General features: G+C 40.2%; 1 long non-coding RNA gene across 1 annotated transcript; it reads right to left on the bottom strand.

The window, feature by feature from the left end:
• Positions 1 to 20,503: 20,503 nt before the first annotated feature.
• Positions 20,504 to 52,437, bottom strand: LOC143693711 (uncharacterized). The gene is made up of 3 exons (XR_013181649.1): positions 52,383 to 52,437; positions 28,903 to 28,951; positions 20,504 to 20,967 (listed from the first exon to the last, which is right to left on the bottom strand). It is a non-coding gene; the product is annotated as an uncharacterized LOC143693711 (long non-coding RNA).
• Positions 52,438 to 72,089: the final 19,652 nt, after the last annotated feature.

Raw genomic sequence — 72,089 nt, 5'->3', positions numbered from 1 at the left:
TCTTTCTTCAACTTTTGCCATGTGAGACTGCACTGAGTTTTTATATCTCTAATTCTCAATCATATCTTTGAAGATTCATAAATAAGATATTTAATCAAAATTGCTAATTTTACTGCTTCATGCCATTACTGTCAGAATTACTGTCTTCCATCTAATCTTCAGAAGGCTAATACATTGAAGAATATTAACATTAACTAGTAAGAATAAACAAAATGTACCAGCTACAGTTTAACATTCAACTCAGCATAAGGTAAAGTTTTTATTCAGTGTGAGGAAAATGCTCTCTGTTGTCTGGGTTCCAGCTTGAACACATACATTTCTACATGCTGAAAATCATATATTTAGGTCAGAAGGGACCTCTGCTAATATGGTCTAACTGCCTTCTAAAAGAAGAACTGTGTCCTGCTCAGGGTTGTGTCCAGCCCTGTTCTGAGTATTTCCAAAAACAGTCTCCACAGCCTCTCTGGGCACCTGTCCCAGTGCCTGGACACCCTCATGGTGATATTTACTCTTGCTTTCATCTAATATCCCTTGCTGCAGCTTGTGCCCATTGCCTCATAACCTTGCAGTGGTGCTCTTTCTGAGAACACTCTGGACCCATCTCTGTACTGCCCTTTGGGTAACTCCAGGCAGCATTTAGAGACCTGACCCTTCTCCAGGCTAGACTGCCTCAGGTCCTAACCCTCTCCTCACACATTCTGTGCCACAATTTACTGATCACACATGTGATCAGCTGCCAACAAATGAAAAAATACCAGATGGTTTGTTTCTGGCCCTTGAATGACAGTTGACATGGAAGTAGACAAATGCTTTGGATGCAGGTTGAGCACTGCCAGACAGAGGCGCATGTGATAACTCAAAAGGCTGGTGTGTTTCAGAATATGTACCTCAGTTCTCTGTCTTCTGCTAACATGATGCCTCTGCTCTTTGCTGCTGTCACCCCTCTCCACAGCAGCTCAAAATGGCAGGAACAGATTTGTCATGTGCTCATGTAAGAAGCATTTTTTGGGAAATTTGGGGTGCATTGGGGCAGAAACCAATGTGAATTTGGGCAGAATGAGATGGAATAGCCACAAAACTGCTGGCAGTCTAAAGGTTTGCTGTGAACAAGCAGTGATCTGGTCCCCTGTCTACAACCTCATTTAACCCCACTGGAACATTCAATATTATAGAATTGAAAAATCCTGAACATCCTCCTAAGTGTTTTGCCTTTGACCTGTTGGGGAGTCTGATTTGATTAATTTTCAAATAAGGCCAGGTCTGCCTTACATGAGGAGCTAATATGATAACTAAACCTGTTTTCAGCACAAGGGTGCAAATATCTTTTTCATTGTTCCTTCCAAGGGCTCCACACTGCAAAAGAGGCATTCAACATCAGTGTTCCAGGGGGTTCACTGGTAATGATCATGGCTGTGGATAAAAGACTTGTTGGCAACTGATACTCTGTCACCCACTGTGTCATATCCAATATCTTACATTAAGGAGGCTTTAGGGGAAATAATAATAATTTTGAGGGGAAAAAAATTAATAGAAGTGGAGGTTTGGCAAAAATAAATGTTTTATCAGGAACAGCCCTTGCCAAACATAACATTTTCTCAGGAGCCAATCTTGGCAAAATGAATGTTTTATCAGGAGCAGAGGTTTGGAAAAAGTAACATTTTATCAGAATTGGAGCCTTAACAGAAAATGCCTTTTTATCAGGCATGAGGACCATGGCAATTTAAGGAGAAAAGCTTGCTGAAAGTGGAGTTTTATCAGGAGTTTTTCTTGAGGAAAATAGTGTTGCATGAAGGGTAGGAACTTTCCAGAAATAATGGTTTTCTAGAGGAACAGGATGGATGAAAAAACCATTTTATCAAAAAGAAGGGGGGAGGTATGGATTTAGTGAAAGTGGTGTACTAACAGCTTCTGCCTTCCAATATGGGAAGCTTTGCTCCTGCAAAAACATTATTTGCACACTGAGCACTTGCCCTAGCTAAAATGCTGGTTTTGACAAGCTGTGCTTCTACTAGAATGTTATTTTTGGCAAGCTCCTCTCTCAAAAAGATGTTTTCTAAAACTCTCTTCAGAGAGATGTGCAAATTGACTATAATACCTGCAGCAGAGCCAGGTACCTCTGTGAGCCAGCTTTTCATCTGTTTATTAGTTCTCCGTGGCCTCCCTTCTGCCTTTTGCTATATGGTGATGATGTTGATGCATAGCAGTTTGGATCCTGAAACATCATTCTGCTTCCAAATGTAGGCCTCCTCCATAATTTTTTTCCCCTGGCTGCTCACTGACTCAGAGTGGCTGACTCTTCTCCAAGTGTGTGTTATGCATCCTTTCCCACAGGGCCTCTCTCCCCACACCTGGAAGGCTGCTTATGCCTGGTTTCTGACTCCTCTCATCAGCATTTGACACCATTGGGGCTGAGATGCTCCTGAATGCAATGAAGGACCCAGTGGCAAAAGCCACATGGGAAGTTCTTCATTGTCTCTTTTCCAGATTTAAGAGGACAATCACAAGAGGCTGAATATTTTTAAATGCAATCTCACAAAAAGGGGCATGAGAGAGGAAGACAGTGACAAGTTGAGTCACTTAGAACAGGTCCATATTATATCTCAGTCATGCTGTATAATACATTCATCTGCTTCCCTGTGGAATTTTTGGCAAGTACCCAAGTCAGGAGTGCCCCATATGCATTATTTGTGGGTAACACCCCCATGAAGGAACTGGGATCACACATGCATGTAGGACTGCAGCCTCCTAACAATTTGTTGTTTCAATATAAAAGATGATATGGAGAACATCAATCACTATGACTGGATAGATGGGATTCTCTGTGGACATTGCCAGAATTTGTAGGGCACCATCAGAATCCCTCACTGTTTATTTACAATGTTACTGAGCACCAGTGGGAAGTCATAAGAAAGGCTGACTCAATAGCTATTTTTAAGAAAGGTGACAGGTGAGAGCTGGTTATCACAGGCCACTCTTGCCCAACCTTTCAGGTACTGTAAGACACTTCCAGCAGGAATGAAATTGCTGACTTTGTTGAGAAGGGAACTGATTTCAACTTGAGCTCTTCTTTTAAGGCTGTAAGAGAAACCATCCTGTAAGGAACTGGTGAATAAAAACAAACAGGCATGTATGATGAGGTATCCTAAGTGAGACACTTAAAACAGGATATGGGGCATGGAAAGCACATGAAAAAACCCCATAGATCTGACCAAGAGGACTGTATTTTTATTACTGTCATAAAGAATAATGCCCTCCAACATTTTCACAGGGCACATTAATCCAGGTCCCACTGAAGCATTTCCTCATACAAATACTGTAAATTAATGTTATTGCATTGTAGTGGCTGTGATTCATTGCAGCTGAAGTCCCTGCTCTATGAGAGACTTATTATTTGTACTATGTTCCCCTGATCATTAAGTTACTGATTATTTGTCACTGTATCCTTTAGTGTTTTGCTGGTTTATACTTTGAACTCTTCATGTGAGAGAGTTGGGATTGCCTCTCAATGGCAAGAGACTCAGGTAAAATCTGGCAGATCTCTGTAGCTAGATCTAGGTCTAGACTTTTAGAAGAAACCCCAGATATTTGAATCAATCTTTTGTGACTACCAGCAAATGGCAGAGAAATTATCTACAAGGCAAGATAAAGTGGATAATATCTCCTCTTGGTACTAAGTAGCAGGACAGCCTGGTGAGTTGATGGGTTATTGGCTGACTAAGATGGGTTTGGGAAGACTGCTTCTGTAGTTTACACTGACTACTGCATTTCACTTCAGGTTTAAATGAATCTCACAAGCTAAAAAAATCTTACCTGAATCAATTGACTAAATTTTGTTTTCAGCTTGAAACTCTAGGAAACCACTTTCATGGAAATCTATTTGTATATGGTTTCAACCAGAAGGAGTGAATGCTTTCCAGTTCATTGGACATTTTGCCCAGGTGACGTTAACTCAGATTTACAGCTGTGACATTTCTGCATGCCTGACCCTGCTGGAAAGATTGCCTTGGCTCTCCAGGGCACTTCATTCATGGCCTACAAGTCGTCCCACTGTAGTACAGCATTCCCATGAGGGCTCTCCTGCAGAGCTGGGATGCTCTCTGATTGCATTATACAGGTATAAGGTGGCTCTGAAGTAAAGTGCCCAGCCAATTTCAGTTTCAGCTCACTCCCTAGAGTGCACACTGCTCCCCTCCTTGGCTCTGCTCACAGGAGCGCTTACTCTGCACTGCCCTTAAACAGGCAAGAGAGCAACAGGTGCAGCATCCAGAGGGCATCTGTCCTGGATATTTTCTGCTGGGTTTTTTGGTTATTATAAAATACTTATTAATAACATTGAGCTGTTGTTGTTTCCTTTTAATTTGATTTCCAGAGGATGATTTGCAATGTGGTGAGTTTGATCTAGCCTTGTGCATGTAGTGAGAGGGGCAAGGACTACTTGTTCAGCTTACACAAACGATTCACTTGATCAGAATCAAAGTTGGACTGGTTAAGCAAAAAAAAAAAAAAAAAAAAAAGAAAAGAAAAGAAAAGAAAAGAAAAGAAAAGAAAAGGAAAAAAAAAGTAATAGCATAAACCTAATCTTAATGCCAAGTGGTTTCTGTCTGAAATTGTTCAGAGGGCTTCTTCTTCAAGTAGAATATCCGTGTGTGTCCCCAGCTGCACTCCTATCATAGTCTTCCAGGACCCAGTGTGACAGAAGAACCCACAAGACCACCTCCCCATCAGAAATGACTCTCAGGCCAGTGCCATGTGTTTTTTATAGTAAGCTATGTCATTGACCCCAGGGGGACAAGGGCTTGGCTCCTGGCTATTGAAATTACCATTACCAATGATCTCTGTCTAAATAGCTGCTGCATTTACAGCTAGGCAGAATATTTTAACATCTGTGGCACAACTGAAGGGAGAACTCATAGTAGCATTTAAAGAAAAACTGTGATTTCTATTTTTGAGAGCAGCAACAGGTAAAAGTTCAGCCTCCCCCTCAAACCTTTTATTTCCCAAACTCTTAGTGTTGTAATAGCCCACAATGCAAACATCATCATCAGTTCCCTCCCTCACTCAGGCCTTTTCCTCCTTCCCTAAGAAAACCTCGACACAAGGAATATTCATGCCTTGTTTTCACTACCTATGTTTCTATCTCTGAAAGCAGTTGCAATGATACATTTAAACAGCTGATAGAGATCTTAGAGTGTAGTCTGTATCTTTAGAAAGCTTATTTTTCCCTCTTTTGGAAATCCTACTTTAGTTCTGGGGGTTTGGTGTGGCTTTTTGTTTTGTTTGGTTGTTATTGTTTTGGTGGTTGGGAGGATTGTGTTTTGTTGATAGTAGTTTGGTTTAGTGATTTCTTTTTGTTGTTTCATTTGGGTTTTTCTAAGGAGCTTTAATAAGGAGCCAGGAAACTCCTTCAAGAGGTGGCCTATCATTCTTTGAGAAAGTTTAAGCAGTTTTCAGGCCTAGGATGTACCAAACTGTTGCACAGTATTTCTGTGATGACCATAGCATGCTGTTTAGTAGAAAACATAGATCTGAGCAACACTTAATAAGTACATTTTTTGGTGTGTAAAGCTGAGCTCATGGACTGGATGGTGTTTTCCCTTGAGCCCACTGCATGCAGCAGGGTTTGGTGTTCCTACTCCACAGTCCTACCTCTCCATCCTGAGTGGCAGCCCTGCTGCACTGGGTGCAGAAAGGATGGCATTTTCCTCTGCTCCTTTGAATTTGCCTCTCTTTGGGGCTTTAAGTGAGACCATTAGAGTTATTGAACTTAGCATTTGGCAGTTTATATATGATAAAGGGGTTATTACACAGTGATCCCTGTATGTTTAGGTCAGCTGTGGCAATCAATCAATGGACACTTTGCCTTTGACAGCACATGCTTCCATAAAAAAATTCTCTGGCAGAGCCCTGTTAGCTAGTAATGACAGCGTAACCTCTGTCAAGTAATATACTTGATAAATTTTGCATGTGCTGTTGACTGACAGAAGCTCTGGCTTCCTGTCTGACCAGCATACACAGGCTTCAAAGAGCACAGAAACTTCTTTCTTCTCCCCAAAAGGAGTGCCTAAAATCCATGTGGGTAGAGTCAGACCTTCCTCTGAGTGGGGAATAAAACAATGCTGCACAAGGGAGAGATGCTTTTATGCCTTTACAAAGCTAAACTTGCTCTTTCCCCTTTCCTTGCCTTTCCCTGTCATCCACAATTATCTGAGACTCGCCGGCTTCGCACACTTGGCTGTGCACAGCACCCTCCTGACTGAGTGGTCCAGGCTGAAGGGATAAGTCTCTCCAGCCTCTATCTCTGGGATCTGGCTGCTCGGCTGCCCTTTGTTTAGTCTGGGTGGAGGCAGTAATTGTGTGCAGCTGCGGCTGCAGCCCCTGCTTCCCTGCTTGCCTGGGATAGCTCTGGAGGTACAGCCACAATGGGTCCACGGAGGCACCCCGGGCTTTCTTAGCTCGCTGCTGCTCACCAGGATGTTGGGAGAGTCCAGCAGGGGCAGTGCCAGCCTCAGGGGCTGCGGCTGGCACTGGCAAGCCCAGCTTGCTGCTGCTGGCAATGCAGGTACCCTAGGTGTTCATGGCTGCGGAGAAGGCTCCTTCACCATACAGACCTCCACCAACATCTCTGCTGTTGCTGGGTAAAAAGATCTGCTGGGCTCTCACCTGGCCGTGCATGGGAGGCACAAGGGGATTTCTAGCCAGCCACTTCACTGGTGTCTTCTCACCATCATGTCCAGGCCACAGAGCACAGTAGGCTTCAGCCTTTCATCTGCTCCTTCAATACCAGTTTACGTTTCACCATAGATACCGATGGCTCTTTTTAGTGGGTTATGAAAAATTAAATTTACTCGTGAGCATGCAGAACTCACATGAAAGAGTCTTAAACCCATTTGCTACATCTATTTGTTTTGGACAGAAGAGGTTTTCATCATTTGCTTCCACAGGAGCACAATCTGATTATATGGGATTAAGTCTGACATCCTAATCTCAAAAGCACCCATACATCAAGACCATCAAGCTGTGTGATCCCAGCTCCTGCACTTGGCTGTGTAAGGCAGACCCATGAGGGAGGAGCTCACAGCAGCACCCCACTGTTCACTTGCCATATGGACTAATTGGAGGGTAATTTAAAGGGTTTCCAATGCTCACTTGTCAACAGGTGTTCTTTAAGGTATACCAATCAAAACAACCCTGTATATGGAAAATGGTTTTTAAAATCAACATGTAGGCTGCAATAATAATGACACAGTTTCTCCGAAATTGCAACATCACTCAGTGAAAGCTGGCAGGAATGAGAAAATATAAACCTAGACCCCAACTGCATGTGTACTTGTGTTCAAACCATTGCATTTAGAAAATGCATTTCAGAAAAACATTGCATTTAGATTAGCATTTTCTGCCTTTAAAATACTTTTCTAGTTTCCATGTAAGATATCTACTAATAGTATGAGGGATTCCTGTGGGACTTCCAAAGCCAAATGTATACTGAAACAGAGTCTGAAAGACTGTCTAAACATGAATTTTCTATGTCTGTATTTTCAATTTGTTATGAACATACTTTAGGCTTTCAAGCAAAATGCAAAATGATGACACAGGTGGTTAAATAATACTCATCATCTATCTGTCATTCATTAGGTAAATGTCCAATACAGAACTTATGGTATAATGAATCTTTAAAATACATTTCTGCTTTCTTTCTCTCCAACCTAGACTTGGAAACTATATCATAGATGTTGCATGGGCAGATTTTAATTATGAACAGAAAAGAATATCTCCATGATTAATCAGCATAATGACAAGCACTAAACTTTGAAAATGTAAACAATATAGCAATTCAAACAAGCTTTAAAACTTCTGAGACACAGAAGATTTAAAGATGAATATTTCTTCTGGTGGGATACAAAAATCATGATGACATCATTTCATATGGTGAAATATGTGGTTACACAGAAATAGTGCTTCATTTATTCACAATGGGAAACATAATTTTCAGTTAGAAAATTTAAAAATTAACATTTCAAAAATATGTTTCAGGACTACATTCATAATCAGTACAGAAGTAATTTCTGATGCAGCCAGATCTGCTGAAAAGACCCATTTCAATCATTTTCCTGCTATGTAAAGAGTGAATTCAGTATGTACATATGATGATTAATTAGCTACATTCCAGCTGGCTATTAATTCTGTGGAGTTTGAAATAGTGAGGAAGGATTGTTGTAGGTGGACTTAAACTTTCCTTTAATATACAGTGTTGGAGACAAAATTCTGGATTTTTTTCTAAAAAGAGTATGAGCAGAATGAATATTTTGTCCCCTGTAATTAGAAGTTCACTGTTGAGTACACGATTCTCTCTCCTACTGCATTTAAAATCTTATAAAAGAAATTCAATTCACTACAAAAATAGTCTTAAGTAACATCTTGAGAGAACTATAAGCTGTTCTTCCCCATCTTCCATCTGAAAATATGGTTGGAATATAGATTTAAGCAGGATGAAGGATTAAACAAACAAAAAAATAATGAAAAGTGGAAATATACACACTCTGAAAAAGCATGGTCAATTATATTTTGCGTCGTATAAGCTTCACCCAGTCTACGTGGGTTTTAACATACTTCCATGACTTTAAATAAGAAAACATCTTAAAGCACAGCCCATGGGAAACCCAAGCTTGATTAATTTTACCTTTTAGTACAGCCTGCAGAGTGTAAAACACAGCACATCAGAATTGAATTTGTCATCTCCAGACCCCACAAGAATTTTAGGAGCTAAGTGGTTAGGAAGCATCCTGGTACTTCTCTTTGCTTTAATCATAGTAGAAGTTCCAATTTAAACATTCAGGAAATCTCCCTTATTTAAAGCAATCAACTCGTTGCTAACCGGGTCTGGCTTTACTGTGTTTAATTTTTTGGCATCATGCAAAATTTGATTGGTTACAGCCAATGCGTGAACAGGTCCTCTCCCTCCCCCTTCTCCCTGGGAAATGTAAAATATCCCCAGATCTTTGCAGCATCATTATCATCCCTGCACATCCTAGTATCTGCTCAAACCAGTGAGCTATTAGTGCAAAACCTCAATGAAAAATGCACATAATAACTAATATAGCCAAGGCAAACTTTGTTGTCTAATAGCTGTTCTATATCTTTCAGCTGCAAAAACTTAGAATCCAGTTTTTTGCCTATTTATTTAACTTTCTTGATGGTTGAGTGTGCCTCTTCTCATGTGTTTAGCTGTATATCCACAACACTTTTCTAAGATTGCATACTACTCTGGATGAAAGAAGAAAGCAGTGACTTTCCCTTCTTTGAGCTGGGGTGTTGGTATCCACAGAAATTAGGTTGCATGCTCAGAGAAGGAGCCTTTGGTAAGCCAAGAGATGGCTATCAGGTCTAACATTTTAAGATAAGCACCAACAATGGGCCACAAAATAAGATGTAACTCCAGCTAAAGGCAATTGGTTGGCTGGACCATAAGTAGAATTTAATATGCCACTTCCAGGCATATGTTATCTGATAAAGGGTCTACAGTCAAATCTCACATGGAAACCACAGAATTTTAGAAATCCAGAGAGGTGATCCAATGGAGAGTTGGTCCTCCAACTCTGCATTTCACTTACAAGACCCAGGTCTGTGGATGTGAATCCATCAGAGCTTGGGTGAGCTCATGCCAGAAGAGCTCACATTAAGGGTCAGGGAAGGATGCCCTGACCAGACAGGTTTGGACAACACCGAGCAGTAAAACAAGTTTGGGCTATCCTCTGGGCATATTTTGCCACAGGACATGGCTAAAGGTAGTGCTACAACTCACAGCTATATCCAAAAGTTCAAAATCAGGCTGCCCATTAACTTTTGTGGACAGCTGTTTGGAGCAGCAAATTCAATGTTTCACACAGGAAACCACTGATGAGGCATGCAACCAAACTATGGCAGTTTCATGTGTCCTCTTTCCTTCATGACACTTTTATTTTTAACAAGAATAAGGATTTTTAAAATTTGGTTTTTTTAAGCCATCCTCTATTGAATCCCATGGAGAGACAGATAGTGATAAGCAGACAGCGCTGCTGCTCACAGTGACCACATTATGCTTCTGTGACACCTCTTCCTTGCTGAGTCTTACTCATGTGGCAGCTAGGTTCTGGCAACTTTTTCTTTTTTTGGGGTAGGGAGGGATAATTAAACAGTTTTATTTTGTATCAAAATGTTTGGGTTTTTTTTTTTTTCCCACTTGTTTTGTTATGTTTTAATCTGACTTCCCTGATGCTGTCTAGGTAGTTGGAAAGATAGTCTCATAAGGTAGGAAAGACACTGGAGAACAGATTATCTTAGAAGTATGCTAGTTTTCTGAAGAATATTGTTTCAATTTTATACAATTAACACTAATTAGAAGTGGTCCTTAAATGCTTGAGTAGTTAGTGTTTACAGGTAAGGATTTCACTGGGTGATGTACCAATAAAAAATGAAATAGTTTCCAGATTCATACACAGTTTCTAGTACTTATAAAGTCTAGAAAAATGTGACTTGTTTCATTCCCATTTTTGAGCATACTTACAAGCTTAATGAGTAATAATCCTGAAGTACCCTTGAGAAAGAAATAATTCCATCTTCCTAAATATGTATGGATGCTTTAGAGACCAAATTTACTCCAGTAAGTTGTTGCGGTTCCCAAAAGTACTTCCAATGTAGACTTTTTAATTATGTATTTTTGTATATTTTTCCTCAACTTCATCCAGACATCTAGATCCAAATACAAAACTTAGGACCAGAAACATGGAAGCTATTTATCTAACTCTTTGAAATACTTAAACTTATGTGTTTATCTCTGAAAGCTGTGAAAACTTTCTTCTACAGGTAGTAAAACTCTCACCTTTTAGTTGCACTGGGATTGTTACAAGTGCCACAACGTATAAATGAATCACCATAATTAAAGTCAGCATAATGCATTACCCATAACATGGTAAATACTGTTGATTTATGCAAATGGTCAGATTGTAGACCCTATCTCAGGAAAAGCTTTCATATTTACTACTTTGGTTTATTTCTTCAGAGCCACTATCCCAGTCTAAAGCTAAACCATCCTTGACCCTGCCCTGAACAGGGAATCTGTGCTTATTTGATCACAACCAAAAAGCTGATGTGAAATAGCCAGAAACAGCCATTAGGCTTGTACTGAGGAGTTGATATTTCCTGGTATGAATCTGTGCTGCATTTCTCACCTTGCAGCCACTGAAAAAACAATGGTAATAAACATCTATCTAGGCAATTTTAAGATAAAATAAAGGTCTGAGATATTAGATGCAATCTCTTATGATTAATACATAAGAAGATTTATAGGTCCAAACTTCCAGCTCAGATATTACATAGAGACTCTAGAATAATATTAAGAAACATATTACCAATAACCAACTTTCAGAGAATATTGCTCTTAAAGATCCATAGAGAATAGTAAATACCATTTTAAAATTATTTTGTCATATTCTGTGCTGTACTGAAAAAGTTGTTTGACCAATTAAATAGACAACCAGTAAGACATAATACAGACAATAATCCAGAAAAGAATAACCAAGTTGAGAAAAAGCTGAGAAAGGGTTAACACAGAAAAGATCTGAAAAGATCACAACTGTAGCTGAACCATGTTATGTCGTTGGAAGGCTTACTGTAAAACTTTTAGATATTTTCTGCCTTTCTAAGGTTTCCTTAAATACATATATATATATATATATATAAACTGATTTATTTACTGTGAGTTATGAAGTAAACATAATTGAAAGAAAATGACAAAAATTCATTTTAAACACAAAATAGACTAAAATACTTTAAGCAATATTTTTTGTCATTTTTATTTAACTCTTTAGGATAACAGCAGCTTTTTCCTACTATACATGGCTGAATGTGTATTTGCTTGCTAAGAGAAGAGAGAGATTAGAAATTCTAGTAACTTAGTAGACTTGTAACTTAAGTAGCTAAGTAGACCTGTGAAATTTATTTTTCTACCTATTATATCACTGCTAGAATTAAATTTAAAAGTACCCTAACAAAATATACTTTTCCCTTTTTTTCAGATCTGTTTTTTCCTTTAGTTTCAGCCTGTTGTGGCACACTTAAAGCCAATTTTCATAGACCATGTTTAAGTTAATTGACCATGTGGAATTTTCCACTGGCTTCAGGTTGTAGCACTCAACACCTCCAAAATGCAGGCTCTGAGGGTGTTGCCTGAATAGTAATCTTCAACAGTCAGGATGCAAACTCCCTCATATAAAAAGAGAGGATTTTAAATGGATTAAATTAATGAGAAGAATCACCATCAGTGACCAAGTTTCCCAATTCCCTTAAGTGTCAGCAACAGTAAAAAATCCTGAAATCCCAGGATACCAGAGAGTGAAGAATTTCTCTAAGGAGCTGCAGACCTTGTTGCTGAAAACACTGTCAGAAACAAATGGAAGTCAGACAGGTTTGTGGAAGCAAGGCTGGGGTGGGCATTGCTTTGGAATAGAGAACAAATCCAGAAGGGGTTGTGTCCTGAACCTTTGGGGATGGCAATTTCCACGGACACTTATGTTCCCCAAAGTGTCTTTTCTGACACTGCTTTGGCCATGAGGTCTGGACTGTGTGGTTTTCCCTCTGTGTTGAATTCAGAAAGCGAAACATCCAAAAGATGGGGACACCTGAAAAATTTGTGTCAGATTTCTCTGAAGACCACCTTTGCCCAAGAGGTCCATATACTCATAATTCACTTTGTAGTAAGACAATCTTTATTAAGGTCAAAATAATGCTGGAAAAAATATAAATCTTTCTCATAGTGAGGAATAATGTCAAGCAGGGGAATAAATATAAACTGACACATAAATTGCAATCACAATATGTATATAAAATCAGCAATATAATATGATTTATGAGTACAGCCTGTGATCCAAGATGCTGGTAGGTCCAACAGGCACATATAATTATAACAAAGCCAGGTTTTCCAGAGTGGTCTATTTGGAAAACATATGTTATTATTAGGTTACTAGTGCATTCACTGGATGTAAATCAATCTCTTCACTCTATGTGCTGACAATGGCAGCTCTGGACATGATAAAATTTTATGATATCAGAGCATCAGCACTCCCACCTGCAGTTTCCATTTATTATTTGTATGTTTGGTTTCTGACCAAGACAGCTCCCAAAAATGGTAACTTTCTGCTGTGTCAGTGTAGCCTTCCCCTTATTATACAGCCTTTTCCTTTAGCCCTCACTCTATTGATTCCTGCTCTTTTGCCTGTCATTAACTTTCCGTCTATATCAGACCAAATCACAGTCAGGTTCCAAGGACTTTTACTCCTTTTTTTCATTACTGGCCAGAGAAGTTATGAAGCTGTTAGCTGACAATGAAGCATGCAGCCCTGCTATTTTACTATCATGACACCTGGAGCCCAAGGTGGGGCTGGATGGGGCTTTAAACAACCTGATTTAGTGGAATATTGGCATGGCATATTCTATGTTAGGCTTGAGAATGGCTTTGGGGAAACCCTGTGCCAACAGTCATCCAAGGCAATGATACAAATTATTTTTAAGAGGTTTTCTTTCACCAGGGCACAAACACTCAACAAGAACTAAAGTTCAGCCTGTTCTGACAATCCATTTTGCCATGATAAATGTCCTTGGCTATCCTGAGTCACGGAGTTTTGGCAGGGGGGTTGTGCTAAGGTGTGGGAACTATGTGGACATCTCTTTGTGTCTCATTTTTATAGGCTGAGTTTGCAGGCAAACCACAAAACACATCAGTTAGAAAGATTAAGCAATTTTAATTGCGATTTAGCAATTTTAGGCTTCAATGTAATCTGTACTAAAGGTTTCTTAAATCATTCTGAATTCTTGCAAGTGAAACAACTCTGTGTACAGTTCAGGGGATCAGTCATGTCACCAGTGTCACTCCAGTGTGACACAGAGGGCAAATGAGACAAGAGAGCCTCCAGCAACATCCAGGTAGTGATGAGCAGGAGGAAGCTCTCTGGTTTGTGCTCATGATTCTCAATGAGTTCATTGATTCAAACTGGAAAAGAAATAAATTTAAAAGGTCAGCCAGTGTTACTGCTTTCTTTATTGTCCCGTGTCTCTGGAGTTCTGTTATTGTCTTCATGTGTTATGGTGAATGAACTCAGTAAATGACTTATGTCATGCCGTAATTAGTGCTGCCAAAGAAGGCCAATTTAATTAAATTACAAGACAAAGACATAAAGGGGACACATCCTTCTCTAATTCAGAGCAGTTATGAATTTCATTAGTAAGGTTTGGAATGGTTTACAATTCTTTGCTTTCATTTTGAAGTTCTGGACAATATCAAAAGTCAAATGTAAAAGCCACTTTCTCATCCAAATAGACCCTCATCCCAGCTTCCAATTGCACATCAAAAGATCCCATAATTTCCTCTCAAAAAAAATTAATGTCTTAGGTGTAGAAAACATTCTTTCCCCTCCTTGTGCCCCATAATCCCTTCACTGTCTGCTCTACTGCTGGTTTCACTGCCTTCCCTGTACCTGGACCAGCTAAGCAGGGCAGGATAAACTGCAGCAGCTTTTCTTTGGGGGGCTTGATAAGTGACCTGGGAACTTCATCTGCTTTGTTTTGATCCTTTTAATTTTTTTAGAGGCTGTAGTGGATCTCCATCATATTATTTTAGGAAAAGTGTTTTATTTTTTTTGTATTTCCTCTAAAGTTTCACCAATAAAATATGTGAAAACAGGATGAATGAAGATATAAATTGAGAGAGCTTATAAAGAAAACCCTTACATGACCTCAAAAACCTTCATTTTCTCCTCCATTCCACCTTTTTTGTTGTTCCACCAAATAAAATAATTCATTTCTTTCTTCCTTGTTCCTACTTTGGAGTGCTTTTGGTTATCTTTTTTAAAGGACAGCTGTTTGTCATGCTCTGAAGGTTGCAGTTGGACTTAAGCAGCTTATCCTGCCGAATGAAATGTAAAATGAGGATTTTTTCAGTATTTTATATACTGTGATTTTGGTGGGAGGTTATTTTTTTGAAACAGTTCATAAAGTGACTGTGTTGTGACCGGAAATTATTTCTAGAAGTCAACTACTAGTTAATTTCTCCCTCCTGCTCTCATTTATATTTTCTTTATAAGTTTAGTGAAATTAATACTGCTGAAATAACATATTTTTGGCTTCACTAATAGGAACATAAGAACAAATTAACTGAAGGTCAGTGAAGTTTCACTGTGTTACCCATGGTTCTGTCAATCTTTCTAGTCTTTGGGTTTCTTTTCATTTCATTTCATTCATATTTCATTGGGGATATTGTGATTTTCTTTATATTTAAATCTTTCAGCAAAACAAGCTGAAGGCATGGGTACAAAACTTTGAGTTCAGTCTGAAAAAGGACATCTTGTTTCCATCTTTCTAATGATGATGACCTCACTCCTTTCTGTAGCTGAAAACCACATTTGTGCCTACCAATCAGTCACAGGCTTTAGGCCAAGTGTCACTCACATCTTCAGATTTTTACGCCACTAATGATCCCTAAAATCCTCTGGGGTTACAATGTTTGCACCTTCACAACTAGATAGCTAAGGAAAACCGAAGCAGGCAATGCTTGCTGAATTATTTTGGCATTTAAACTACTTTCCTGCACTGAGAGTGCAGGCATATCAATTCCACTCAGGATAAAGTTAGTAATGAAGTCGTCAGTCTTGTGTCAGTGCAATGCACCAAGCTGTCAAAACTCTGTCTGGTGTCTCTTGCTCCTCTCTGTTTTCCTTTGTCACTGCTCCTTTTTGCCTTCCAGTTTCCTTTCCACTCTGATGGTTGGGGCAGCTCAAGGTAAAGGCTGCTTCAGAGACTCCAGCTGTGCTACTGAGAGGTTTAACATCATCACAGACATAGAACTGGATGAATAAAAACATGATCACACAACAGAAATAAAAAAGGGAAAACCTATTGGAAGCTTGGAAGGTTTGTATGTGAGAGGGACGAAGGACTTGCACATTGTCCACGATTCTCATTTGGTCAAGACCTGGTCTAGACCAGGCATAGCCTCCTATGATGTTTTGTAATGCACAAAGGCACAGATGAAACTATCACTACCAACACAATCTTTTTTCTTTTTTTTTTAAAGGAAAAGCAGCACATTTGCATGCAATTTTACCTAATCCTCTGTTACAGAATTCTAAGGAGCTAATTAAAATTAACAGGAAAAAAGAAAGTAGAGGACCAAGATTTTTTTAAAAAATAGGAGGAATCTTAATTAAAAGAATTTTTGGTCACTCTGGAGTCATTTAACAGCAGCAAAAACAATTCTGTTTGGTAAATTTTAGACTTGGAGAGTTACTGTGCTTTGGGAGATGGGAAGCAAAGGAAATGACAAAATTCTGTGCTTAAAATTATGTTAAAGTAAGTGAGAAAGTCTTGAAATGAGAAAGACTCATCTTCTACCTGCCATCTCCATTGTGACTTCCTAGATATTCTCTTCTGAGAGGGAAACAAAATCCACATGGTGGCTTACCATAGCAAAAAAAAAAAAATAAAATTGACACAGACAGATACTTTGCTGTTTCCATTATATCATTAAATCCATTTAGAGCTGCTGCAACCCCCTTTGCCCAGGGAAGGATGTATTTCTCTGCAAGTCTTTTTTCCTAGCTTTATTAAACTGTGAATACTAGAATCATGCATGACCTGCAAAGGATATAGGGTCAGCTGGGTTACATCGATTTTGGTATGTGAACCAGCTGTCAAAAATGCAATAACAGTACACTCTGGGAGATTATGGAGCTGGAAAACCCCAACACAGGCAAAGCACAGAGAGTGATTTTTCAAGGAGGTGTGTGCTGTCATCGATGTCGGAGAGCGAAGCAACTAAATTCCTTCAGTGGCTTTTGAAAACATACCTTGTAGCAGCAAGACACACACAACCTTCTTAATTTAGCCATTTCATTTAAAAATGTCAACTTTTGTAGGAAGCTTTTGACACCTTCAGATTGGTGAGTAACTGAGCCCTGGTACACAAATTCTTGGTGCTTTTCAGGTCACACCAAGCACTGTCTCTAAACTATTCAGAAGTCTGTAGTACTTCTGCCACTCTAATACTGTAACACACACAGCCAACATCTCACTGCTAGTTTACCCAAAGTGTGTGACAATTTGTGATGCATTTGTAAACTGTTTTTATCAATCATACAAACCTCATGTAATTAAATTAAGAAAATTCCTCCTTCATACTTAACAATTCAGTGTAGTAATAACCATAATAATTATAACAAAGTGAAGAGTTCAGCAAAAATTAGGTGTGAAAATAGATAGTAGATGCATTAATTAGCCCAGAACAAGAAAGGCTTTTAGGGTCTTGTCACTGGCAGATCATAAAATGTCAGCCATTTATCTTCATGGAGGGAAGTGCTCCAAGTGGGTGCTGGAACTTGAAGATGACTTTTCAGAGTTCTGAGTAAGTCTTTGCAATTTGATTTTTGCTGCGCATTAACCATTGTTTCAGAATGGGTGGTGTTACTTATACCCTAAATCACCCATTTGAAATGGGGCTTGAATTTCCTAATTTGCAATCTGCTTCACCAAGCTGTTGTTTTCTGACACTCTTCTTGCAAATACAGCAACAGTAAAGACACCGAACAGCATACCTTAAGGTGTTATGCAACCTCTATTAAAATCCTGATCCTTAGGGCAGTGCATTTTCTGTACAAACACATGTATCTCACTAGCAGCTGTTCCCAACTCTATTGAAGTCTCTTATTTTCAGATTCTTCCAACTGCTTTCCCATGCCTTTCTTTTTTTTTCCCTACTGACAACCATGTCACATAAAAATGTTGTCAGATAAGCTTCTAATGGCTTTGAAATGTATCATAAGAGTGCAAAAAATCCAAAAATATTTCAAGAGACTGGCTTGTTTCTTATGTTAGTCTGGTATTTTAGGCAAACAAATTATGAAACAAAAACTGACCATGAATCTTTGAATTTTAATGTGTGAATGACAAAGTACAAACCACTACATGAAGCACATAATTTTTGAAAAAATACTTCTGCTACAAAATGGAGATAGAAAACTGTATGTAGGTAGAGATGAGTATGACGAACTAAATTTTTAATACAAAAAAAAAATGTGCGTCTTTATCAGAGTATTCAGTTAAGAAATTGCATAAATTGATAAATGAACATTGTTGCCCATTAATGATTTTTTGCTACAAAAGTAGCAGCAGGAAGAAAAATACCAAGTACTTTACCAACATCAACATGTTAGACATTTCAGGTCCTCCATTTGAGCAGCAATGAATGAATGATAATAAAACATAATCAGTCATACCAGCTACCTTGTAAATACCTTGTAGAATCAATTGCTGGAAACTCTTTGGTAAATGCTATAGACAAGAAATGTATTTGCAGAAATTAGACTGACTTACTGTTGGAAAGACAAGCTACATTTGTAGATATTCTTTTCAAAGGACCATTCAACCAGCTGTACCCTGTGCATATTCAATTAGTATATATCACTAATATGCACATATAAAAATGAGGTGTACTCTGGGGAAAAATGAAGTTATATAACATATTTGTCATTCATTTTTCTTTGTCAAAGTACTAAATGTGATTCATTCATTTTAAGGTGCTTCTCTTTGAGAGAAACATTTGGATTATTTTAGCCTATGTCTCACCAGCAGCGATATTCAGACCAGGATTTGTGAGACTGTAAAAATTATCTATGAAAAGTAAATATAATGGCAGATGAACTCATTTTACTGTACAGAAATTCTGTATTTGAAGATTTTGAGTAAAGACCCAAATATCAGAAATCGGGTTGCTATTACTGTGTGAATAATATAGAAAACATATCCAGATCATAGTGCTGTTTATCATGAAAAAGCAAGACTGATTTGAGAAACTTGAGATAGTTTCACCAAAGAACAGTGGAGATTTTTTTCCGAGTACTTTCAAACATATGTTCCTCACAAATTGGATTATGCTTCTCTTACTCTTGTCTTATTCTTTCTCTTTGTTCTCTTTTCCATTATCACAGTATCTCCACTTTCTTTACTGTCATTTTTTCAGCATTTGTGATGTATTATCATCTCCCCTCATTGATCATCACCTAGATGTAGAGCACTTGTAGCATTTTAGGAATGTCCAAAGTTTCTTGCTGTAGGAATACTCCCAGTTTCTTTCACCAAGAAAAAAACTTCAGGCCTTAACTCTGGGTTTGGCTTCCAAATCCTCTTGCCTTGTCACAGCTTTCAGACGTGCAAATATCCATGGTAAATATTTCAGTGTTTCAGTAGTGCAAATACCTATTATAAATACCACCATCACTATACATAATGATAAAAGATTGAAGTCTTTAAATAGACATGTTTCAGACTGGCCTCCAAATTACATGTCTCTGACAATATTTTTCAGCAGACAGTAAATTGAGTGAAATACATGAAGTTTTGTTGTACAGTCAGAAGTTTACTGTCCAATTATGAGACTGCTTTTGGCCAAAAAATTGTGAGAAATACAGCGTGTTAAAGCAATGAAAAGTTTTTTGCACAGGATTTTTATTTTCTGAATTCCCCCAATATTTAAAACAACCATCAAGGAAGAAGATGAAGAAAAATATTGCATTATCCTGGAAATGATACAGAGGTGTACTGAAGAAAACTTTTAAGGTTTCTTTTCTAAGTAATGTGAGATACATGGCTGAGATACAGTCCCCAGGTTCCCAGAGGAGGCCTGATCTAGTGACTGTGTGTATATCTCTTGCATCTGATTGCCTCAGCAGCATGAATGCGTTGATCTTCAAAGTTCCTGTGGGGAAGAGGAGTATTAGTGTCACTTTTTACAGAAGGGATGGTGGGGCAGAGAACACAGTGGCTCCTGGTTCACAAAACCTGCCAGTGATGGAAAAGCACCAGTCCTTCCTTCCTCTTATCCCACATCATCATTATCCTTCTCTGTGGAAGCATTTCATGCCACCATTAATCAAATCCCAAAATGGAGATGTTCCTGTGTTAAAAATGAAATATATACTTCTTTTGTGGAGGGGAAGACAGCTGAAACAGGTCTAGCACTTGCATGCCCTGCCTTGTGTCCTGGTGTAGTGCCTCTGCTGAATTGTTTCTTTTGGAGGCAGCTCTGGATCTCCTTAGCACAGAAAATCCTGTGCTAAATCCTGTGTGAGACTCCAATATGATTTGTACAAAGATGACTCTGATAAAGCAAGGAAGCTGCAGCTGCAGGTCCCAAACTTCAGGCAGTAAGTAATAGCTGCATTAGCCTTCCCTTCAGTGCTGAGCTGAGATTTACTCTAACTTAAAGTATAAGTTTCTAAAGCTACAAAGCATCCAGCAGTAGCCAGCAAAAATTTATTAAGCACATAGGTAATATGAGTAATCTTATTAACATACTTCCAGGACTAACTCTCATATTACTGAATTTACTCTATGCCAATAATACTTAAACAAAGATCTTTAGCTGATCCATCTTTTATTTTGTTTGAAAAAATAAAATGAAATTAAAAAAACACCCAAAGGACAAAGGGGAAAATAGACCCCATTATATATAGGAATTGTCACTGGTACAGTTTAAAAATAATTGAATGTGTAGCTGTGAGTATAGCCTACGATGTAAAGTAGCAGCAGGTATAATATTTCTTCTCTCCAGGGAAAACAGAAGGGTGGGCTGGAATGAAGGCAGTATATACCTGCCAGCATTTTGTTGGCACATACATATACAGAAACATCTTTTCCATCTTATTCTGAAACTGTGGTCATTTGGGAAGAGTGACTTGGCCATAAAGCAGCCCCCTGCAATAGCATGTCTTCAGAGTGGAGTTATTTTTTGACTCTTATTTCAGCTTTGCATTTTACTCCATTCGTCATGCCCACACACAGACTCTGATGCTGTCAGTCTCTGAAGGATGATGAAGTTGGAAAGAGAAGTTAGAGACAGCTTTTCACCTTCATTCAGTGTTCTCATCTTCCCTGTTTCCTGGTGAGGACCTAGTTCACAGGAATAGAGGTTTTTCAGAAACAGATAGACCTTGTAAAGGCATCACATTTGTTCCTTGGTTGTTGGCAAGTGACCTTAAGATAGTGGAGCCCTCTCCAAGGCCATGCCATGGTCATTACTAACCACTCTTTGTTGCTACAGATCCAGATAATGCCATTGATTATTTCATTATTATTTAATTGATAATTTCCTTGAAATTATTATGCATGGGCTATGTAATTCAGCCATTCAAAGGTGCTCAGGGTCTGAGACCAAATGACTTGGACTTGAGACAACTCCACATACTGCAGAGATAAAGGACTAGGTTAGGGTTGCCCTGTGAAGGACAACAGAAATACCCAAGGGAGCACCAAGCTAATGAGGATTCATTAGCCCAAAATAGCTTGGCAGTCTGGCTCCCTGCACCTCATCTCAGTAAAAGCTGGGACTCAAAGCTGGGGGTCAATATACGGCCTGACTCTGCAGCGAAGACATGCTTAATGGGGCTATTACATTTTCCACATAAGGGAAATCCACCACTATTTATATCCAGCTTAGTGCTTCGAATCCAGGCAGAATACTTCTGAAACTACATCCACCCAATATTAATAGCATCTGTCTCGCAGATTAACTATCACATTGTGTTTTTATTTAAACATCATCACTGAGCAATCACTCACTAAATTATTTAAAGGAAACAACAAAAAATTGTTTTAAGGTCACAAGAAGGATGTCAGTGAGCCAGTATTACTAAGCATTTTAAAACCTGGAAGATTTCATTTTAAGGAAGTGTAATAATGCCTTTCTTTGGCATATGTAATTCTATATTTTATATTTATGAAGATGGACATTTCTGAAGTGTTTAATGAGCAGCAATATAGTTCCTCAGTTAAAATGCAGAGCCTTATACTATTTTTAATATTATCCAGTAAGTAACTCAGTGCCATATGCCTCTGTAGTTTGACTGCCAAAGAATTCCACAAGTTGCTCTGGAGGCTGCCTCCACAGCCCAGCCAAAACCATGTTTGTGGTACAGAGCTATTGATGTCCTACCAGTGTGGAACTTAAAAATGGCCCCACAGAGGAGTTATGCAGAGGTTCTGCTAACTCCATTGAACAGGATGTGGCTTGGACCCATGTATGGAATCAGAGCAAAGCTAAAATACTAGACATGCTACACTGGAAAAAGACAGAACAATCTTGCAAACAGCGAGGTGCTTACTCCTCTGGGTTGCCAGATGACCTCTGCTCCCCAAAGCATAAGCCACATTCTTAACTTTCATGCACCATCTTAGGGTATATTAAATATTTTAGACTGGGAAATGGCAAGAGAGCCAGTCCACTTCTAACTTCTGCTGTGTCCCTCTCATCTTGGCAGGTATAGGTGACTGAGCAAGAAATGTATGCATGAAGGTTAGAGAATGGAAAAAGAAAAAAAGAAATTATCATCAACAATGAAGTGTGAATGCGAACAGAAATTGAAGAGGTCTGTTGTTTATACACATGCCTTTATTTTGTTGTCCTGCTGTGCATTAATACTGGCTATTTAGTACAACATTCACCCTTTTATATTCAGAATGCAAATCTTTACTTTTTAATTGTTTGTGATACTTGCTCAAGATTAAGCTCTCATTTTGCACTGACTGGATTGCTTCCATAAACTCTAACAAATAAGCAGTAGTATTCCCATCTTATTTTTTAACACCATGCAGAATAGTTCTGTTGTTTGGTAATCATGAGAATATGCAAAAAATTCCAGTGTTTTTATTCAGCATATGGGTACCCATTGATCACCCCAGCAATAATGGTAGTCCCAATAATCTAAAAACCAGACCCCAAGATGCATACTAGGAACTCCTTAAGGTGCAGTTCCCATGGTACTCTCATTCTGTGAGGATTGCAAAAATTAAGAGAATCATTAGAACAAGAAATTGCTACATTCCTAGATCAGTTAATTTTCTTGTAGTAATGCTGATTTGATGGTAAAAATGTGATGTGATGAGGACTCTGAGCTCAAAACCTCATGGTGTTTTTCTGACTGCAACAGCTGGTCTGTAAAAAGACAGATACTCTCTGTAGACTTTGTTTTGCTAAATGAAGACAGACAAAACTATTTTCTCCCCTTTCCATAAAGCAGCTGAACCTCTTGTGCTTAATATGACAGAAAGCAACAATTAAAATAAAATTTACCTCACACATACTCTGGTCATAGCCTATTCGGATATTTTCTATACAATTTAATATTTTCAGCCCAAAAATAATAATGGTTGAGAAGGGACATAAATGGAAACAAAGGAGCAACAAATCTGAAACAGATGTTAGGAAGCACTCCCAGCACAGAAGAGCTGATGTGCTGAAAAGCTACCTGGGGTCAGGACATTAAAAGACACCTCTCAAGAAAGCCTGTGAGGAGGAGCAGAACAATGAAGGAAGGCTTGCTTCAGATACCTCCTTGTCCTCCACACCTCTCATGCCACCGCCTCAGGGAATTCTGCTTTTTTTACACAGCACAATTCTGAGGCCCATTCAAGTCTACTCCAAAACAGAAGCAAAAACGTGAGGGAGAAATTTTGAGTGAATTTCAGGTTAAAAGACTGAGAAAGAGCAAAATCATTGTTGTGTTCTTTTGCCTCCAACAGAAATAAACACCTTTTGCCTAGAATGTGACTCTAAGGAGATTAAAACCGACCCAGTATCCATCCATGACATTAGTACTTTGTTCATGAAAGGCATGAAAGAGTTCATTTTCTCAGTCTGGAAGATGACAGGAAATTAATTTTAACCAATGTTGATGACCATGTTGGTAGCTACACAATTTATAGTAAACATTTTAGGAATGTCTCTAAAAATAACAAAATTACTACCTGTTGAATAGAACACCCACTGTGATTAGCCCCACTCAGATTGCTTAAGTTATCCTTAATAATTAGCATTTAAAGTATCCTGTAAAGTACTCTACAATCATTGGCATCATCCTTCAAAACTGTGAGAAAGACAGGCATAGCACAGGGGAAAATGAGTCAAAAAGTAACATGGATTTCTGTGTCAGAGACCTCAGCACTCAGTTCTCAATTCTCTCACTCAGACCTCTATTCCTGTACCCAGTCCTTCTCTGCCAGCCCCAGTTTGTTAGGGTTACTTTGTCAAAGAGGATATTTGCATGTTTCTATGTCCTTTTAAAAGTGGACAGAAGCCCACAGGGGAATTCATTCCCTCAGGAAACCAGAAGGTCTGTACTGAGTGATTTCAGGGGAGAATTTTCAATTCTCCACACTCCTAAATCCTGTGGAGGCTCTGCAGAGCCTGTTTGTTGATGCCCATGGGACATGTTCCAAGGACAGCAGTGATGAGGAACCAGGAGGTAAGCTCTGCATTGCTGAGTTAGTCTAAATAATGAAGCCTGAGCTACACTGCAGCACCTGTGGCACACAAATAGCTAAAAGGAATGTTCTCCATCATCAAGATCAATTTAGCACACAAGTAGCTAAAGCAGCAATGTTCTTGATCATCAGATCCAGAAGACAAAACTCAGGCAGCTCCAATCTATTGGCATTTCTAAAGCATCAGGTTCTAGTCCACCCTCACAGGTAAGTATCAGGAAAGAATGGTACTTGTTTGGGATGTGGTTTTAAACAGTTCCTGTCCAAAATTGTTTTAGTATCTCTTCATGCCTTAATGGTACAGGGAAAATATACAGAACCACTCACCACCTTCTCCTTCAGGAAGACTTGTTGAGTGTGTCACCTGCCATTGATAAAGGGGTAACTCAAAGAAGAAGCTGATTTGACAATCAGAACTGGATATCACATTTGCAATGACTTCTTTCTGCCCAGTAGATGGGTGCATGTTTCCATTACAAACACATAAAGTTTGCTTTCTTTCTGACCCAGAAATACTTTTTCTAAACTAAAAAATTCTGTGCTACAGAAGAGATGCAGCACCAGAATTCAAAGCCAAAATATTCCATGTCCACTAGGAAACCCAGTTATTTTCTTGTTGAGCTCAGGCCTCTTCAGAAAAACATTTGCATTACTCACAAATCAACAAGAGCCAGCACACTTAGAAATCAGAGTAGCTGTATCAAACCCTTCTGCATGTCCTTCCTTTTTGAGTGTCACTGCAATGACAATCCTTTGCAGCTGTCATGTGAGTGGATAACACAAATGATGCCCGGAAGGGATATGTTCTACTTATGAAATGGTAAATTTTTGGTGACAGGTTACACACATGTAGCCAGTTAAATAACAAGGGTTTGTTAAGGCAGACTATGCATATACATTTTATAATCCCACTTCAGTAACTAAATTCTGGATAACAAAATAAAAAAGCTCCTAATTTCTAAAAGCAACTCACTTCTTATGAGGAGAATTATTAATGCAGATACTGTGTGTGTGCTGCTGGCATTTTGGTGATGTATGTTCAGACTGACTTCTTCCTACCCCTTTCAGACTCTTCCTTCTGGTAGCTCATGGTCCTTCTTTGAAATCTTGTACAAGTTCCTATATCTTTAGTGTTATTGCTGGTTTGCTGGTCTGTCTTCTGAGCCATCATATGCTGACTTGTGAGGCACAGTTATTTCACAGGGATATGTTTTTACTGTTGTCATAGTGTAGCCAGTTCATATCACAATCATCACGTATTCTGCTCTTCAGGCCAATCTGTCCTGCTCTTTGGAGACATGCTTTGGTTGGGATATGCTGCTGCCTCCATCTGTCAGATGTTTTCCTGTCAAATCTCTCTGTGGTTCACATGATTTGGTTCCTCACCATATGGAGCACCTGCCAGGTGAGCCACTTAAGATTCTCATCTTGCCACTTTTCAATAAGAGCCTCCTGTTACACTGCCATTGCCTTGGACTTACATTCACCATTTGTCCTTACTCTCAGCTATGTGTAGAAATTGAATCTGGCTGATTTCAGCATGTTCAGCATGGCTACTTGATGGCTGAACTAGCTCACAGTACCATAGAATCATTTAGGTTGGAAAGTACCTCTAAGATCATCAAGTTCAACCATTAACTTAACACTGCTGTGTTCCACACTAAACCATGTCCCTAAATTCCAGATCCACACATCTCTGGAACACTCCCAGGGATAATGATTCCACCACTTCCCTGGACAGCCTGTTCCAATGCTTAATCACCCTTTCAGTGAAGAAAATTTTTTCTGATATCCAATCTAAACTTACCCTGATGCAATTTGAGACTGTTTCTTCTTGTCCTATCACTCATTACTTGGGAGGCGCTGTGCCCCACCTGGATACAACCTCCTTTCCAGGGAGTTGTGGAGAGTAATAAGATCCCCTCAAGCCTCCTTTTCTCCAGGCTAAACACCCACAGCTCCCTCAGCTGCTCCTCAAAAGACTTGTGCCCCGGACCCTTCACCATCTCCAGTGCCCTTCTCTAATGCCTCAATGTCTTGCATGTAGTGAGGGGCCCAAAACTGAAGACGGAATTAGAGAAGCATCCTATTAGTCTCTGGGGATGAACACTGGTTTTCCCCTGTTTTTCCATGGGGACTCAGGGAAAGCTGGCTTGTGATCAAACCAGAATTGGACTTGGATGATCCTTGTGGGTCCCTTCCTACTCGGGATATTCCATGACTCTATAAAACAGCCCTTTCTGATGAATTTTTTTCAGCAGTCAGTAATGTAGCGTTACCCATTATGAAAAGCTTTTGGTTTCCTTACCCCGAGTCTCAGTTGTTTGTTTTACAGATAGTTTAACTTCCAGACACTGAAGTGGTAAGTGGCTATAAATCTATAAATGTGCAGCCCTTCTCCCTGAAAGTGAGCCATGAGGATCTGTGCAGGGCATGGCAATCACTCTGAGAAATGGATATGGACAGAGGGATTTACCCCAAGATGGAATTATATCCTCAATGCCAATACACATAAGTTAAAGCTGTCGCTCCAGCGCAGTTGATGAAAAGGTGTTAGAGAGAGGAAGAGCTGAATTCCACTGTCATAAAATATATGCATGTAGGCTAGATTGAAGGCCAGTTCTTTATGAAAAATAGTGAAAAACTGTGGAAGAGCAGTGGAAAGCACAATGTATTCACAATGCTGAGGATGAATAAGCATCCCCAGAATTCCCTTGCCTTCACAGGGTACATAAATCAAGGTTGCAATTTCAACCACAAATTAATTACTTTTTTTTTTATGTCCCAAACTCCATCAAGTTGCCTGTAAATATAGTGAAGGGGAGAGAAGGATGTGGGAATAACTGGGACACGCTCTAAATAAACAAACAAATAAGCAAGCCAATAAGACTACCAAAGTAAAAACAAATTAATGTGCAATGCCTTAAATCTGCTATCTTGAGTAGGTTGATCAGTAATCTCCAGTTTTTCATGTTTGGTGCCACATGGTGTATGTAAGCCATGACAAGACTCTGAGGAATCAGGGAAGCTGGAGTCTGGCTGGCATATCAAATCATTCCTGAAGTGCCACTGCCTATGACATGAGGGATGGTTCCAATGTCTTTGCTTGCCTTCAGGACCTTTTTCTGACAGGTGCAGCCGATGAACTTCTCTTACAGCCTTCCTTGCGAGCATGAGAGCAACCCTCTGCCAGTCCAGGCTGCCAGATGACAGAGGAAGAAGGCTTTGCTCATACTCACAGGACTCAAGGCATTCTTGTGAATGGGCAGCAGGGATCTCCTCTTCTGCAGAAGAAACGGCTGAATGCTCTGATTTGCTATCACCATGGAACCAGGAACATGAAAAGCTCGAGCTTCCCAGTCTTCCTCTGTCCTGACACATGAGCTCCAGTGTCCTCTGGGCTGAGAATCACCCTGAATTGCCAGGCAAAATGCTACAGCTGGGACTGAAAATCCATTGCACCTCTGGAGTCGTTTATGTGCCCCAAATTCTGCAGTGACCTGACCAATTCAAATAGCTGTGGAGGAATAGCTCCAGCTCAAATTGTGTCTCTCATGGGGAAGGCACAGGGGCTGCTGAGCCAGGTTTGCCAGGTCAGTGGGAGTCACAGCTCTGGTCTGAGGTGGGTGGCAGGGAGCCAGCACCAGCCTCCAGGACTGTCACTCCTCTGCTCCCCATCAGTTCCCAACCTGCATCCTAGACGGAGGCAGAAATTGCTCTGATCTCTGAGAGCTAAGGCAGCTAAGGCAGACTGTGGAGAGCAGGCTTAGGTAGTGGTACGAGGAAATGATACACAGTTCAGCTGTTTAAGAGCCCTAAATAAAGGGATCAAGGTTGGGTAAGGACAGACTATAGCACTCCTCAATAGCTGGTTTAATGAATGGTTTATCTGTTCCTCAATTTCTGCTAGTTGCTGGAGTTGTGACTTAAAAAAAAAGTACAAATTGTTGACAACTATTTTGTCACTTGCTTTTTTGACAGAGACATAAAACCAAGGAATTTTTTTTGTAAAGATGGGAAGGGGAAATACTGAAATTCATTAGGTGAGTTTTTTTCTTAAAAAATCACTTCCACCAGAAGCAGAAAAGGAAGGAAAACTGTCTACATTTCCCAGCTAGGAATAATATCCATAATTACAGAAGAAATCTAGAAATAAGAGTTTGATTCTCCGCAGACTAAAACCCATTCTTGTGGTTGCAATCATAGGGAAATAATGCATACACACACACACACATCTTTCCTCACAGCCTCAGCACATCTTGGATGTGAGAAACAACATTTGTTGTTTAAATGTTTTGCAGCATTTTCCAGATGTAGGGGCTTATTTTCCCCTGTCCTTTCTGAAAGCATTCTGAATTATAATAATGGCTCATTATTTGGACAGAAAAGCACTCCTGAAGAGTGTTTTCTTTGTTTTTACTCATGAATTACTGATGAAAATGAATGGCTGACAAATTAATACTCCTGGTATTTGGGAGTAAAAAAAAATGCCTTCAACTACAAGTTTAAGATCTGCTTACATGTGTTTAGAAAGGGTATGGCTTCTCTCTACTGTTGTATACCAACCTTGGTTCAATCTTCATCACCTGCATTTGTCCTTTATGGCTCACCCACACTGAAAAAAAGAATGACAGAAAAGCCAAAAATATTGAGTGATCTGGTTAAAACTTTCTTTTTCTTTAACTGTTTAAACACAGCTTCGTATCATAGCGTGGACTAGAGATAACCTGGTTGTAGCTTTGAGGCCATAATTGAAGGTCTTTTCTACAGTAAAATACTGAATATATGCTTTATTCATACTATGGTAATAGCAGCTGCATTAACATATGTGGGTGTTGTTTAAGGACCAAACAGGTTCAATTCATGTGCTAGATGCAATGAAAATTTTTGGTAGCACAAGCATAGAGCTTATGTCAAATACACATACATATATATCATATATATTCAAATATATGACAATTTTTGATGCTGATGGTATATATTTGCAGTTGGTTTCAGTAGGAGTTACTTTTTGAAGGACCACAAAGGAGCAATAGTGAGACACTGAATTCACTTGAAGGTAAACTAATACCATACACACACATCTTTTTCTTCCTTTCCCTACTCCTGAAATTCAATAAATGACTCTTCATTAGCAGATATTAAGAACTGTTACAAAGGATGCAATCCTCTGGCAAGGCTGGCAGGTGTGCAATTGAGCCACCAAATAGCACTGAAGCAGTAATTTCTAACAGAAGGGTGGATCAGAGGCAAACTGTTGTAACAAAGGATTTAACCTTTTGAATTGTATCTCTCTCCCTTCCCAAAAATGAGCATGAAATTTAAATGAACACAAATTCACTGCTATTAATGACAAGGTTTGGAAAAATTCTGAACATTTTTTTGTTTTGTTTTTAGCCTTTGCATTTATCACAAGTTTATATTTCCCATGGTGAGATTTATTCCTTCCCCTATAAATAAAATACCATGGTAAAGAAAGAGGAAAAGAAAGAAAGAAAAAAGTTTCCTGGACTTCTCCTGGTATTCCCAGAGGACATCTCAGCATCAACTGGAAAGTTTCACAAGCTGTCCATGGACATCAGAGAGTAAAGGCTCATTTGAGCTGTGGCTTTGGTGAGTCAATCTGCTCACACTTCATCAGGAGTGCCAGGGGATCCTGATAAAATCATAATGATGCTGTGCACTGGGTAGAGGAGAGCATAAATAAGCTACTTAATTCCATTTGTTTTAGCATTTCTTTATATCCATATGCTTGAATCATATCACCTTTGTACTCAGAGAGTTCTGCTGAATTGGATTAGGTAATATATTGAAAGCTGTATTTCTTGAAGTGACTTTGGGTTTTGTGTGTATGTGTGTGTGTGTGCATTATTTCTCTGTGACTGTGTTTTTGTATATTCAGAAGACAAACGATGCTTCTCCCAGTCACTTTGCTAGAAAGCAAGGTCAGCCCCTGAGAGTCACTTACTATAAAAGCTTGCGATGAATAGACAAATTTAAGTGTAAAAATACTAGGTGTATTATGGAAGAGATATTAATTACCATTTTATTTTGATGCAACAAAGAGCACTAAGTAAGCAGTCAACAGGCAGAGCATGGCTCTGTATTAAATCAAAGCTTTGTGGTAACTATTCTTTCCCATTGGAGAGGACACACAGACAGCCACCAGCCCTCATGCTGCTCTGAGCTGCTGAGGAGGGAGCAGCATGGGACACACGACACATCTCTAAATGCACAGACTACTGATACAACTTGCTTCAGCTGCAGAGAAAGGTATCTGACTTTTTTTGTCATGCCTAGGATGATGATTATTGACGGTAAAATCCCAAATAACCTGAAGAACACCACCCCAGGGCAAGATTGTGTCCTTCAGCACCACGAGCAATGTTCCTCTTAACAGGCATAGCATAGTGATATGTTGTCCATACTTCTTACACTGAATAAGCAAGCTCATCATGGAATGCTTGTTTTTCTGAGATATCTGTTAAGTATCTGCTGTTCTTTCAGTACATGCTGGTGAACTAATAGTAGTAACTGCGATTTCCTTGTCTTTGTTGCTGGCAACCAAGATGCTTCCATACAGTCAGGTGGGATACTGTACCTGATGGCTTATATACTAAATAAATATCTGCAGAGCCAATACCCTGGACATTGTTCATTATTATCATTTACTTGGCCCAAGTTTTTTTGTGTATTATTTCATAAATGCATAATATACAACTGCCCACTGCACGGCTCTGGCCCATGTCTTTGCCACATCCTGGCGAGCTGCTCTTTCCTCCCATGCAGTGCATACCCAAGCAGTGTGGTCAGTGAGAGGGAGCAAGGGTCAGGCATATTGCCCATGGTCCATATACTTGGAACTGGCACTAACCTTGGGAAACAGAGGAAAGGGAAAAAAAAATAGGAAGATTTTTCTCTTTCTCACTCCCAGAAACAGTTCCATAAATGTGCAGTTGCTAGATCAGACGCAAAGAGGAATTTTTGAAAATGCATTTGGGGATACCAGAGAAAATGGGGCCATTCTTTTTGGGTAGCAGCCCATAGTTAGATCAAATTATGCTGATCATGAAACTGTATCCTCAGACAGGAGCCCACAGCTGCAATTGCAGAGTCATAGAGCATGCGCAGAGCAACTGGAATATTCTGGAAATGCAACAGGGAAAATTCAGGAGTTCACAGCTGAGCATGTGCAAAGTGAAGTGAGTCAAAGGTTTGAAAGTTGGCATCACTGCGGGAGGATTTTCTGAGGAAGCCAAAAATCAACACTAAGGCAAAAAACTTTATTATGTTTCAAACTGTTCTTCCAAAGCATGGGACAATATAAACACTCAAAATAAATACATATTTTGCCTAAAGAATAGATTAAGAAAGAACTGAATTTGTTTCACTGCCACTTCCTAGGAACTCTGATCCTGATGTTATCTCTTGCACAGAAAATTTTATCTGGAGCAATTCTGTTTAGAAAACAGAAGGCTGTGGAGAGAAGTGGTAGCCTGTCTACCTGCTTCCAGGTTTCAGATGCCAACTGCCCCATCTGCTCTGGTTTCTGGTTACAACTGGCTCAGCACTCTCAAGCTCCTGGAGGCCAAGAACCTCGATGGGAATAGCACATTACCCTGACAAGTCCTTCCCTTCCCCTTCAGATGATGAGCCAAGACTCACAGCAAATCAGCTTTTGTCAGGCTTTACATTTATGGCAATTCCATTTTTCCTCATCTTTTTTCTCAGTTCATAATGTCATGCATCTCCATTCATGATCTAAGGCACTGGTCTAATACTATTTGATTGTGACCATGTAGATCAATAGTGATGGAATCACAGAACTGTAGAATGTTTAGACTGGGAAAAATCCTTTAAAATTATTGAGTTTACTGCAAACCTAACACTGGCAAGTCCACCAACAAACCATGTCGCCAAGTGCCACATCTGCAAGTCTTTTATATCTTTTAGATCACTCCAGGGATAGTGAGTGACTCAACCTCCCTGGACAACCTCTATCAATGCTTGAAAACCCTTTAAGCAAAGAATCTTTTCCTGTTATCCAATCTAAACCTCCCTTGGGACAATTTAGACTCTTTTTCTTGTCTTATTGTTTTCTGCCTGGGAGAAGAGACCAACCCACACCTGGCTACAGCACCTTTCAGATAGCTGTAGAGAGTGATAAGGTCTTCCTTGAGCCTCCTATTCTCCAGGCTAAACAACCCCAGCTCTCTGGGGCGCTCCTCATAGGACTTGTGCTCCAGACCCTTCACCACCTCCATTGTCCTTCTCATGACACTCTCCAGCACCTCAATGCCTTCCTCATAGAGAGGGGCCCAAAACTGGACACAGCCCTCAAGGTGTGGCCTCACCAGTACCAAGTACAAAAGGACAATGATTGCCTGATCATGCTGGCCACACTATTGCTGATACAGGCCAGGATGCCATTGGCCTTCTTGGCCTCCCAGGCACACTGCTGGCTCATGTTCCATGTGGTTTTCTGATGGGCAACTTTCCAGTCACTCTTCCCAGCACCCAGACTCTCATTTGTGTATTCACATAAGTACCATGGTACTTTTATAAATAATTGGGATCTTAGTCTCTCACCTCTTGCTTAGTTCAAGGAAAACAAAAAACATATCTTTTAAAAGCTGTTTTTCGCTGTAAGGGCTCTGTCCTGGTCATCACAGAACTCTGGAGCAACACACTGCATGACACAAATCTAGATGAAAAAATATATGGACAGCAGGACTGAGGAATCAAATGTACTGCAAGAACAGTGTGGATAAATGCTGTTTCTGCAGACAACATAGCAGGTGAACTTGCCTTAATTAATGATAAATTAGAACTGAGGATTGAGCCAACATCAGTTGCAAAGTTCCTAAATATATGAAAAAAAAATTTAGGACATAAAACCCACTCAAAATTCAGTGCTTGTTCTGCTGTTGGAATGATGAAAGACTGAAATACAAGTGTGCAGACTTTAGGATATTTGTAGGTACTGTTGTGATCTGAACACCCCTGTGCTAAGTGTATCAAAATCCCATGGAGGTCTTTAATGGTTCAGCACAGTCCATGTCTAGTATCCATAGTACTGGGCAAATTTAGCACTGGTATATTCCTAGTATGCAGGCTGAGGTTTCAAATTACTGACAAGTCCTTCTGCTTCTGTAAATGTGGTATTAAAAGTACCTTCGAATTCTGAGAAATATCTCCCTTTTTTAGGTTTGTCCATTCATTATACTGTGCCAAGGTTTCTTAGGTAAACTTGATTGACAGACACCCATCTTTATCCTCTGCATGGCTAGAGGTCAGCACTGGTGGAAGGTAATGCTTTTTTAATTAGCTGCTAGGGTATTACATTTCCTTTGTGTTGATTGCCTGTTGCATTCCTGTGAGTCACTATCTGAAGAGACTGGTCTTTGCATTCACTGTTAAGCATAACACAGACAAGTGGAAAAGATTTTTACAGATTCATAGCAAAGATGTTCATAAAAATTCTTGGATCTAGACAACCGCCAGGTTTTCCAGCAGTGAGTGTAAGAAAAGAAAACCAATAGAATTAAAATGATGACAGAACCAAATCCAAAGTCACTCTTTGCAGTCTGCACCAGGAATCACAAAGCCAAACTGCTGGCTATAATTTGTGGCTGTCACCTAAGGAGTCATATCCTTCACAGGTATAACTCCTCAGTTAGAATCAAAAGGATCAAAAAACATTCAGTGCAGATAGGGACAAGAAATTATCTGTTCAAGATGACAGCAATCTGTAGAATACCTTTGTGATTGGATTGATGTCTACCTAAAATCACCCTGTGGTAAAGGAGATTGTGGCAAGAACTCTAAAAATTTCCAGCAATCCTCTAATAATGTACAGGTATTTGTTTAACCAAAACAGAGTACATGGGAATATTTATACAAGACTGTTTCTAATAAGCTTTCAGCAGACTAGAGGTGAAGGGAAATCCCAAAAGAAATTGAAAGATGTGGCTTCCACGCAGATTCCACGTAGGTGAGCAATATGTTCTCCATGCTCCTAAAATTTATCAAGAGTAATTTTTCATCATACAAAGTAAAAATATGCAAAGTGCTGCTACCAGGACTAAGCTAGATCTATGATAAAAATTCTTGTGAGACTCCAAAACTCAGGGAGGTAGTCAGTCCACTGCAGTTTTAGGAGCAATAGCAGGTCACTAGGGTCACATAGTACTGAGAAAACTCTTCAAAATGGGGTTCACCAGAACCGGTTTACTTAATATATGAATGAATGCAACAGCAACATTTTTTGAAAAATGTCCCCTTTCTTTTCTGGTTGGAACTTCCACATAGAAAATGTTATCATAACTAAGTACTTGCTCCTGGAACTAATTCAGTAAAGCTCTCTCTCAGGCAGGGACTCATTTACACTTAGATTATCCCAGTAATTCCAAAAAAGTGGAACAAAATGAGACCATACATTCTGTGCACATAAACAGTGAGATCTGGCCTCAGTCCAGGTGGTGTTATATCCCATGTAGAAGTATGTGCATAAGTTAGATGTAAACATTCATAAATATCCTTCAGTCTTCCCTTCAATAAGCTGACTCCATAGGTGTTTTCACTGAAACTGGGGAATTGCTATTTGGAATAACACCTCCAAAGATAATGTCCCAGTGAGGGGCAGAGGCATAGACTGATGATAAATTTTGCTTACACACAAATTAGTCTGTAAGTAAAGGAAAGGGCATTGCAGACAGGACTGGAAAGACTCTGAACTCCAGCTAGGTCTAGGGGGTCTCAGCCAACTTGGTAGCTACCTTTGAAGAAGACGAAACAAAAACGTGTAGTGATGCCCAGAATAATCAAATAATGATGCAAATGGGATGTTTTGAATCAAACCTCCAAGTTGTTCAAATAAGTTTGTAAATTGCTCTGTTTCCCTGAGCATACTCTGTGTGAATAATGTCCTGCGTTATGTGTCATGTGGGAAGACAAACTTCTGTAAAACATTCCAAAGTTTTATCGGAAGCTGAATCTGTTGTCTCATATTTTCCTCTTTTTACACATGCACATACACAGAGTCATAATCCTTATTAGCAGAATCTGTGTGGATAATTCAGGGTAAACCTCACTGTTGTGTGTGTATGTGATTATGGGAGAGGAAGACACAAAAGGGGGAAATAATATCTCTGGGTGATTGCTCAATATTTTAATAATATGGAGACTGTAGTTTTCAAAACATTAATTTATTACTTATGAAAAAGAAAAATATGAAGAGAACTGTTACTTAATTATCTATTGTCTATTTTTAATAAGACATTTTAGAATTTTTAATTTCTTTTTTATGGTTTCAGAAGATTATTTCATTGATTTTCCTACTACTCACCTTTCTAACCTGTCTGCTTTTGTACAGCATGATGAGAAGTAATATCTGTCATAGCAGTGGGCACTGATTTCTGGATATTTGGTTATCTTCAGTGTGCATGTACAGTGTTCAAAACATGGTGTTTTTAAATATATAATACAGGTTTTTTTTGAAGATGAACATAGACTCCAAGCCTGAAGGCAGCATGTCAGTGATATGGCACTGGATTTTTTTTAACCTATTCTTTCTGTAGGGATTCTAATTTTTGAGAGTAGAAAAAAAAGTTGTCTTTACTTTTCCATCACATTTAATTGACTTTTATAAACTGCAGGAGTCTTGCTCAAGATTTATAAACAAATACACCATTATGTTCCTCATTAGTTTGAAGAATACCTGGGTAAGTGGTAGCTGTCAGATATACAATAAGTGCCCCCCTCCTTTTTTGCTTATATAATAATCCCAGCATTCAAAAGACTAATCACTACACCCTGATCTACAAAGCATCTTATTTCCTTGTCAAATTTCTCTGCTGAGCTTAGCCATGCTTGTCAACTTCCCAGATCCCTCTTTCAATAACGGGTTTATTCTTAGCATCTTGCCAAAATGCATTCCTTGGGGTAAACCATGGAAGAGTGAAGTTCTAATTTCTTTATCTCAGCCAAGAAGAGGTTTCTGCCTGTGCTCATGGGAAAGGTCATAGGCAATTTTGGTTGCAGTTTCTCTTGAAAGAAGGAAGTATGTACAGCTCATTGGGGGAGAGGAGAGGAGAGGAGAGGAGAGGAGAGGAGAGGAGAGGAGAGGAGAGGAGAGGAGAGGAGAGGAGAGGAGAGGAGAGGAGAGGAGAGGAGAGGAGAGGAGAGGAGAGGAGAGGAGAGGAGAGGAGAGGAGAGGAGAGGAGAGGAGAGGAGAGGAGAGGAGAGGAGAGGAGAGGAGAGGAGAGGGAAATAAGAATAAAAATTAAGAAGAAAAATGATAAGAAGAAAAGGAAAATAAAAAGAAAAAAGAAGAAATATAAAACCAGGGAAAAGAAGGAAGAGAACAGAAAATGAAAAAAATGAAAAAGGAAAAGGAAAAAAATAAAAAGGAAAAAAGGAAAAAATGAGAAAAGGAGAAAAGAAAAAATGAAAAAAAAAATAAAGAAAAGGAAAAAGGAGAAAAGGAGAAAAGGAAATGGAAAAAAAAGGAAAAGGAAAAGGAAAAGGAGCAATGAAATTGATGAAGGAGCTACATAAACTTCTATGTTAGCACGAATGAAAGCTATAGTTCCTACAGAGTGCCAAACTGAATTTCAAAGATAGGAGCTGCCCTGTCCTCTAACCCTTAGTCCTTCTGGTGCTTTTCTGGTCAAAGCTTAACTTCCCCATGTCTTCCCTGGGGAAGACCTCAGTGAACACTGACGTGCCCAGCTCACACCCAACACAAAGCAGAAGACTAGGCAGCTATACATAAATGACCACGGTTTATCTGTTCTTTGGATATATGTGGCTTGCAGGTTCTGATGCAGCAAGAAGCACATGCCCCAGGTCTGTATCATCAGCAAGTTTAAACAAATCTACATTGCACTGAATGAGTATGTCCCTGTGGAGCAAGCACTGAAAGTGAGCATTTACTGATTTTCTAAGCATTGATTAAGTGAATTAGGGATGAATTGTTAGATCCACTAGTGAGAGTCTGTCTTGTCCTTCACTGTAAAGGCTAGTAAACTTATTGATTTCACATTTTTGTCTATTCTCTTATGATGTTTCATTCATACAAAACCACTCATTTATTATATGTGCATATATGCAGTAAATGACCCTGTAAAGAGAACAGCAATCAAAAGGAAAAGCTACAGCATTTCAATAGTGTTTCACCTCCTACTTGATGTCTGTCATGGTTTCACACAGTAACTGCTGCATCAGTTGAACAACCTGAAGCACAGCCCTTAGCAAGATAAGTCTAAGATACCTTCCTTCCCCACAAATACACCTGTGGTACTTCCCAAGCCCACACTTTTCAGACACATTGCAGCAAACACAGTGCAGGATCTCCCAACTCTGACATGAAAAATTTTATTTTCTCCAGGTGACAGATTTGAAAGACAAAGCATATTGTGCGGCTGTATTTTTCTCTGCTCTCCAAGCTTGACTTACACCTTAATTTTTTATACTAAATTCCTAAGCAGGTCCTGTATATTAGCTTACTAGATCAGAAACTATATTACTGACTTTCTCCACTGACAATAAAACAACCATTCTCCGCTTTAAACCCACCAAAGAAAAAGGAATTATTTTCAATAAACCAAATAATCCTGATTAGATTGGATCAGAACTTTGCCATTTACTCAGCATGATTTAAAATTATATTCACTGTATAACCAATTACCTACTTAAAAAATTAAGATGACAGGATTTTATAATCAGGGATTTGTGGTTTTCTACATAAAAATTACCCTCAAAACTTGATATTTTATTCTTCAGTAGGATGAGTCTAGCTGTATAGAGATCAAGGTAAAAAAAACAGGTTAATTCACAGTGTTTAGACTATGCATGTGTGGATAATGCTCCTGGCTGCCAATCCATTTTAAAAGGAGGAGACAAGACAAAAAGGCTGCTTCACTGCTGTTGAGGTTGGACAAAAGAGTGGTGCAGAGACAGAACAGCTCCTTCACAGCTAAAGACCATTCTCAATTGTCCCTCTCTCTCATTCTTATCTCCCTCTCAGGTTACTGCATTTTCTGTTCCACTCATGCCATTGCAGTAGTGCTGAGGACAAGTGAGATAATGCTTGGCCCAAATCCAGGCAATCATTTTGGAGTAATTAGTTTAGGTACTGCACACCCAGCCCATACTTTTTTTTATTTTTTCAGGTAGGTATCAAGTTGCTCATATTACCTGATTACCTGCCTGCATGTGGATGGCCAGCCCCAAGGTGCAGGTAAAGCTCGTCCCCAGGTAGCAAGTGAAGGTTTAATTGAATGCATCAGTTTGTTCTGGGAAATTTGGCTCTGCTGCAACCACTTATTTTTCCTCATGCTGCTGCATGCAATCTCCTTTTTGCAGCTCAGTCCTTTTGGAACTTTTAGCTCGAGAACATAGTCTGTGTTGTGATGACCTTGGAGCTGCTGTTAATTCCCACATTGTATTTTTTTGTTCCTCCATTTATTTGGAGAGCTGGGAAAGAGCAGTGTATGTTTTCCGGGCTGGGAAATTTTTTGTCCTGAAAAAAGAAACCCTGGGCTCAAGCAGCTGGGTGTACACTTTTCAGGTGGATGTGAAGGTTTTTATAGGTACACAAACTGCACATCCCATGTCTTCCCACTGCTTTCATGGAAATTCTGCAGTTATGGGTCAGAAACACACATTCAGTTCACACATGAGAAATGCTGCATAGACAGAGGATGACTGACATTGGCATGCACTGATGGCCTCCTTGCTTGGGCAACATTTTTGCACCTTTTATTCTTTCCCTGTCCCATCCACTGATTCCTGATCAACCCTTTGCCATGCCTCCCCATGCACCCCTCTAGCCCAGGGTCTCTTTGACCCAAACTCCTTTCCTGAGTGTACCTTGAGCAGCAGCAATGTCTTGCCCATGGCTCTTTGCCTACACACCTGCTCCCTGACCATGGATACCCTTCAAAGGCCAGGGAAGATCTATGTCTCCAACTTGTTCTCACCTCTGTGCTACAAATGTGAGAGGGTGCAGCTTTAGGCCAGCTGTGAAGGTAGCCTTGGGCTATAGATATATTTCCAACAGGAATTGGTGTGAGGTTGCTAACAGCTTCACAAAGACAAGAAAAGAGCTAAAGAACTATTGGATGCTAAAGGCTTCCAGCCAATACTAGCCTGGATCAGATACAGATTGGCAGCCTTGAGGTGCATGGCTCCAATTTCCCATTACCAATTCCCCTGAGCTGCTCAGGCTCCCATGGTGAAAGCTCTAATTTAGGAGAGATCTTGTAGGTCTGCCTTGTTTTTTTCCTCTCTGCTTTGTTTCCAGTTTTTAGCAGCAAGTCCATGAAGCCTTGCAGCCAGACGCCCACTGGCTCTCAGGTGAATGTAAGCAGGCATCCTGAGAATAGTTCCGCTCAAGACCCAAAGATGCAGTCACTATTTAAATTCCTGGAAATCAGAGCAAATAACAGTATTCCAGATGCATTTCACCTGGCTGATTAGCTTTGCAATCAGCGCGTGAAAGAATTTGAACTCGGCAGCTACTCACAACTCCGACTAGCATAACCCAGGCCACGGGAATAAAACAGTGGAAAGACAATTACGTTCCTTTATACAACTGATTGCAAGGAAAACTGTCAAATATATTTTCAGTTAGAATTTGATTAAAATTTGGGCAAAGAGACTAAAGCTATTCTTGCAAGAAAAGGTAACTATGTGCATACAATACTGTTCAAGAGGCATGTTGATAATTCGGTATTACTTGATTTCTTTAGAAGAAGGCCAGGCTCTGAGCTGGCATTAAAAGATTATTTCCTTCAGAGTTGGCAGAGCTGTGATGATTGCAACAGCTGAAAGTCTTGCTCTGCTCTGCATCAGTGCTGTTATAATTACTGTTTTCATCCAGTAAAACTAAGTAGATCAACATGGTCACGGCTGGCTCCAGTTTTTCAGCAGCATATCAGAAACTGGATGCCACTCTCCTGTGGACGAGGGTCTAGGAACAGGCTCCTTCTGACGGTGGAGACAGTAGGAGAAAAAGGCATCTTTAAAGTGGAGAGATGGGGGGATCTGCTCTTCCTGCTTCCCTTGCAACAACCAAGGGAATAAAAGGGAAGGAGCATGGCTGCTTCCAAAGAAACTGCACAGTCCTCATGGCCAGCAGTACCTGCACCCACATCCTTGCCCTGTGCCAGCCCCAGGCAGGCAGGTCCCAGGGGAGCTTGTGTGGGCCCAGGCAGCCCCTCCAAGACCTCATACCCCTACCTATGGACCAGCACCAGCTGGATGAGCATACTGGGAAAACATTAACATCATAGAGGTGCCTTCATCCCTTGTTGGGTGTTCTGGGCTCTCTTTATAACTGAGGAAAAATGGTGAAGCAGGTTCCTGGTATTGCATGCAAGGCCTCAATTTTGCTACTTTTTTCTAGAAAAATGAATGCTGATGGTTTCTCTATTCCTTTGTCTCCTTTCTGAGCTCTTTCAGTTTTCTTAAGAATCCATACAAATGCATTTGGTAGATGCCTTTTCTGGCAAAATCTTAGAAAAGTAAATAATTTACTTATTTTTCAGATAATGGTGCTATATCTGAAGCACAACAAAGAAACATCAGGATGAGTGCATGGGCCAATGAAGAAATCTAGAAAAGCTCAAAAAATGATGAAGTGTGAATCACCTTGCCCTCTATGGCATGATAGCAAGTTAAATTAGTTAACAAGGTAAGACAAGGATGTGTAGTTTAAAAAAGATAGAATTAGCAGTGAATAATCCAAGTTTTGTCACTGATGCTAAGAAAAACAGCAATATTATATTTTTTTTCTCACCAAAACCAGTGTTAGCTTTAGGGAAAATATATTTCTTGACAAATAATCTGAATACAGTAGTATTATCTAGATGCTATTTTGGATACTTATGACATTAATATTAATGGCACAGGGGTGGCATTAATAATTGCAAGCAGTTTTCAACTGCTTATAAGGATATAGTATCATGACTGAATTTGGTTTTGTAGCAAGTTTGACAGTCCAGAACACTATATTGCATATATTTTACTTTTTTGCTAACCTACTATTCTATGGAGAGATGAGAAAGGGATGTAAAAATCATCAGACAGAAGGTCTGACAAACCATTCATCTTGACACCCTGTAAAGATAATTCTCAGCCATGTAAGATGGATATTGAAGAGGTTCTAGCAGATAAACAGACTGACAATAAAAGTCTCTAGAGAAACATTGACTTCCCACCATTTCTAAAGAAAGAACAGATTACAGAGAGCAACTGGTTACACAGGTGGACCATCTTCAGCACACTATTTCAATCTCACTGTTGCCCCTGAAAAGAATGAATTCTATTATTCCTGAATAAGGGAAGTCATAGACAAATGTAGGTTTGGTCAGGAAAGCACTAAATAAAACCAAAATTTTGTATTTTAAAACCAGACACAAGAATAGATTAGAAGTTTTCCTGTTGGCTGAAATTTTCAGAATACATTTGAAAGAGAAAAGAACTGTGAATAGACAAGCACACTCTGAGGCAGTGTTAATCTCTGATATCTTCATGGCAGCCTGGACTGAAGCTGCCCCTCATACCTGGAGAGGAAAATGTTGTGCAGCCTTAGGAACTGTATGAATGAAAAATTGTCACCTTGCGAGTTACAGTTCTTTCTGTATGTTTTTCATTTGCTGGAAAAAAAGAACCTCACAGTTACTTGCTTATGGTCCATATTTTGAAAATGGGATAGGGAAAGGTCATCTGTCACCTTCTGTCCATTTGCTGTGTAAAAGCAAAAGCAGCAGATTCACAATGCATTATTTACTGTACTCCTGTCTCCACTCACTCATCAGCATCCACATCCCATATAGCTTATGCAGGGTATATGAAGAGACTCCCTTTAAGCCCAATTTTAGCATGTAATCTACCCATATTTTAAAAATGGATCGTTCTTTTTTTCATCTGAGTATATGCTGTAGGGAGGTTTTGGCCACTTTTCAGTTTCTGTTCATTTTTTAAAATCTGGAATTAATTAGCAAACCTGGGAAAAAGCAAAATTAGGATGCTTTGGAGCTAACTCAGTCATCAGTTTGACAACAAAGCAGTGCCTGCTCCAACAACTTCCTACGCCTTCTGTCCTAAATACTTTCTCCACTGCATTTTCTTCAAGGAAGTCATCTCATTTCATCAGTCCAATATAAACATGACTCCTCTCCTCCTTCTTAGGTCAGAGGGAAGTATTTAATGTGCTGGAACTTACCAGCACTAATTACTTTATTCTTGACAGCAAAAATTTTGACAGCAGAGCGAAATGGAGGAATCTCGTGCATGTTTGGAGTCATTAAATGTGTACCCAGGCACCTTCATATCTACAATTACCAATTAAGAAAATCCTGGCAGAGTACAGAGGAAGCTTGCAATCCAATTCTGTAAATATTCATCCACGTGGGAAGGGCTGCACAGCTGAGTGGCCTCAGTGAGTTTACTGCCAATACCCATGTGCATAAAAAGTTCCCTACGTGCTTAAGCTCTTGCACGAATCCTAATCTTTGCCTGTGCTGTTTATAAGTGTCTGATATGAAGAACAGTTCTGAGGCATTTCATCACTTGTCAGATTTTTTGTAAATTATCCTAAGTTTTCATTATTCCAGTAGTTTCCATGTTTACATGTAGACACAGCAGATAGGTCATGGTATTTGACTTTGCACTTCTTTTTTAATTAGTTTTGCTGACCAGGGACCCACTGTTGTTGAAACAGATGTTGCAGCCCAATAATAGCTCTCAGCTGCCAAGAGCAAACTGTGGAACTCAGCCCTTGCCATGCAGAACAAATGAGTGCAATAAGGGGCCCATGAGCTCCAGATAACAGAAACACTCCACAACATGTGTGTTTACCCGCTCTGTCTCAAGGCACATAAAATTTAGCATACACAGGCACACAACATATTTCTCTTTCTCATTTAAAATATAACAAATGAGGAATTATTTCTCCAAAATATAGATAATGCCACAGAATGCACACATTCTTTTTGTTCCTTTGTCTTGCATATTTTTTTTACTTTAATCTCAATTTGGCTTTGAGTCACATGCAGCACAATCAGACAGGCCCTTCCAGACTTGAGAAGATCGAGCGAAACTCAACCTGAGGACTCAAATCAAGCTTCCAACCAGTCAGGCACTGAAGGAAACTATAACACTTACTCTCAGAAATAAACTATAACACTTGCTCTGTGGCAAAAATTAATTAGCTACTCTATAAACACACTGGCTTTTCTTTAGAAGGACTGAGGTAATCAGCCAAAGTGATGATGATCCTAAATCAATATCCTCTCCTCGATAATAACCAGACTCTCTTTTTTCTGTCTTACATATTAAATTATTATTGCCCAGCCCAGTGTTTCTTTGTAACCTGCCTAAGCCCTTCATGCTGTGTCTTTCACCTAAGAGTTAATCAGTACTATTAGTTCTTCTTCTGTATAACTCATTTCATAATATTAATATTACATAGATCAGGCACAGTGTTGATCTCTGGACATGTCTTTGTACCTGTTTGTCCTTCAACAAGAGCATTAGTATCTTTCTTAGGTTGAATGGTTGAATGGTATATTAATTTATTCTTAGACATATTGCTATTGTAGAAAAAATGCATTTCTGTAAAGATTTCTAGCCCATCTGCAAAAGTAGGAATGTCAGTAGGCATGGCTATTTAACAACAGGAGAAAGCAGCCTTGAAAAAAATTATGCTTATGCAGTGCTGGTGGAGAGAAAATTAGGCAACAGCTTATGGTGTAACATGGTGTAAAATTCCAAAACAAACCAAGAACCCATAATTCACATAGTTACAAAAATCACATCCACACAAAGTCTCAGGTAAGGTCCAACTTGGGAAATTGTTCATTTTTTGGTATTTTATTTTCTTTTGAATGTCACTGTAATTCATTCCAAAAATTTTCTGGGATCTCAGCATTATTATTTAAATCTATCAGAAGTGTTTAAAGCAGGATGAAGAAAGGCCACCCAACAAAGACCCAGCAAAAGGGATAAATCCATCTTCCGATCCTCTCTCCCCAACTCATCCCTTGTGCCCATGCAACCACAGCTTGACTGGCTGCTTACAAAGGATTTAGTCAGACCAGCAGCCTACCCTGGCTCACCCAAAGTCTCTGAGGACAGCATGAAAGGAGCACCAGCACAGGCAGCCAGGGGAACCATTCATGGGGACACCTTTCTCTGCCAGGGTGTCCTTGGTGCTCAGCAGTGACAGGAACAAGCTGATGAGAACTCAGCTGAATGAGGAGTCTGCTGTTTTCTTACATCCCCTGCAGCTGAAACAAGGTGGCATCAATATTTGTATATCCACTAGATCTGTGAGATCCTGCTTTCAATGAGCATTTTTGGGCACAGTAAAAACAGTATGAAAAGAGAAGGATTTATAAAAAATACTGGCTCAGGAATCTTTCTCTAACATATATACAATAGATAATTCTGTCTAGTAAACCAAGTACCTTGTAAATTAAAAAGCTTGTTCAGTCCTGGTCTGAACAAAGCACAATTGACCACATAGACCAGAAGTCACACCCTTTCTGCTTCTCTTGACAAACACAGTTTTCCCCGCTCACAGTGACTGGCAATGCTGCTCCAAAGATCATTTCTCAGCCTCACTGTTTTGGTCATGTTTCAGTTGTCTCTCTTTGCCTCTCTGCCTCATCAAACAAGCTAGCAGGCTTCATTTCACACCCACTTGTCTTGGAGTCAGCATGGAGAGCTCTCTGTTTTGAATTTTTTCATTTGTAAGCAACCACATCTGTGTGACTCCTGACATTGGGAAGAGTTTGCTCTAAACATCCACAAAGTCAGTTGGTTTCAGACCTTTTCTTAAAACTCCTTTGCCCTTGCGCTTATGGCAGAAACCAGTAAGACTTCTGATGGTCTGAGATCTCTGCTCAGCTGTCTGACAGACGTGCCACCACTTGTACTCCCTCTGCAGGGCCTCTATCCTATGGTCCTTAGAACTTCATACCACAGTCTTACATTGGTGACTAAGTCTTAAGTTTGTGACAAAGCTAACCAAGGGTGCTCCTGCTTTACCCCAGACTTAAGCAGGAATGAGCTCCAGATCAGTAAAACAATGTAGTCTAGTTTGTAGTAGCTTCCCAGACAGAAGGTGCCCATGAATCCCTACAAGCCAGATCTCTTTTAGCTAGTCCTATCTTCAGCTCCCAAAGCACTATGCATTCTCTTCAGAGGACAATGGCACTTAGACAAAATTTTGAGACATTGGCATGGAAACAATCCCCACTCCATATTGTAAAATGGAAAGCTTTGAAATTAACTGTGGAACTTTCCACTCATGCAACAATTTTCTCCACTGTTCTACAAAAAGGAGGAAACACCTTTTGCTTGGGAATGACTGCATACACACATCCCCTGAAAGAAAAAGAGTTAGAGGAAGAAAGAAAAAGGAAGGAAGAAAGGAAGAAGGAGGAGAGAGGAAAGGAGGTAAAGAAAAGAGAAATTAAGAGTATCCTGCATATATCTGAATGGCAAGAAAGCATTTGGATCATGTCTATAGCAGAGAGAATAAGGATCACATATCCAGAGACACAAAAACATTACTCTTAAGACAGAAATTATGATTCATTTTTCTGTCCTAAAAGGAAAGGTATCATTTGGCCTTCCTGCCAGCAAAGTATACAAACTGTATTGCAGACATGTAGGTAGCAAAACAGTTTTGTCTTCCACTTTTATTTTGTTGATGGTTGCTGAGCATGTGTGGAGCTGGGTCCTGGAGCATCGAAGCAGATTCGCTGCAGGCTCCTGGAGTGGACAAGCAGAGAGAGATCAGCATTGCATGCCAAGGTTGAGTGCTGGACTGTCATGCAGAGTAGTTTAACACTGTAATCTTAGTCTACCAGTAATTGGCCTACTGCTGGGGAAGTTTGACACAGATACCTGACTCTGCAGGCACATTTCTTCAGTTTAAAAAGCGGTAAAGGATGTCACAGGGAACATAATGCAGCAATATGGGAATAGGAATCAGTGTAAAACATGAGTGCAATAAATACTCATTTTTGCTTTTCTCTATCTAACATACAGAGCTGCAGCAGCTTTTAAAGGTATGTAACTTTTTTCTGCATATGTGGGCTTTTAAGTGCAATATGTGCTCTTTATGTACATGCATTGAACAATTAAAAATCCATGCATTCTTGTGCGTCTTGCCTATTAAAAATGGATTAAAAATGAACTCAGCTTTCCTGCTTTGAGTGTAAGACAGTAACTAACTGAAGGCAATTATGAAGAATTCTCCTTTACTGGCAAACTATTCCCTTAATGTCTTCCTTGAGGCTTTTGTTTTTTTGGAGAGTCTTTTTTTTCCTGCTTGTGGAGCATCTGGAGGAGGTCAGCCCAGGAGCCAAATTTCAGCCTGGAGAGTAGCACAAGGCTGTTACAGGAAAGCAGTTTCCCTGTTCCTCAGAGAATTGTCTACATTCTTTTCTGCTACAGCTAGGTGTGCAGTCAGGCCTTTTTATCATTCTTCTCTAGCACTGTATTACAGAACTTCTGAATTTTTATATTTTGAAATCTATCCTGTTGCCCTGGTGCTGTTCCATTCCCAGTTGCTGGCATCCATGAACACATGTAATAAAACCCAGGAGATATTTTCAAGGACACTTGTTTTTCTTCCCTGAACTGCGCTCACAATTGTAAAACCTTCCTTTTCCCTCCTGGCTCTGCCATGGTTTCACAATACATAAGAAAAACAGTGATTTAAAAGCATCTTTTCATTCCAGCATTTTCTCTGCCCTGCATGCCACGGCCAGCCAGAAAAAAAGCCAAAATTCCGAGTTTTTCCACCAGAAGCAAGCTCCAAGACCACTCTTAATTGCAGAGAAGGATTGAGCAGAAAGAAGCCAACATTTCAACTAGAGGTAAAATCCCTCAGTTAGGTTAGAGGGGCATTTTCTGCAGAAATTTTGGTGAAGGTTGTATTTTAGGCATAGTAACAAGGAAATGAAATGTATCATCAAGAATAAGGTGGCAAAGGATCTTGCACTTGGGTCCCAACAATCCCAGGCAGACCTACAGACTAGAGTGGTGGATAAAAACCTTGGGGTGCTGGTTGACAGTGGCTGAACATGAGCCAGCAGTGTGCCTGGGGGGCCAAGAAGGTCGATGGCATCCCAGCCTGTATCAGCAATAGTGTGGCCAGCAGGAGCGGGGCAGTCATTGTCCCTCTGTACTTGGCACTGGTGAGGCTGCACCTCAAGTACTGCATCCAGTTTTGGGCCCCTCAAAACAGGGAAGAAATCAAGGTGCTGGAGCATGTCAGAGGACAACACAGCTGGAGAAGGGTCTGGAGAGTAAGTCTTATAAGGAGAGTCTGAGTGAGCTGGGGTTGTTTGGCCTGGAGGAAAGGAGGTTCAGGGGAGACCTTATCGCTCACTACAGCTGCCTGAAAGGAGGGGGTAGCCAGCTGGGGTGTTGGCCTCTTCTCCCAGGTAACAAGTGAAGGGATGAGAAGGAATGGCCTCAAGCTGCATGAGGAGAGGCTCAGGTTGGACTTCGGAAACAGCTGGTTCACCGAAAGGGTAATTAAGCATTGGAATAGGCTGTCCTGAGAGATTGTGGAGTCGCCATCTCTGAAAGTGTTCTAGAAAGACTGGATGTGATGTGGTTTGGTTGAGATGGTGGTTCTTAGTCAAAGGTTATGTTCAGTGATCTTGGAGGTCTTTTCCAGCCTCAAAGATGCTATAATTCTATCCTATTCTAAGAAAATTCGGTAGGATTTCCACCCACCTCCACCCCCCTCCTCCAGTGCCCACCAGGTAAATGTTTTTATAAATCAGCTATTTTTTCTTATTAGAAGTGACTTGATCTATAGAACATGTAGGCCTGGGGCAACAGAGAGTTATGTGCAAGTTGATAGTTGAAAGCAAGGGAAAAGAGAGAATCAAAGGCAAGATGAGGAAAGTAGATAGGATGCCGACAGTTTATGTGGTATGCCTGGTGGAAGCCAATGGGTCTTTCAACATTTATCTAAACCATTTTTATTGGATTTTTGAATTAAATTAAACAAGCCATGTTTTGTTTTGGGGAAGGCACACTGATCTCACTGTCTCCATCAGACCAGCAGAATTAATCATAATTAAAATTTAAATATGAGAGATAGTCTCATATTAATTCTTGGAGAAATGATGTGCAGTTTTCCCTTCTGAAAACGGAAGTGTTGTACCCATGTCTATTGATAAGTTTCTGTTGCACAGAAATACAGCATAGCAAAGGGGCTTCTTTTTTCTCTTCTACAGATCTCCCACAAGAGCCTGTCCAGCAGAACCACAGCCATGACCTTGCATTTTGGTTGTGCTGTTATGTCCACAGAGGGAGAGCCATGCTCAGGTATTGCCTTGCCCAGGCACACTACATGGGGAATAATGACATTAATCAATACTGCCATCCAGGAAATAGCTGAGAATAAAATATGACAAGAGGGTCCAAAGCTCACCCAAGAGGACGTTTCAGTGTGCTGTCCGCTGCCCTGGGCTGCCCTCTGAAGGCTGAAGCTAAATCCACAGCCCTGGATGAAAAGCATTGGTCTGGCCCCGAGCACATTGCTTGGAATGAAACTCCAAAGTTTTGCTGCTGGGGAAAAACCAAAACTAGGAGAGTGTAATTTGCAAAGATTTTCAAGGTAAAAAAAAGATAGCCTGAGGGGGACTGTATGTGGGGCAGCTGCTCCCTGTACCCACACAAACAAAACCCCTTCAACTCCAAAGAAAAGTGAAATATCAAAAACTGTTTGCCTGATATACACTTTTTAAAAATTGATTGTAGACATTGTGAAAACAAAGATTATATTAAAGAAAATGTTGGCATGTAATTAGTAAGTTAAAGTGCACCATTCTGCTTCTTGTCAGCTTGAGGCTAAGAACAAGTTGGCTCTTTATAAGAAAATCTGACTCGTACTGCCCTGACGCTGTCCTTCCCTATGAGTGCATTGCTGAGGAATATCAACTGTCCACTCCACAGCAGGTACAGGCCTCTTGGCTCCTACCTACCTGAACACATCTCTAGCAAGGCTTTGTATATACTTACTGTGTTTACTCTTCATATGCATTCATAGTTTTCTTCATTCATGTTTCTCCTTATTCACATTTGCAAAAATAAAACATTTCAGCAACAGTTTGCTCATCATGAGGAAGGGAAGCAAAGCACATATGTTTCAGCAGATATCACACCGGCTTATCCGCAGCCCACATTACTGACCAGCTATTCCACACTATTAGAAACATGATTGAAACCATTAGTCCTATTTTAATGAACTCCATGTGTAACTTGAGTTTTTTCTCCTAGAAAAAATGTCTATCATATAATCATACACAACATAATTGAGATAAATCCCAGTTTGGGCAATATCTCAAATTGTTGGTTTAAGAGAATCCTTTCTTAAAAGACATTTGTGAAAAATAAATACAATTACATATACATTATTGGTTCTGCTTATTGCTTCCAGTAGGCATTAGGAAACACATGTGCATTTGTGTTCATTTCTGCAATGATGCTCACAGCTACAGTGAATTATGGCATGTTACAGCCTCGAGTGTACTCTGAACCCAACTGCTTTCTCAGCCTGATTTCCTAAGGAAATGAGTCTTATATCAACATGAGATACTTCAATAACTTCTGAGCCCTTTGCCCTACATCAGCTAAATTTGACAAAGGTGATAGAGATCTCAGAGGTAGTAAAGCTCCCACTGTTGTGGGAAAACAGGTGGCAAGCTAAAAGGAAAATCTATTAATACCCTCATACTGGGTATGCTGAAGCATGACTTTGCTCCATACTGAACTTCAGAGCATCTACAAAGAGAGCCCAAATCCTGCATTAAGCACCCAGTCTATTAGAAAGCCCATCTTGAGTTTTGCGAACTACCTGCTTTTGTTTAAAAATAAACGATGAACTATCTTCTGGTGTGTTCTGTAACAAAGCCCTTTTTTCCTCCATTAATTTATCTGCCAAAATAAGATTTCTATAGTTTATGTGTACCTCTTTTGCACAGCCTATAGGATTAAACTAGTGATTCTGTTTCTGCACTATGTAGATGAAACTAAGGTGCAGAGAAGTTATAAATGTGTTCCCTTGATGTTTCTAATATTTGACACAGAAACTGGATCACAAGCCAGTGATGTCTCTTCTGTCGAGTACAAGAATTTAATCCTCTATGCTTAGAAAAAATGATGCAGAAAAAATAAACCTTTAGAAAAGCCTCAAATATTTCTGGATTGAAAAAAAGTTTCCTATTAGCATTTGTCCATGTGGATGCAATTTTACTTCCTCTCCAGTCCCATCAACTCTGATACCAACCCACTACACAAAACAAAACAGTTTGAGGTAGATTTTATCTATACTTTCAAATGAAGGGTCTAGCTACTCACTGGTGAACACTACAGGTGAACTAAACCTTCTTGTTTTAACCCTAAAAAACACTACAGTCTATGGTACTGCCTGAGGCTGGCAGGTTCTTCCCCATCTGAATCCCAAGGCAGAGGAATTTTGATCAGAGGAACAATATTGCAGCTGGTGTGTAGGAAACACAAAACAGGATCCTGCATATTCTCTGTCCACTGTTATTTTGTGGACCAGTATGGGGTACTAACATGCCTATCAACAAAAGTATGTTATAAACAGCAGTTACAAGTCATGGATCCTATATGACAACATGAAGCCTGGTGGAAGTTGAAGTAAGACTCTTTTTCATGGAGTATACACCTTAATCTGAATGTCTAAATCAAACAAGCTTGAATTTCTCTGTTTTCAGTAGGATATTCTTTTTTCCCTCCTGTTACAGAAATAAATAACTTTGCAAAAGGAAACTATCTATCTGTAGATATCAGTTTTACTGACAGCTGAGGAGGGAGACATGCCTGTAAGTGTCTCTTAGTAGCCTACAGGTATCATGTTTGACATGTGAGGGCACAAATGAGTTCAGCCGCACATAAAACTTCTCCCTTAGTTAAGGTGCAATGTTCATTGAGAAAGAGGCAGTCTGACCAAAGCTGTGCACTTGTCAGCTGAGTATCGACTTTAAGAACTTGAAAAAATATTTCACCAGCAGTAGATAATCTGTCAGAAGATATTTATAATTCAGTATTTAACCTATTTTTTAAATTACCATGACTTGAATTGCATTAACTCAAACTGAGATGAGGCCCAGATGCCAGGCACTGTACAAACACCTAATAAGAAACTGTGACTGCTTTAACTCACACACATCCTGATCCTGCAAATGTTTAGGACTGTGTTTAACTTAACTACTGTCAGTATTAATGGAGTTGCTCAGAGAACTAAAGGTAAAGAAAAGAGACCAACAAGAGCCAGAGATTTAGAGACTGAAGTGTTTAGGTGTCTAATTCCCAATGGTCTCAAGATGTTAATGTGCATCTGGTCTTATACAACTTACTGACTTTAACAATTTTAAACAGACTCAAAGTAGGTGAACACATTCACATCCTTGTCTTCCATACCACTGAAAAGCTATTTCCAAAATAGCTCTTTTAAAATGTCTCTACATTAGCTTATATGTTCATTTTTTAACTGAAACACCAAAAATATCTGAATTGCACTTAGGTGCAATTTTCTTCAGTTTCTTTGAGGACATGGTGCAGTCATATCCCTAATGCCATTTGCTCAGCCTTGTCTTGAGATCTGTTGGTTACTCATCAAGTGAGTGAAATGCTGCTCTGTTCTACTGTGCTTATCATTACCCAAAGGAAATACCTTTGTTGCACTGAGGCATCAGGCAGGAGAGAGGCTCTCCCTTGCTACAGCCACTGCCCATAGCAGTATTTCAAAGATCGCTGTTGATTAAGAGAGAGGAGACTTTTCTTTCTGTTCTCCAATTCTCATTCCCGCCTCTCCCTTCTGGTGAGGCTGCAGGCTGAAGTCCCCCTGCTAGCCACATTCCCCCCTGTTTGCTTCCTCTCTTCTCTCACTTTTTAAAAAATAGAGTTTTCTTTCAAGTCTTCTACAGTTACAGTATTTTGGCCATCAAAGTCCCCTCCCAGCCATTTTCATTTACCTTGTGACTCTGACCCTTTGTAAGGCTGAGGATTTTCAGAGTAAACTGATCCCTGAGGTCCCCAAGGATGTTATTCTCATTTATTCACTCAGCCCTTTGAATGGAGCAGCCTGGGGTTGGCAGCGGTTCAGCAGCCCTGCATTCAGAGAGCACACAATCCTTTTTCTTTCAGGGGCCTTTCAAAATAAGGCCCAAGGTTTGCCGAGAAGCTTGAAGGTCTGTCAGTCATGCAGCAAGGTACATTTCACTCCCAGCCACCACTGAAAATGAAGAGCAGAGAAGGGATAAGAGCAAGAAGCCCACAGTGAATCAAAAGGACGATCCCTCAGATTATATCTTCCTTGCCAGTGTGGCATGCTCTGGGGACATCTGTGTCTGCTGCCACTGAGCCCCCCACCAACCTGGCAAGGGCCCTGAGCCCCAGGAGCAGGGCAGAGCGTGGCCCCTACAGGAACAGCTGTACAATGGGCACCCCCTTTCTCCAGGTGCTCTGTGGGCTGAGGGAACACCTCCAGTGCCATCTGTGCATCCACTGGCGGTCATTACCTCTGACAGCTGGCCCTCCTTTTCGGGAGGGAAAAGGCCCCTTCTTTGCATTTTCATTGCAAAATGTTTGGGAATTGTCCCCTGGGACTGATAAGACAGAGACACGTCTGTGAGTGTCCCAGAGGGAGGGAGGGCTATAGGAAAAGGCTCATGGTTATGTACCACTGTACCTGCCAACTGGTGTGTCACAAACGGCTAAAATTACCAGCCGGTCAATTATCTGATTAAAGAGAGCCTTTCATTTGAGATTAAAAAGGAAAAAAAAAAAAGAAAAAAGAAAGAGAGGGGAAAAAAAGAAAAAGGAAAGAAAAAGCAAATCCTGGCTGAAAGCACTACCTTTGCTAGGTTACCAAACTTAGTAGACATTGCGTTCTTTACTTTTTTACTTTTGGCAGTGATGAACAGCAGAGTTAAAAAAAAAAAATCAAGGAACTTGGGGAGAATAAATATTTTGCATTAATCAAACATTTTTCTACATCTCATTCATCTAACACATCATGTTCTCATTTATCTCCCTTTTCACAAAAAGGCCTTATATTTTAAAAGAAAGAATGACTGCTCATTTTACATATTTCCATTTTAGTTCAACTGATTAAATAAGGAACCTTCTCCAGGAAAGTTATTCAGGTTTCATTAGTTTACAGTTGCCTTGGAATCCCTTTGAATTACAGCGAGCATAAATTAACATTCTGTCAGCTAACATCAGAAGTACCTCTTTAAGGCTCCTGGACTCAACAACGGCTGCTAAGGTTTGGGAATAAATGTACGATGTGCCGGGGCTTCACCAGCTGGTTAATGACCTGCCGCAGTAGTTATAGGGCCCAAGACGAAGCTGAGGAAGATTAGTTAATCTGGCCAGTCACTGGTGTGCTGGCTCGGAGTGCTGAGCAGCGTGGAGTGCATGATTGTAAACTTTATTGTTTGACCTCTGCTGAATTAGGAGCTGGGGTTTTGGGGAGGGAGAGAGGGAGGGGGCTTAATGTTTTAATAATAACGTTTCCAGCGTTTATCCTTTCCTGTTTGAGTAACTGAAAAGGTAATTTCCAAACACAAGAGTCAGCAAAACTGAGTTTCTTTCAAAAAATGCCGTGTTCTCTACTCACAAATCAAACAAATATGGTTGAAGCTGCAAATTATTCCTGCACTGCAACAGACAAAACTGGGGTCAAATGTAGTTGTTCTTTTTCATTCATGTCTGTTCACATGGTTCATCCTTCAACTGGCAGTCACGGAGCTAGAGATTAAACCCTCCACAGACTGCTACCTCTGCAAGCCACTAGCTCCAAAGGCCCTTAAAGTTCAATAAAATCTGAGACTTTCCTGGTCTCACCCATCTCCATTGCATTTGATTTCCTATCCAGGCAAGGTGAAAGAGTAACAGGAAGGGAGAGTGTTCATACAAGATTGGCATGGCTATGAAAAAGAGTAGGTATGTTATTGTAGTTACAGTGCAGCTAAAATGAACTCCCTTTTAACACATCTTAAATCCTTTCACTTTCATGCAACTGTTTACTCTTCTACCCAACCAAGGGCATAGCGACAGTATCTCTTAAGTATGAAATATTTTTATAATGAAACACTCATCTTCTGGATTTCTTCATATGAAGGGAAAAAAGTATGTCTGATGTTAAACATATTTTCCTAGTTGGTTTCTGCTTTGGATAGAGGAAAAGGATTGGCAGAAAATATATTACCTTTTTGGTGTTATTCAAATTGTTACAAGTCCTGTCTCCTGTCTTTCCCATGATACTGACCAGTACCAGCTTGGGTGGGCATCTGTGGGGTGACCCACCTAATGGAGAAATTTCCTACAGTTCCAGGAGTTGGCTGCCTAGATGAAACTTCAAAGCATTTATAAAACTTCCAAAGTTCCATCATTAAGATTTTCTGTTTGAACTGAATGTTCCCATTAACTCTAGAATTTTTTTTTTAATCCTTCTAAACTGTTTGTGTTATGTTTCAAAATCTCCATGAATTTTAAAATAACTAAATTCATGGCAGAGTGCCTCCAAGTCACATTCAGCTGCCTTTTCATACTGGAAGGATGAGTCTCAAATTTTAAACCCTTTGGTGCCTCCACTGTTACTGGCAGACAAACGCTCTGTCCTTCATCCCTGGTGTCCAGTGTTATCTTGATGTTCTCTGCAGCCCAATTGGCTAACACAGTGCCTTAACCAAACTGCAAGGACATGCACCCAACACAACGAGGGTCAAAACCAGAGGCTGGACTGCTCTTCTGATACTGGAAGGACCTGTATTCAAATCCAGCCTCCAGATGTCAAGATCCCTCTCACCTTCAATGTAATGTTCTCTTGTGAAAGGGTTGTCCATCTGCTGTATCACCATTCTTTCTGTAAGAAAGGAGGTGTTTTGGTGTTATTTACACAAGAAGATTCTTTTCCAACTGAGTGGAGAAATGCACTTAGTTCCCAGGAGTCCCCTGCTTGACTCTTCCAGCTTGTTAGCCTAACTGTTTTTCCACTCCAAATATAGATCCTGGTGGGGTTTATTCCTTATTGCTTTACTCTGCCTCTGTGCTAATCTGGGCTGCTAATCCGGGCTGAGCCTCAGAGAGAGCTTTGTTAGGCTGGCTGTTGCCAGGGTGCTTGAGTGACACCATGAAAAGCAGCAACAAGAACTTGCCAGAACACTGTCCTGTGAGCAGATAAGTTTAAAATTACTACTAGCAGAAGTATAAGGTATGATATCAGTAGCCAGAGAAAATGAGAAGTTGCAGGGGTTTATTTTACCTTTTCCCATCCGGAATGAGTGTTATATTTGGGATCAGATGCAACTCCAAACAATGAGGGACAAAAGTGCTTATAAAGATGCAACTAATGCATCTCATATTTTCTGGCTTGGGAAAGGGTGCATCACACATCTGATTTTCATGGCTTTCCCTGTGTTAAGATATGACTGTCAGAAAAATGCCATTCCATTTTAGTCCAAAAGCATAATGCTGTCTTGCTACTGCATGGACACAAACAGGCTTTTCAAACCCCTACCACAGAATCTGGGAGGGATTACCATCTTGTGCAGTGAGAAGAGTGAGTTGCAGTAGTTTAGAATCTTGGGCATTTAAAGGGAAGATCAAGAGTTGTTTGCAAGGTGAAAGAAAAAAAACAAAGGAGAGACAATTTAAGATCACAGCCACACTGTGGGAAAAGGAGAGGTTTTCTGTTACTGGGTAAACAAAGGGAATTCTAGGGAACTCAGAGAGAGCATTTAAAAGAGGAACCAGAACAAGCTCAGGGAGTGAAGGAAGCGGCGTGCAGTGGAGATGAGGAGCAGGAGCAGAGTTACCTAGTGTGAGAGTCAGAGATGTGCTGTGTGTAGGGACAGCTCTAGATTAGATGAAACTGGGGGGATACAAGCAGGGCCATGAGCAGCACCTGCACATCCTTCCCCTTCCCACCTGTTACACACATAGCTAGAGAGAGGGAGGGTAATGGCACCTCGGCACTCAGAAAGAGTCACATGTTTATCTAAAAAGTGACAAACGGGTCCGAGACAGCAAAAAGATACCCTTCCTGTCCCTATTTTGTCCCTGTCATATTTACATTGAGCCCTGCTCTTCTTCTGCCTCCTTTTGATTATTTTCCAGTCTGCCCCTTTAAAAACTCACTGAGTCCTCTCTGAAGCTGAACTGGCTGTGGGAAACTGAGATATTATAGAAACCCCTCAGTGACAATTTATTAATGTTACTGAGATGTCTACACTCAGAATAGATATATTGCTACAAGGGAGGCCTTCATGCAGCCAGAATCAGTACTCGTGGCTCTGCTGAGATGTAATCTACTGCTAAAAGCACTACTTAAACAAATGTTTGCATTGCAGGGCAGGTCTCCCCTCCCAGCCACTACAGCAGCCCAAAAAGCAGCACTTTCAATCCAGATACCCAGGGGCAGCTCTGGAGAATTGGCAGATCAACGACTTGGCAGTATTTAGTCATGGTTTTCTAAAGGCAAACCTAGCCTTGCTTGTGATGCAATACAGCTGAAGGGTGACATGCCTATCCATGTCACTATGCCATGCCACTGAGTGCTGCAGCGTGCCCAGCCAGCTCCCACCACCCAGCTGGTGCAGCACAGGAGTGCCAGCACCAAAGGCTGTTGGGCACAGGAGTGGGGCATGGTGCTGGAGGTCGTTTCACAGCCTACCGAGGTGTCTTGGCTCTTTCAGCTATGACAGGACCTCTGAAGAATGAGGAGAAAGTGGCTGTGTCATTCTGTCTCTCTCAGGGCTGAACAAGTGGACAAAGAATTGTCTCAGGCCCAAAGTGACTACCCAGGAGGTTTTTTTTACAAATAAAAACTGCTGTAAACTTCCCCACTGGTAGTCCCTCACATCTTAGAACCATGATTTAGGACAAATGCAAAACCGAAACTCATTGAGGGGAAAAAAAATTCCCAGTAGTGGCCAGAAAGATTATAAGAATTAAAGAGTCTTATCCATGGAAACATATTGTCAATTTTTCAAAGACCCCATGAAAAAGAGCAGGGCTTTATTAAAATTGGTTCTTTACAGCAAAACAGCTGATCCTCTGATCATTTCTCTTTATGACTCCCTGAGTTAGGCAGAGATTGTAAGTCCACTGCAGAGATCAACATCTATTCTGGAGATGGATGCTCCTGTTCACAAACTGGTGTAGGATCAGGGCCTCCTTCTTAACTTGTCTCAGTTCTTTCACACAGTGAAACTTTTGCAGTTTCATTCCTAGCACTTTGATGTTTCCTCACGGACCTCTTGAATTTAGGACTAAAAGGGATGATTAGATGTCTACTTGACTTCTTGACTATAGAAGACCTGAAAATTTGACTGCCTACATCTGACTTGAACTCAGTAAAATGAATATGACTATTATACATCTTCCAGAAAAAAAAAAAAATCTATGCTTAATCTGAAGTTGGCAAGACAGCAAACTCTTCCTTCCCTTAATAGCCTCTGTCAGTGGTCAATCCTCACCTTCCTTAAAAATCCCTTCTTGTTCCTACCTTCTCTTACTTTAAAAGAATTACTTTAAAACCATTGCCTCTTATCCTCTCACAGGAGGCTCTCCTAATGTTATTTTTCATAACCCTACAATGTCATTTTCTGCTTGTTCTCAGCCCTAGCTGTACTTGGATGGCTAGAGACACACAGGCAGTAGGAGGTTTGTAAGTCGAAATATGCCTTTCCTTAGGCAAACTACTGTAATTGGAAATTGCTGACAAGTCCCTCTTTGGTCTGAAATAGAAGCAGCAAGCTTTAAAATTAAATGCAAGTTGAGAACAATTATCCAGAGCACAGGAGGAGTTCAGAAGTCCTTATGCATGTGGGAAGGGCACTTTTTCATATGGTTTATTTTCTTTTAAATATGGGAAAAATATGGAGTGAAGTAGAGTTATGTTACTGCAGCCCTCCCCAGCTGCCGTGCAAAGCCAGAGGCGAGGGAAGCCTCCACCTTCAGCAAGCCCCCGGCCGGCCGCGCAGCTGAGATTTGTCAGAACGTCCAACAAAGCACAACTACACACCTCTCACACGCATTCCACAGGGACCTTCGGCTCTCAGGGGCACAGCCACATCCATGCAGGCTGGTTTGCAGGGGAAATAGCTGGCAGGCTTTGTCCAGGGCACACTGCTGAAGAGCTGACGTTTCATGCTGCCACAGGCATCTCTCGTGCAGCACGCTAGCGAAGGATTACTGTTCCGTGCTTGTTCTGTCTCTGTTCCTCCTACAGCAGCCTCAGGATCATGACCAAAGCAATAGAGACAACACAGAAAGGGAGGATTTGGGAGGGCTTGGTGGGCAGAAGGGTAATGGGTTCAGCATGGGAAAAGTCAGACTTTCAGAAGTGCTTTTGAAAATCTTTTCCACCATATCTAATGCTGCAAATTGTGTGCTCATGAGGAGTTTTTATTTAAGTCCACTGCACTCAGTTATTTTCAGTCATAAATAGATTGTGGATATAAAGTCAATATAGATTGTGGATAAATTTTATCCAAAATCTATATATATCTAAGATTGCTATCACAGTAGCCAGTACCACAGGAAAAAGATTGATCGTTATGATCTTATGTATATTAGGTAAAATATCTTATGTAAAACAAGGTAAAAACAATACCAATAATCAAACGTTCACAACAAGAATATATAAACAGAATTTTTGTGGTCTTTATTCAGTAGAAAAAGCACAAGGTAAATTAACATGCTGATAAAAATAAGACACTGCTAGCAGGTCTGCTTTCCCAATGAAATCAGAACTGAGAAGCTTTAATTCTCTGAGGTACTTATTTGTTATTGTTTCTTGTTTTATTTTTATTTTATTACCCTTCTCCAGCTGTCACAATTCATAGCAGGCTTAGAGAAAGTCAAGTGTAACTAAAGGCACTTCCAGAATTACCTCTGTTGGTCTCACTGTCAGTATGACAATTTTCACTAGATTTTTATCTGACACAACATGTGGAATAGACAAAGGCAATCTCTAGCACTGAAGTTCTTGGACAGGAAGTATCAAACTGCTGTCTTTTTTTCAGTAGAGGCTAATAGAAACTGTAGATAAACAAAAGAGAAATATTGTCCTCTTAATTTATCATTAGAGAATCTAGTTAGTTTTGCTCCTAGGTGGATTTTATTTTGCATGAAGGAGACCAAAGATTTGTCTACTGCAAACAGACTTCTGATAGGATCTTAACTTGCTGTGACTGAAGATACTGAGAGAGTATATAATCCAAGGTAGGTTTTTTGTTACAGCACAAAACAAAGCTGGAAATGGCAAATGGTTCTCTGTGAGCTCTTACTGTGCAAAAGTAAGTAACCAGCCACATAAAAACTTGGGACAGAAATAATAGAAAGTAACTCTCTCCTTGGTTTTTTTTCATAGCATTAACCTAGATCAGAGAGAGAATCTAAATTCCAGAATGGCTCCACAAAAGATTCATTACTAGGCCAAGGCAAGATAGATCTGTTGTCTGTCATAACCTCTGATAGCCTCCAAATTATAATCTTCAAACTTAGCTTCACTGACTTTTCACTGACAGAGAAGCTGCATGCAAAATTTCCACTTTGTTAATATTTGTCCTCTGCAGATTAATATTAGAAGTGAGTTGGATTCAAAACCTGCTCTATTTCTCCTTCTCTTGACTGTTGGGGAAACTGAAGTCTGAACTTCTGTTTGTCCCCTTGACTAAATCAGTCACTGAAGTAGATCTGCATGGAAAACTTGGATATGGATGAAGATTGTGGCTCAGACTCCTTCCCTGCTAAGTAATTGTGCAAGATCCTCATTTTTTTCTTATCCATTCCAGCAAAATACACTTTAACAATCAAAAGTAATGTTTTATAACTACACATTGATTGAAGGCTTACTTCTATAAATAAGTCAGGGAATATTATCCACAACATTGTTTTACTTTACAATGGATGTATACACCTAATACCATTGGATGAGACGTTACTCTCCTGAAAAATAAGAAAATTGTTCTCTAATTCTAGCTTGTACTTCTTTTTACCAAGAGAAGATGAAATCAGTCATCATAAAGTTGTGTCCTTAGATGTCCCCTACCTTACACTTCAAGGAGATGCAATGACTCTTGTTAGAGCTTTGCAGTGTAAAGCAGCCAAGATACTACTGTGTCCCAAACCTTAATGCACCTGTGTCAGGAGGGTGACCAGAAATTTCCAGGTTCTAGAGAGCTGCTGGTTCCCCCTTCACAGTGTCTTAATCCCTGCTGAATATTTAGCTTCTAAAGTCAGTAAGAAGAATAGCTGACGCCAGCCATGGCTCTAAACCAGATGTGATTGTGGCTTGCTGAGATGTATGATGTGCAAGGTTTTAGCACAGTGTTTTGAAGGCATTTTTAGAGAAGGAGGAAGGTAGAAGCCAGGAACACATTATAAAAAACACAATAAATAAGTGAACCACTCTCAAGCAGGGAAAGAAATGGCCCAGTCCTCTGCAAATGCACTCCTTACTAAGGAGTGCAAGGCTGGATCACTCCTCCCTGTGTAGAAAAGGAGCATGAAAACAGATATTTTACATTGTTCCACTGTTAATAACAGAGGCAGGAAAGATGTGACTAAAGTCCTCCCAAATCCATAAGCTGCCTGAAAAAATGGAGTGGCTAAGGTGGAATCTTCACTGTCAAACACAATCCCAGATATGTAGGGAAAAACTGGTGTTAGTGCATCACACACACATGGGCACATGTGCACACCAGGCTCCACCTCAGAGCAAGCCTGAGCACTGATTTTTAGGATAACTAAAAATTTTTAAGATAAAATTTTTATTATAGCTAAATTTGGTCATTTACTTTGGAAAAGAAAATCCTTTGGAATAAAATAAGCAATGCCAGCACTAAATATGAAGTACCGGTAATGCAGTGACACTTACCTTAGATAACCAGCCAAAGGACTGACAGAGAGCTGTGCTGCTTGGTAGAAGAGGTCTCCTGCTATTCAACAGAGCTGAGTGAATAACTGAATTTTTGTTTGTCTGAGCTCCTAAATAAATCACTGCCAAAAAAGGGCAGGAGAGTGAGAAAGGACAATATTTTGCTCCAAATTAAATAGATTTTTAGGAGATTCCTGCTAAACTGAAAAACTGAAAACATTTCCATTACTGTTTAGGTCTTTTGAACAGGGCATTTGAAATAAAAGGCAATGCTTTTGCACCATGCATAAATATACCTTTTTTTTTTCCTTAGTTCCATAGAAATTAAGGAAGCAGCATGCATACTGAAGTATATTAGGAAAATTTATAGGTGAGATTGGCTCCCAAGGGAAAAAAAATGGGGGTGCTCACTGTGAGCATCTCAGACTCAATTCCTGACCTTCGTTGAAGGAGTGGGAACATCAGAATTTCCCTGATATGTATAGGCACAGTGTGGTAGAACTCTCCATCACCAAGGGGAACTGCTCTAAAAATCACCACCTTTCCAAACATTGGTACCATGAAGCTGGATACCAAATAAACTATTTGAATAAAGCTGTTTAGCAAGCTCAGATTAATAGCAGCAGAGTGACTGGAACACCCTTTTCCAGTTTATTGCTAACAAAAGCAGACCCTGACAAAGATGGCAGCATCTCCACGGGTGTTGTGAGATGATCTCTTCAGGTGGGTACCACCAAGTACAAACCATCATCTGAGCTGTATTTGTTACACATCTGTTGCAAATTATACTAACTCCAGTATGTTTAGTGCATCCCAGAAGGCCCAAGGAATCATTTTTGGAGGCAGCTGCATAGGAAAGTACAGTGTAACCTAACCTGACAGTAGGTTGGTGCACCTGCACTCTCCCCTGTGCTTTGTCTGACCAGCCTATGCTCTCCAGGTTTTCCCTACTTTTCTATCTCCTCTGCCCCTCTCACACTGTTAGTGTGACACGAGAAAAGTATTTTAAAAAGCCAGCATTGAGTGTGAGATTTTATTTTGGTGCTTGTTTTCAGGCATCATGGTAATAATACAGTGGGAAAGAGAGTTAAATTTGTTTTTTGATTAGTTCTCACTGGAAGACTTTTTAAGAGCACCAGCCAGTAGAATTGTTGATTGTTCCGTGTAGAGGTCAATCAGCTAGACATAGAGGTCAATCAGCTAGACAGTAAAGATAGCTCATTTTATATTGGCCTCAAATGAAACAGTGGCTCCTTTTTGATTATATGGATGTTAAATATCTTCAGTATGCCACATTTGATTTGCAAATGTAGTGAGCGAAAAAAAAAAAAAATAAGCTCAGTACTAAAATGAATCAACTTATTTTATTTGGACAGGAGTTAAAATTGGTGTAGAAATGCTTCCTACAATACAGTAAAATATAAAAGGAGTTTTATCAATATATCTATTGATATGTCTATACATATATATTTTATATGTATAGACATATACGCACAACACACATCCAAAGGATGTATATATACATATATACACACACATATAGATAGATAGATAGATAGATAGATAGACAGATATACATGACTGCAGAAATACATAAAAATTGAGGAAAATGCTTACTGAACCTTAACAAATTCACTTTAATACAAATATATTTGCATCTACACTTTGGTAAGCTCTGAATACAAAATCTACTTTCTAACATGGGTCTCCCTTCTTGCCAAGTAAAATGGGAAATCTTCTTTTGAAGAGTACTGATTTAAATCCCAAGTTGCTCAGCTACATAACAGAAGGGTACTGTTATGCATATCTTGTTTTTAGAGGCCACACCTCTGCATTCAAGGACTCCAGCTCATATTGGTTCAGTTGTTACATTTGAGAGCAAGTCTTTTACTGAAGCTCTTGAAATTCTAGTCAAGTAGTGAGAATTTTGCTATTGAAAAAAAAGATAAATTTTATCCACAATCTATATTATATATTGATGATAACCTCATTTTATTATTCCAAAATGCAACAGTAGAAAAACAGAAATGTCGTTTGCCAGTTTGTTGGTTTTTTTTTTCTACACAGGCCGGTACCTTGGTTCTGCCACAATGGTCCTACTCTTTTCATTTCCCTTGAGCATTTCTGCAAAGGTTCACTCCTGGAGAATGGTTGACCCAGTGGACTCTAGCTTTAACTCCTGCTGCCTCTTCTGAGGGGAGCCAGAAGTGCACTTCTACCCTATTACCATCTCTATTAACCAGCCCAATAGAAGAAAAACTTGAGCTATCTGTGTTTTTAAAAGTAAAGCTCAGCTACAGTCCTTATACAGTGGTTATGAGGCCAGTCCTATAGCTCCTAGTGTCTACATCATCCAGAGCCACAACAATCTATAGGGCTCTTCCAGGTTGTGCCCATAACCTACAGGAAATATGTCTGCATAAATGAGAATCAGCAGAACTTGCTCTGACACAGTAGGACCAATTTAATCTAGAATTTGTAGGATAATAGTGTGTGATTCGCTTTAATTTTGCTGCTTGCAATGAGACAGCCATAAAATTTGTAGGCTAGAAGTAGTTTATTCTCCACCTCAAAGGGAGGCAAAGTCAGCCTGGCCTTCCAAAATAAAATAATAGATTGTGTGTAGCAGATCCCTGGGTACCTTGTAACAGAGCTCCTGGATCTGTGGTCAAAACATCACTGATGGCTGCAGAATATCTGCAAGGGTGATGACCACAGCATTGTGTCTCAAGGTGCTGCTATAAGTCTGTGTTTCCTGCCGCTAAACAGCAGGAGAAAACTGATAAACGCATATGAGATTTCTTTGTGCTTTATTTTCACTTGCTTTACTTGCTAAAGAAGCAGTAGGTGATGAAAAGGACAGGATGAAAAGTGATGTGTATGGCTGTGAAAGGGAGAAAAATACAGCTGGGCATCTCTAATGAGGTGCAGTCCAGTTTGTAAAAAAAAAACATTTTAAATTGTTGGGCTGAGCGCCCTAGAGCAACACAGACCCAGATTCTTTGCAAACAGGAACTAATTGCTAAAAGCTCTCCAGAGTACATTTTTTCATTCCTTTCAGTTAGCATTGGCAAAGATTTAGATATTTCATCAAGAGGAATGATCTCTTATAAGTCCTTCTTTTGTAAATCTTTTTTCCCCTTTTTACTGATGTGAGGATTGGCACCAATTTAAGCAACTTCTTTCATCTCTGAACATGGACTTCCTTAAATTGGTTTAACAATTTAATCCATTTAGCTGAAGTCCATTCCAGTCAAATCCATTCAAGAATTGCATGGAACAGACCCTCAGTGTTTCACCCAAACCACTGCTCCATTAGCAATTTCAGTCAGCAAGCTCATGTTGCTGCTTTTTTTTTGGTAACATGCCCTGACACCCTCAGCTGACTCCAACACAACTTAGGGGGTCATTTGAGTTGGTTTCCAGTGAGACAAAATTCAGTGTCTTGGAGATTGACTGTGGCACTACAGGTATGCTGGCTTTATTTATACCTACATGAAAGCTGCTAAAACAGAGGCAATCACATGTGGCCTCCACAACATCTCTGCAGCATGGGGCCTACACATCACAGCAATACCACTATTCCAAAAAGTCGTCTTTCTTCAGAGCTGTCTGCAAATATCAACAATATTGCAGGATTTTTTTTAGTTGTTCCCCCCACCCCCCAACCCCAATGAATTGTTCAAGTAGTAGCAAAGATGACTGCCAGCCTGGTGTTTTGCCTGTGTTATAAGGAAAGTAAGAGAAGGGAATTTATAGCTCTGCTAGCATTTTGCCCAGTTGGGCAGCAGCACTCTGTGAGCTTTACTGGGTGCTGAGGCATGTGGGAAAGCCCATTGTCATTGACATGGGACCAGGCTGACCCTTTGGCTCTTCCCATCTGCCCATTCCAGCCTGCAGGCTGCAAATTACAGGCTGCTCTCCCACTGCAAAACACACATACTCCTGTCCCCCAAGTTTGTTATGTTATTTTTGTGTTCATGAAAACATTAAAGTCAGGGTAAAAGGGACAAATAGTCCAGATTTGAAGATTTTCCATCTAGACCAAAAAAATGCTGCATGGCATGTGTGTTTAGCATTAGCAGGAAAACAAATGTGCTGTTTTCAAATTTTTGCTTCAGGGTCAGCCAACATCAGTCTACCATGTAACAGCTTTGAGGGGGGAAAAAAAGCTTCACTTAAGGATACATCTGCCAGAGTAAACAGTGCCTCAAACCAGGGAAATCTAAAGCACATGCCTTATTGTCAAGTTTGGTTTAACTTGTTTTACAAATCAAAACAGCAGCTCAGTTTTTAAAACCTATTTTTAAGTCCACTAGTGCTTTATCAAGGAGTATAAAGACCTACATTACTGTTTCAGTCCTTGTATTTTAAATCAAATATCATGCAACAATTTCTTTTCTATGAACTAATGTTATCCCGTTCTTACGTGCAGCTCTTCCTAATTCTCCATCATTTCTCATAAATCAGAGGATCAGATTCCCCTTCTAACTGTCCTGATACACCCCGCGCTTAGTGGGCAATCTTTCTGTAGCCACTGACTCTTCTCATGAAATATGTTAGTGTTCCCTGTAGGGTGAGAGCAACTCATCCTCAAGCCATGCTGGAAAAACCCAATATTTTTGTGAATTTGTGTGAATAAGAGAAAGTCTGTTCTCAGAACTGACTTCTCCTTAAGCAGCAAAGAACATACCAAATGAGAAACCTCCTGCACTTAGGGTATGTGCAGACAATTCTTCTGATTAATGTGGGAGTATGCATGCATATCTGAGGGAAGAATTTGGCTCTTCACTGTTAAAATAAAACACTGAAGAGTATTTAAGGAGGAAAACCAACCCTGGAATGTTTTGAAGACATTTCCAAGAACCTCTAAGAAAGGAAAAAGTCTTTGCCAAACATAGGCCAACCTCATCAAACCCTATAGCTTCCTTTCAACTTTTATTGTTTCTGTTCCCCCACAAACCAAGCTTCAGCAGGTAATTCTGCTTGTTTGACTGCAGCTGAAGTTCCATGATTATTTTATTCCAGTCAGAGCCGTGTTGAAAGGGGGTGGGTGGGGTGGTTCCTTCCCCCTTTTTCATCTACCCAAAGCTACTTATGCCCTTGCAGCTGCGAGTAATTTGCACGGTTCTGCAGGGAGCTGGACCAGGGAATAGATCCAGCTGAAAATCAGCTTTCCCTCACCCAGCCCTCCATTGTGCCTTGCTCCTCCAGCACTGTTGGATGAGCAGTAATGTGAGCACATGGAAAAGATGTGAATATGTGACCAGATGAACAGAGAGAAGGAGCTGGCATTTTCCTCACAGCCCCCTACATGACACTTGCTGAAGCAACCATACAATTTTGGCCTAAATCTAAGGATAGTAGGCCAGTATCAGTCTCACTCAAGAATTGTTCTAAGATGAGTGGTGTTTAAACACTCTGGAAGTCTTCATTGAAGGTAAACAAGGTCCTTATTAAAATAAAAAATTGCATTTAAATATTCCGGTTTTACATCTCAAGTGTCAACCACACACAAATAAGGGGAAATTTAAGTGGAAAGCGATTCCTATTGGTGTGTGTGTTGTTGGATCAGTTACATGCAACAGGGCTTAGCATATATATTGGAAAAGACCAATTTGGTGATATCAAGTTAAATTTTCGCTTTTTTAGTGTAAATTTTTGCATTTTTTCATTTTATATGAGTAAAACACACATAGTTATCAGGCAGTCTACTTCACTATAATTGTGGTTTTTGATGTTGTGCCGGAGCACTGAGAAAGCATTGGATGCCATCATAGTAATAATAATTCAGTTCTAAAAAACCTTTAAGTATCAAGTATTTATTATAAAATATTACCCAAAGCAAGCAAATCTAGGGGATGGCCCATTTTATATGAAAATCTGTTAAAACTGAAGCCAGCTCTCTAGAATATCCAAAGCATTATGTAATTGATGTAAGTTCAAAAGGTGAAGAGATTAAAGCCATGCTTAATGGCCAAACGTTGAAGTTCATTCAAATCTGTGAGCCATTACTAGTTCCAGAAGGACTGGTTATGCGTGAGTGACTGCTCACTGATACCAATGTGTGTCCAACAGATCCCATACCTTTCAATAAAACTGCATCAGTTTCAGTCATTCAGGTGTGAAGCTGGAGTGAGATCAAATTTTGGCTGCAGCCAGTATGTTAACAGAAGTGGTAACAGAGGTATTGACTGTAGCTTGCAGGTGGATACAAGGAATAAAGGAAATAAAGCCCATCTGATTCCTGCCCAGCATCAGCCAGACTGCTCTGAGATGGGAAGAAATGTAATTTTTAAAAAAGATTGGTGTTTGAAGTGTTTCTTCTCTCTTGCACAGCAAGAGGCACTGATTCACCTTCCCAGCATTCTTGTGGAAATTGCTTAAATGACACAGCTGTAGCCTCCCATGCAGGAGCTCAGGAAGGTACATAACTCTCCAGGAGCACTCAAGAACATGTAACCTCACCAGGAAAAGATTTAAACAAAGGGGTCTAGACAGACATGATTCCACAGGATGGAAAAGGGAGGCGGGGAACACAATTAAATAGCAGTTTGGAAGGGGTGAACTCTCCATAGGAGATCAGCACCTCCTGAGGCAGTGCTCCCGTGGCTGGCTGGTGAGGTCATCATCACAGCCTCCTCTTGTCCCTGTTGGTGTCCCAAACAAAGGCAGTGTTAGGTGGCCATGGCCAGGAAAGGAAACCTCACTCAGCTTCTCAGGACAATATCTGTGATCCTGCATGAAAAATGGGGCCATGCCCTGCCCAAACAGCTCTGAGGTGGCCCAGCTGTCACTTCTTATCACCAATGCTCAGCATTTGGGTGTGTTTGGATGCTCAGCCACATTGACTGTCTCTTGACAGCGTCCCTAAATGTGCTTTGGCTCCCTGTAGAGGAATGGGTGACCCTGAGCACTTGCAGACAATCTTCACATCCCAAAAGGAAGGTCATCCCTCATCAGTTCCTTTTTTCCACATTTTTCCATTTCTTATAGGTCTTCCAGTTTGGATCTTGTACTTCAGTCCCAAAAGCTGCACTTTCTGCCTAGAGGCACCATCCACCCCATGCATGGGTGAAACAGATGGTGGACACAGATGGTAATTTTGCCCCATTATTTAGCAGCTGTAAAAGGAAAAATTACCTCAGCCGATTGCCTGGACACAAATGTCCCCAGCTTACCCATGCAGTTCCTTTTATTTACTAAAGATATTGGCAAGGAGCCGCTTCTCCATCCACCAAGTCTCCATCCACTTGGAGGTCTGGGCTGTCCGTACACCTAGTGCCGACAGCAAGTGTCTCAGTCTTTCAAGATTTCAAGCCATTAAGGACTCCAAAGATGTAGAAACTACTTTCAGGGCAGGCTCAGTTGTGTCTGTCCAAGAACAGCACAAATGAGGTGTGGATCCAACCAGCTACATGCATTCCTGTAGTGGTGGTGTCATATGTAAACAGCTTTCCCAAATCTACTCACTGACTGCAGACTTTTGTCATGTTTGTGGAGGAGGCCAGAGAACTTGAACAAATGTCTTGCAGCAGTGCCTTGTGGAGCAGGATAACTGAGACACCAGCCCACTTGGATCCCTGTGCAGAAAGCCTTTGTTGTCAAGAGCCAACATCTCTCATTTTGCTTCAGACTCAAATTTAATATGCAGACATTCAGCTCAGAAGAAACCTTTTAACAGCAGCTGGCCATTTTAATTATAGAAAGAATATAAACAATAAATTTCTAATATTAGATACATTTCTCACAGTCCTTGTTTCTGAAAATAATGTCTTAGGACCATATCCAAGCCCCACTGAATCAGTGGAAAGTGTCCCACTGACCTCATTGTGATTGGATCAGGGCCTTAGTTGCTTAAAATAAAATTTTACAAGGTACAGGCTAATCCTATTTCACATATTTTTAGTTAAATGGCTGAAAGAGTTTTTTTCTCTCCATTAAGTTCCATAGAAAACCAAGACACAGCCACAATCTTGGCAGCAAATATTCTATAAGGAATTCAAACACAAATAAGGCGTGGGGTTGAAATTGTGTTACACTTGGGCTTCAGAGAACAGGTCCTGGGAGCAGCTGTGAGGGCTCAGGTCACTGGGAAGGGGTGGCTCTCCTTCCCCTGGAAAAGCAGCAGTAAGCCAAGCACAGAGCTGCAGGCTATGCTCCAGAGTGCTTACCAAATTCCACCAATATTTCATTTGTTTAATTTTTCATATGTAGCCGGGCTCTAGGCAGCTGTAAGGAGCTAGAGCTACCAAAACACTGCATGACAAGCTGTGCCTGCGGTATGTCCACCCACACCAAGCCTAGAAAGCAGTAAAGCACTCCCAAGAACATCTGATTTTGTGACTTTCCAGCCCATAAAGATTCAGATAAGCTTTAGATAAGTAAATGGGGGTGGCGGGAGGAAGTTATCCAAACAAAAGTATCAACCTACTCCTTTTATTCTATCCCCATCCACTGGTGTAAACTGAAAAAGAAACATCTTGGAAAAAGCAGGGAGGTTGCTAGGAGCAACCAGAGTCAGTCACATGCAAACACAAGTTATCCCTCCTGCACCAGAGGAAATCCTCATCTTCATCACTGCAGCAGCAGCCAGGCCAGCAGTCAGAGACCCCCTGCACTAATATCTACAGCATGGCAAAAGGTGTCATTTTCAGAAGGTGTAAAAACCATAAGGGAAAGAGAAGAGAAAGCAAACCACATGAAAAAGAAAATCATGAAAGTGAAAAAATGCAGGGGACGCAAATGGAAAGTTAATGTTCCCAACACACCCAGTTACTGCCACAATATTTCTGGTTTGCCTTGGTTTGGTTTAGTTTTAACTCTGTGAGCCCATGCTGCCTCTTGTGAAGTTTAAGGACTCTGTTCCTGACTGTATGAAAACCCTGTACCACCCTTCTGGCAGGGCTGGTCAGCCCTGCACACTCAAAGGCACAGGAAAAGCTGGGACAACAGTGGTACCACACCCCAAAGCAGACCTGCCCCAGTCAATGCCATCTTTAGAAGGCCTGGTACAACCCTCCAAAGTGCATAGATTTTAATGGTATCTGGATGTGGAGTTCAAATAAAATGCATGCAGCCTGAGTTGCAATTAAAGTGCCCTCAAACCTGACACACAAAGAATATTTTGACACATTGGCTTGCAGATATGAATGCCATAGGTCAGATGAAAGAGAAGGGGCTAGAAAAACACCAGGAAGACAAAATGAATCCATGACAGCACCATCTAATTTCACCATCAGGAATAATGTATTTATTTTATGCCTGAGCCAAGATTTAAATTGCCAACAGCTTTGTCATCATACCCTTTCACCCCTGGCTCACTTTTGCATACAGCCTATCACAAGACACAACAATTCATTTTCTCCTGTCTCACTTCCTGTCAAACCCTCCTGAATGTTGTGTAGGGATTTCTTGCCCCATAACAGGATTAAATAGCCAACTGATCCAACAATGCAGGCTAATGCATACTCTGTTTGATATTACTAGCTTGTGTTAGCCTGGTCTTGCCTCCACTCCCTTGGCTTTCTGAACACATGTTCATATTTTAAAATCAATTTTAAGTTTAAAAAAGTATTTTTCCCTGAGCTGAAGATCTGAAGGGCTGATCCTAAACTGGGTCTGTTCAAAAAGTAGCAAGTCTGCCTGGGGAGCCCTCCAAGCACAGAATGCTCATGGGCTTTTTCTTCTGCAATATCTGCTTAAACCCGCTAGAGCCTAACAGAGGTTAGAAAGAGCCTGTCCTGACAGCTTTGTCCCCCACATCCTCTGAGGCAACACTGAAGCAGCCCCTGCCCTTCATCCTATTATCTGCCTTCCTAACTAATTTAGGAAAAGAGTTGTGTAAACAACAGAAGGGCTAAAAATATGCTTTAAAACAGGATACACAAAGAACAGATTCTATTGTCATCAAAAAGAATTTTAAGGGTGAGTCTTGTAAGCTGATGCACTGAAGTAGAGGATGAAGACAGAACAGATTTTTAGATGGGCTTGCCTGGCAGCCCTAAGATGAGCTCAGTTGGTTAGGGCATGGTGCTAATAATGCCAAGGGTGTTGGTTCAACCCCCTATATGAGCCTTTCACTCAGGAATTAGACCCCAGGATCCTTGTGGGTCCAACTTAGAATATTCCCTGATTTTTTGGTGATAATTCTCCTAAACCAAATTACCTCTCAAATTAATCCTGACTTAGTGTAGATCGAATGTTACTATTTCCAAGCTTATTTAGGTGATTAGTACTGAACAGTTTGGCCAAAAAATTTAATAAGATTTATTCTTGGCACACATTCAAAGGTTTATTCAGTGATCATGAACTTGTGATTTCAGGAGAACAACTGGTCACTCCAGTTCCACTGTGCTGCCCCAGTTCTTGAATTAAGTGACTTAACCATTCTTTTTTTTCCATGAAATGTTTCCATTTATGTGACAAATATATGTTGCTTTGCAAAAAAAACTGGTTTGCAACTCTTCTACAACTAACCTTCCAAAAGATTTGTGCAATTACAACTTACATTTGCAAAAAAAGTGCACAGTAAGCAAATGAAGATGCTTGGAAATGCGGCCATGGGAAAAGGTTTCTACATGTCATTGAAATGTCTATAAATAAGTTTTCTCACCACTTATCCTAGTGGTTTAGCAATCCAGACTGTGGGTAACAGTGTATGTCCATGTAAACTATACCATTTCCATTGGCTTCACAGGGGATCCGACCCTGAAACCAATGCTAAATCTTGCATTTTTGTGTTTAGAATTTGCAGACAGGAGAACAGACATCTATTTGTAGTTGTACT

This window comes from Agelaius phoeniceus, chromosome 3 (assembly GCF_051311805.1).
Source record: "Agelaius phoeniceus isolate bAgePho1 chromosome 3, bAgePho1.hap1, whole genome shotgun sequence".
NCBI lineage: Eukaryota > Metazoa > Chordata > Aves > Passeriformes > Icteridae > Agelaius > Agelaius phoeniceus.
This window is presented reverse-complemented; position numbering and strand designations above follow the sequence as displayed.